The sequence below is a fragment of the Silene latifolia genome, chromosome 2 (assembly GCF_048544455.1).
Source record: "Silene latifolia isolate original U9 population chromosome 2, ASM4854445v1, whole genome shotgun sequence".
NCBI lineage: Eukaryota > Viridiplantae > Streptophyta > Magnoliopsida > Caryophyllales > Caryophyllaceae > Silene > Silene latifolia.
In genome coordinates, this window is record NC_133527.1 from 57,553,885 (window position 1) to 57,625,973 (window position 72,089).

The following is a 72,089-nucleotide window of genomic DNA, read 5'->3' on the forward strand; positions in this document are numbered from 1 at the left end:
GCTTGATGAAATGCTTGATTGACAACCTAACATGAATCTCTTATCCATTCAACAAGACTTGTAAGATATAAACTAACTCAAGGCTTGTTAGACCATGCATATAATTGAATAGGAAGAAACTAAGTCGACTTGTAAGTGTTGTAAAGTCTTGACCGACCCGGCTCCGAGACCCAAATCTTCTTAGAAATTGTAAGACATAAACTAACTCGATTCCATTACAACAATAATTTCCTTGCATCTATGTAATCTTGTTTGTATGATCTTCACCATGATTCCCCTATAAACCCATGACACCCTAGTGCCTTAATCAATTGTTTACAAATCCTATTTGTTTACTTGCTTGCTTTACTTTTATTTGTTTTCTTTTCATTGTTAAGTAGTTTAGATTGCAAAGCTCAAACTCAACCCAAACTGTGACACCTTAAGACATAACTCTCTACAACCGATAAATCAATAAAATACCCATCCCTTGGGATCCGACCTTTACTTGCCACTCTACTAAGAGTAGTTAGTTGAGATTATAAATATTGTTTTCATTGGTAAGCTTAGACGACAAATTTTAGACCAAATCATCTGGCCAGGTCTTAGGCATATAGGCAATGGTTATACGATATACATAGTACAGTGGAGTATCAATTAAATACTTAACAATCGATGGAGTCGTCATTTCAACGCTCCGTCGGCTAGAGTCGTCAGTTAAACACTCTAGCGGTGTTTGCTCTGTTCGCTATTTTTTGATGCTAGCTTTGTGCCTTATGATGTTGTGGATCGTGTGCTACTTGGTTTGCAAGGGTCTATGGTCTAGTGGTTGCATAAAGTCTAGGTTGCATGTGCGTCCGACTAAGGTTAATAAAGATATAGTAAGTTTTGGTGGCATGTCGTGATGCTTATTGTCTCACATGTTTACTGGTTTTACATTGCAATTGATATTGATTGTTGGTTATATTCAATGGTTGTAAACATGACTGGGAGAGCATCTTGTTACTCCTGACTGATTGTCGCCCCCTTCTGAGGTTGTTCAATGCTCGTTGTTGTTTGGATGATATTGTTTGGGATGCATCGAGGGGCGAGATGAATAATAAGTTAGGATTTTGTTTTCAGTTCAGTTGATATACATTTAATAATATAGTAACTTTGGTTTTGAATTTAGTTTCAATTCGGATTGTTCAGGGGTTTCCACTACCTAGACCTTGTTATCTTTAATACACTCTGATTGTCTTCTTTTATTAAGTTATTTCTTTTATGGAATAATCCGGGTTGTTACAGTTTACCCATTGTGATTGATAGTTCTGATGGAGATGAAGATGAAGTACAGCAATTTACTTCTTCAAAAAGACAAAAGTTACGAAAACCCTAACGTTGGGGATCATCCTTAAAGATCATTCAATGCGCCATAAACATAATAAATGTGGAGGGTTTCTAATGGCATACATTTCTTCTTTTAATGCATGTAATGATGAGGGGTTGTTTTGTGTATCTACAAATTCAAAAGGGGTACAAGATTTTTGGGGAACATCCAAGAAATTGGAATATAAAGAGGCGGTTATTATGAAGCGGTTATTTGCACTATGTGTTTGGAAACGGTTGAGTTTCTCCGAGTGTATATAAATACAACTCTTGGATGCGAAATAGAAAATTATTTTTGCTTCTCTCAATTTATGTATTAAAAAATACAATTCCTATGGAAATTGTTTCAAAAAAGCGTGCAAGGCGTATGCTTGAGGAAGATGGTGTTTTGAAGCCTTGTCAAGACAATAAGTGCAGCAGGAGTTGGATCAGGGGTTCACAACCCTGACCAAGCCACAAACCAAGACCAGGTAACAACCAATGCTCCACCCCCAACACAGCCTGTCAAGAGGTTTACCAGGTCTACCTTTCAGCTGCCTATATAGCTAGCTGGAAGGGGTCTCAATTAAGTCCAAGAAAAGGTCCTAAGCATCCAAGCCAAGCCAAGGAAATTGCAATAAAATTCAGTAAGAAACTGAGCAAGGAAATCAGTCACATGTTACTGAAAAAAGTATAAAGCATTGTTTCTATTTCTGGTGAGGCATTTAAGGCACTGTCTAAGAAGGACCACTGGACCTTTTCTCCATCAGAGCCTTCCATAGAAAGATTACAAAAAGCCTTGACTTTGCTAGCAACCAAAGCAACAATAACCTGTGCACAAGAAGGCAAATGACAGGACTGCATTCCATGCTTTATTTCAGTCTGTTTTTACCAATGCTGTTTATTTTCACCTAGTAACTTTGAATTTCCAGCTTGTAATATATTTAAGGTAATTTGTACTCATCCTAGATCAAATCTTGGCCCTTGGATTGCTAGATTTTCGAGATGTAATTCAAAGACAAGGCTTATATAAGGACTTGTGTCTCAGCTGTTTTAGACAGATTGCTTTTGAATGAAAATTAAACCTTGAGACTTCTCTCATTTCTTTTCAAACTTGTGTTAATATCTAGTTTGAATCCCTGGCCTGATAATTAATCGGTGACCACTGTGGTTAAATGATCAAAGTCAGTTTGGCATCATTAAGTTGAACCTGTGTTTAATTGTGGTTCAGTTTAATTGTGTTGAGCAAAGTTTAAACTTTAATCCTATGTTTACTGTGGATTTGAGTCTAAAATTTGCAAAATTTAGGGTTTTGACTATATCATTTCTCTACTCAAACAAGTCACCTAACTCAGTTGAGTCTGCTTTCTGCAATTGTAGGAATTCGGGCTATTTCAATCAATATTAAAAATACTTAGAGTCCCTCATAAATCTTGAAATTTGGTATGTTTTAGTTTGATATTTAAACTTAATTGTCACAAAATTTCAGAATATTTAAAAGTCATTTTGTATTTTTAAGTTGTCCTGCAGGCCAAGTAGCATTATTGTCTGTCCTTGGTCTTTATACTGCATTTTGGTAATCAGAGCTCAGGTTTAACACAATTCCACCTTTGTGTTAGTCTTAGGTTGAGAGAAGAGTGAGTTCATTATCCCTAACTACTTTAAAAACACAAAAAAACAACCATGAGTGAAGAGAGAATAGCGGGAACTAAAACAAGGATTGAACAATTAGCAGGAACTGTCAATGTGATGGTTAATGCTATGAATGCTGTCATGGAAAGGGTCCCAAGCCATGATCCAAGGAGAAAACTACCTGGTAGAGGCAGAAGCAGGGCCAGAGGGTTTCATATGGGAGCAGGAAGAGGACAGGCACACCATCAAGAGGATTATGGCTCAGATTCAGATAAGAGCATCAGGACACAAGAGGAGGCTCTTGAGCAAGCAGACAACCATCTAAAGGTAGAAATTCCTGATTTTTCTGGTAGTCTTAACCCTGATGACTTGCTAGAATGGATTAGGGATGTTGAAAAGATTTTTGAGTTAAAAAACTACAATGATGTTAAGGCTTGTAAGGTTGTTGTGTTGAAATTAAAGGGGTATGTCTCACTATGGTATGATAAACTTAAACGCCAGTGATTAAGGGAAGGGAAGGAACCTATTAAATCTGGGTCCAAGCTTAAAAAGAAATTATTGAATAAGTTTGTCACCAAAGATTACACTTGGGATTTGTTCATTAAGTTGTCTAAGCTTAGGTAGGATGAGAGACCCTTTGAGACCTATTTAAGAGAGTTTGAACAACTAACCTTGTAGTGTGAGATTAATGAGAAGCATGAGCAAAGGATTGCTAGATTCTTAGAAGGTCTTGATAAAAAGATTGCTTCTAAGGTTAGAATGCAACCACTATGGTCATATGATGATGTTGTCAACCTAGCACTCAGAGTGGAAAAAAATGGGAAAATCTAAGCCTGCTCCACCTAAACCAAAACATGTCTATAAACCCTACACTGGTGTTAAGATTGTTGAGACACCTAAACCAGTGTCCCAAGCAGGAGGAGATAAGGGGAAAGCACCCATATTTCTTAAGTCCAACTCACCTCTGACCAAGGAAAATATTAAGTGCTTCTAATGCCAAGGGTATGGTCATTTCAGGAAGGATTGTCCTTCCAAGAGAGTACTAACAACAATGGAAGTAGAGGAATGGGAAAGAGAGGATTCAGTTGAGTATGAGGAGGAGCCAGTGATTGAGGAGATAACCCTTGAGGAGGAACCCAGCCAGGAAATGGTCATAGCTCATCCTGATACAAGCCATAGTCTGGTTTTATGGAGGGTAATTCACTCTCATCAAGCACCTTTTGAGGAGGATCAGAGGTCCCTGAGTTTCAGGAGTAGATGTACTATACAGGGCAGGGTATACAACTTAATCATTGATGGTGGAAGCTGCACCAATGTAGCATCTGTGACCATGGTTAACAAACTTAACCTCAGCACCCAGAAGCACCCCAATCCTTATAAGCTCAGATGGCTAAACAAAGGAGCAGAGTTCAAAGTGGATAAACAATGCCTGGTTCCATTTTCAATTCGAAATGTTTATAAAGATGATATTTTGTGTGATGTAGTCCCCATGGATGCATGCCACCTACTGTTGGGTAGGCCATGGAAATTTAACAATAATTCAATTAACCAAGGAAGGAGCAACACCTGTTCCTTTAAGCAAGGCAGCAGAAAAATCACATTGACTCCTTTACCACCTAATCAGAAGAACTATGGGAGTTCAAGTGTGACTGATGGGCTTAATGGAGTTCTATTCCTATCTGAAGCAGAAATGGTCAAGGAATTACAACAAGAACAGCCTGTTCTCATCTTGTTGTCCAAAGAAATCCTTGAGGATGTGGAGCATGAACTGCTAGCAGAAGTTAGGCCATTACTGGAGCAATACCAGGATGTCTTCCCTGGTGAGTTGCCTAGTAGATTACCTCCACTAAGAGGTATTGAGCACCAAATTAACCTTGTACCAGGATCTGTACTCCGTAACAGGCCTGCATATAGGTGTAATCCTGATGTTACAAAGGAATTACATAAGCAAATTGATGAGTTTATGAACAAGGGATTTGTGAGGGAATCCTTGAGTCCCTGTGCTGTCCCACCATTGTTGGTTCCTAAGAAGGATGGCACTTGGAGGATGTGTATTGATAGCAGAGCCATCAACAATATCACAGTCAAATATAGGTTCCCCATACCTAGATTGGATGACATGCTGGATGAGTTAAGTGGTGCTAGGATCTTTTCTAAGATTGATCTTAGGAAGGGATATCACCAAGTGAGAATAAGGGAAGGTGATGAGTGGAAAACTACTTTCAAAACTAAGCAAGGGCTTTATGAATGGTTGGTTATGCCATTTGGGTTATCAAATGCCCTCAACACTTTTATGAGATTAATGACAGAAGTGTTGAGGCCTTGTTTGGGAAGATTTGCTATGGTATACTTTGATGATATTCTAATTTACAACAAGACCATAGAAGAACACTTAAGCCACCTTGAGAAAGTATTTCAAATTCTGAGAGGCAGCAAAATATTTGGAAAATTGGAGAAATGCACTTTCTTGGCATCTGAAATTAAGTTCTTGGGATATATTATCTCTGGGGGAGGGATTTCTGTGGATCAACATAAGATTGATGCTATTAAATCTTGGCCAATTCCTAAGAGCATCACTGAAGTAAGGGGATTCCATGGCCTTGCTTCTTTTTACAGGAGATTTATCAAAAATTCCAGTGCCGTTGCTGCCCCTATCACAGAATGTATGAAGAAGGGAGAATACAAGTGGACTGAGAATGCTTAGCAAGCATTCAACTTAATCAAAAGAATTTTGTTTGAGGCACCTATTCTCAGGCTACCTAATTTCAATTGCCTGTTTGAAGTAGAGTGTGATGCCAGTGGTGTTGGCATAGGAGATGTCTTAATTCAAGAGAGGAAGCTTGTGGCTTACTTCAGTGAGAAGCTAAATGGAGCCAAGCTGAGTTACTCCACTTATGACAAAGAATTCTATGCCATTGTGAGGGCTCTTATGCATTGGAGCCACTACTTGAAACCAAAACCTTTTGTGCTACACTCAGATCATGAAGCATTAAATTACATCAATGGCCAACACAAGTTGAACCACAGTCATGCCAAATGGGTTGAGTTCTTGCAATCCTTCACATTTTCAAGCAAATACAAATAGGGCAAGCAAAACATTGTTGCTGATGCACTTCCCAGGAGGTATTCATTGTAACACCCCCATACTCCAAGTGCCTTACCAGGACCACTCAGGTATAAGGATGCTACCATCTCGGTTACCCGAGGCATGATAATCATATGACAATGAAGAAACATACTTTATTAAATAAGTTTAAGTGATTACATTACAAAACCAACTGTAAGCAAAATACAACTGTTCTCAAACTATAAACCAACTGAAAGGAAGTGTTCTAATAAACACAAATGGAAGACTAAAGACTCGATATGTGATGACTCCATCCCCAGCTAGATCCCACGCGTATCCAAGATATACCTGCCAAGCAACTGCTCACCACCCCCGAATGGATCACCACAGTTTTTAAAACATTTAAACGGGGTCAGTACTAATCACACAATTCACTATACATATATATACAATAAGATAAACAGACAGCTTAACTGTAACACATACACAACCAACCAACTCCAATCATCTCAATCATCGATCGTCCACTTGGACCCACCACCGATGGGGGACCGCAGCCGTTCCCACCTAAGCCCCGCTCATCATACCGAGCGATAACCCTGTCCATTAATGTGCACATCCCCTTCCGTGGCGGGTTCCACGAAGGGCGAAACTAGGGCGTGAAGCCACTCCCGCAAGTGACTCCACTCAGCCGAGAACGCATCTCGAGAACCATAGACAACCAATCACAATCACAACATCAACAACCGTCTGAATCTATCAACAATGTACAATCACAATCACAGCCGTCACAATACAATCACTATATCAAACAATCAATCTCACACATCAACAATCATCCCATTATGGGACTAATACTGAGTAGGGAATCCTACCTGGAAAGCATAATTATCGACGGTCTCTACAAATTTGTATCAAAAAGGCTCTTCTACAAAACCTCCTCCTATCATACAAACATACAAACACTACCGAATCACAATCTACACAAAAACCCCCAAATCCCTAAATTAGGGTTTAACCAAATCAAAGGAAATACAATAAAAAGGGTACATAGATCTTACCCTCGACGCAAGGAACTCAACGGTACGAACAACGACAAGAATTGACCGTCTGAACTCCGGGAATTGCTAAGAATGCGATTAAGAAGATGGACTTGTTTGCTTTCTCTCTTAAACAGGAATTTAGGTTTTGTAAAAGTGATTTAAAACAATGACGACGATGCTTAAATACCTTAATCGCATAATTAACAAAACCCGAGAAAACTTCCCGTAAAACCGGACACTCGATCGAGTACCCAAGGTACTCGATCGAGTACCCCCTTACTCGATCGAGTACCCAACAGGTCAGAAACTATTTTATTTCGCAACTTATCCTTACTCGACAGAGTAAGGCCTACTCGATAGAGTACCCCAAGACTTATAAATACGGAGTATTACAGTCTTCCCTCCTTAAAAAGAACTTCGTCCCCGAAGTTCAACCCATACATAAAAACAACCATACTAACTCGGCCAAGACACAACAACTTAGCTAAGAACTCAAGAACTCGACCGAACATAGAACATGAACTCTTAACACCCACTCCACCAACTATGTTTACTTCCACAACATGACTCACGATATCGTATCTACCACATATATATCCCTCACGACACCAACTCCCATACATAACCAACTACCATCCTCTAACGCTGCTAGCTCCATAATATCATCCACTATCAAATCCAAAATCAAGACACTCATAGACATCAAACGGAATGTTACATTCTACCACCCTTAAAAGGAACTTCGTCCTCGAAGCTTACTCAGACTCATAACATCATCCTCCAACTGTCAACACTATATAAAATATTCTCGCACTCCGAAGCATCACACTACTACAAGTACGGCCATGGCCTTTTATAAGTATTGTCCACAAAACAAATCCCTCCTTTGCGCTACGCTAACACTCTACTTCCAATTATATTACCGCATGCACCACCATGAAACTCTCTTTTATTGCATCCTACTCCTCTTAAGATAAATGTTACGTCCTCGTAACTCACTAATACTAAATCCTAGATATATCTTTTCATAATCCTCATCACCGTCGCATGTCAAAGATAACCACCTATAATCTAAACACTCGCCATGCACCTACCCAAGGCTCACTTACTTAAACAACTCTCATACTTCACTTCTCTCGTCACACCACCTAACCTTTACCACAAAATCCTTAATTTAACCCAAAACTTCACTTGTTCCCTATTACCGCAACATGACACACCTCTCTATATAAACTACATAAAACTCTTACCACCAAAAGCATAACTCACGATCCACACTTGTTACGTACACTCACACTAGATCCTCAAGTTCCTTTCTTTTATTACCGCAAGCCTCATACATAACTTAACACGACACTAATTACTCAACGCCCTACACTCACTGTCTCAACAAAGGATTATGAACCACCTGCATATATCAGATCATTACTACACATGTTCTACGAATCACTTGCCATTACCATGCCCGCTAAAGCCTTATCTAGAACAAGATCAAAATTACTGTAACAACCTCTCACAACCGTGTCCCATCAACAGAATATCACTATACCATGACAACAACGAAAACATATTCAACTCTATTTCATATCATACTCTACCTCATTCTTAACTTAACCTGGTAAAGATAACATCAATAAGCAAGACAACTGTCTACATGTTCAACCAAAACTCACAAAGAACAACAGCAAACAAAACAACAATCTATGTATAACTGGTATGCACTTTCGAAAACTCGTATCATAATCATCCCGCCTACTCCACCACAACCGGTGACGGCATCACAACACCGCCACCAACATCCACACCGTAGTGCGAAAATACCTGCATCACAACACTAAATATCGCGCCCGGATCACCACCCGAGACACCACAACCACATCGATAGACATCACAACTACATACAATTCCATAAATACGACTTAAAATAACCTTTCTGACAAGAAAACTTACTCAAATCCACTTTACTCAATCACAACGCAACATATTATATGAATAAACAGATAAGCATCTCATGAACATCATCTCTACCATTTCACGGAATACACGTGTGTTATTAATACACATAAAATTATAACTAGCCATGTCAAATTAATCAAAGTATTACCTTTTTGGATATCATTCAATTAAACTACCGTGTCCAACATATATATTACAGAACATTCATAAAACCACTTTATAATTATCACACCATACCACTTCTTGTGAGGTCAGAACCTCACACAAACATTTACACATATCATAGACCCGTAATCACAACCAACTAGTCAATCCTGACCACGTAAGTTACCACTCAACAAAGGTTACCTGTTGTCCGAGCTTAACTCGCATGCCCCTCATCACATTCTTCCATTCGCATCACCAAAGACCTTCTCGCCATACATAACCATACCGCTAACACTCATTATGAGAAACCACCTCCTAAGACTATGTCTTATACTTCCTGACAACCATACTTTTATCAATTCAGTCTTTACAAAATCAACCTCTTTAGAATTGCCACTTTTCTAATATACCCTTACCCTTAACCACTAGTCAAAGACCATAACACTACCACCTTGTCCTGGACATCAAACCTCTTCACTCATCTCTAAACATCATGATTTCTTTTCTATCTTTGGTTAACATCCCAAACAACGAACATCGAATCCATGAACAAAATTACCTCAACATTCTTCCCAATATTTTCCTTAATTGAATCATCATCCATTTCTCCACCAAAATCTCATATCATGCAGATATTCTACTAACTTCTTACTTTCCTTAATTTCTCGAAACTCATTATTAAACATGTTGTCCTGAAGCTCCCATATAACCATTAACTAACATCCTCATGATAATATCACACATTTCGATGATTCCTTACCTTTATATCACATAACTCCGGTGAATATTTTCCTCAGCTTACTTTTATCCTTCTTTTCTCTTTACTCTCAATAATACCAATGAATAGTTCAACTCCTTATTCCTTCTAGCTAACTCTTTAGAAATCCAGTTACCCCTTCGTTGCTCCAAAACTCAAATTCCATTATTTTCTACCGACATCATCCCACTCTTTCTTACCATGGATCTTCTCTTATTATGCTATCCCTCACACTTGCCACTAATCTATCCATAGAATCAACGTTTAATGTTCAAACAATTGCATCTCCCTTTTTACATCTCTGGAAATCATAATTCATTTAATACCGTTAATTACCCAAGGATATCACACAGTAGTTTCGTCTCTCGATAACACAAATTTCCAAACTCAGTCACTACCTGCAAATCCACGTCGCGACATGTCCCATTAAGTTCGCTATATACCACTATTTCCAAACGACCTTTCATTACATATGTTCTTACTCAACACTATTTCTAGCCATCTCCCTCCATAATTTATTATACATCTCAGGTTGCTACTATCCACATCCTTTCTTTCAATCTTTTCATTCTCACGTTCCTTAAACTTACATCATGCCTTGCCCACATTCACTTACATTTTCATTACTCAACATACAATCATGTCACTCATCTCGTCTCACACAACATGCTCTATGCCTCAATTAAGTCTTACTAATCCCAACACATATAAATCATGTCCTCCCCACCGAACTCATACTCATCATAGGTGCCACACTTTACACCACAAAATTGGGTAACTTACGCGTCAAGACCAACATACATGTAAAACAATGCATAAAGAAGCAAAATAACGCCTTTGAATTAAACATAATATGCAACGAAGTCAAAAGATAAACATATGACCCAAAATAGGGGTCACTAGATCGAGTACAGGCCACTCGATCGAGTAAGGGACTTACTCGATCGAGTAGGTGAAGATCAGAAGCACGTAAAACAAATCACCAGGGCTACTCGATCGAGTAGCTAAGGTACTCGATCGAGTGCCCCCTTACTCGATCGAGTACCAAGGATACTCGATCGAGTACCCCAATTCTCAGCACTGTCCAGTTTTCGTAAAACAGCCATAACTCACTCATTTCTTGGTCGTTTTGGGTGTGTGACCTATCGTTAGAATCGTAAAATAACAAGCTATCACCTCCAATTGGAATCACGTTAAAATCATTTACGCATCTCAAGTTATAACAGTTTAAAGACAACTTTGTCAGAATCGACGACATAATTATTTGATTTTTACTTCCAAACAACGTAAACAACAACCAAGTTAAACGAAAACAACCCAATACTCATGAAACCAGTAACCCCAATCACATATTATTATTTTCGAAAACAACGCAACAACATTCATCATGCACTACCCACATGCTTTTATTCTATAGCCTTTCGTAAGATAAATCATACTCATACATTACAAATCCTATTCCATGTTACTAACATAACAACACTATAAAATAACTTCCATTATATAACCTGCTTAATCCGGAACCATGTTATCATACCACGATGATTCAACTTTTTCCACTAATTCATCCATCATACCACATATTTACCCACCATATACGTTCAACATATTCACCCAGCACATGTTCAATTCATACTCCTAACCTTCTGTACTTTTACTCAACACGACAACAACAACATGTATACTTACACATCGCTTTATATATATATATAGACAAAACACTTTTCCTTACGTAATTATAACATGTCAAATTACATGTATCAATAATTATACTTTCATGCTTTACAATCAACCAACATACAATTCACGTCATTATCATTTTTCATCCATCAATTCATACAACATACTACTACATAAATACACACTGCACACAATAAGCACATAACGATCCTGACACATATCCCATGGTGACCGGTTCAAAATTGTAGGGCGAGTTCGCGACTTTAGGACATCTCCCAAGTCTTTGCATTAGCTCCTACAACCTTTACCCCGGGTTCATTTTAATTGACTCCCTAGATTCATTAGATTTATTGGTTACAGGTTTCAGGATCGTCGCTCTGATACCATTTGTAACACCCCCATACTCCAAGTGCCTTACCAGGACCACTCAGGTATAAGGATGCTACCATCTCGGTTACCCGAGGCATGATAATCATATGACAATGAAGAAACATACTTTATTAAATAAGTTTAAGTGATTACATTACAAAACCAATCGTAAGCAAAATACAACTGTTCTCAAACTATAAACCAATCGAAAGGAAGTGTTCTAATAAACACAAATGAAGACTAAAGACTCCGATATGTGATGACTCCATCCCCAGCTAGATCCCACGCGTATCCAAGATATACCGTAAGCAACTGCTCACCACCCCGAATGGATCACCACGCTTTTAAAACATTTAAACGGGGTCGATTAATCACACAATTCACTATACATATATATACAATAAGATAAACAGACGACTTAATCGAACACATACACAACCAACCAACTCCAATCATCTCAATCATCGATCGTCCACTGGACCACCACGCCAAAGGGGGGGACCGCAGCCGTTCCCACCTAAGCCCCGCTCATCATACCGAGCGATAACCCCGTCCATTAATGTGCACATCCCCTTCCGTGGCGGGTTCCACGAAGGGCGAAACTAGGGCGTGAAGCCACTCCCGCAAGTGACTCCACTCAACCGAGAACGCATCTCGAGAACCATAGACAACCAATCACAATCACAACATCAACAACCGTCCGAATCTATCAACAATGTACAATCACAATCACAAGTCACAAATACAATCACTATATCAAACAATCAATCTCACACATCAACAATCATCCCATTATGGGACTAATACGAGTAGGGAATCCTACCGGAAAGCATAATTATCGACGGTCTCTACAAAATTTGTATCAAAAGGCTCTTCTACAAAACCTCCTCCTATCATACAAACATACAAACACTACCGAATCACAATCTACACAAAAATCCCCAAATCCCTAAATTAGGGTTTAACCAAATCAAAGGAAATACAATAAAAAGGGTACATAGATCTTACCCTCGACGCAAGGAACTCAACGGTACGAACAATGACAAGAACTGACCGTCTGAACTCCGGGAATTGCTAAGAATGCGATTAAGAAGATGGACTTGTTTGCTTTTTCTCTTAAACAGGAATTTAGGTTTTGTAAAAGTGATTTAAAACAATGACGACGATGCTTAAATACCTTAATCGCATAATTAACAAAACCCGAGAAAACTTCCCGTAAAACCGGACACTCGATCGAGTACCCAAGGTACTCGATCGAGTACTCGATCGAGTACCCCAGCTACTCGATCGAGTACCCAACAGGTCAGAAACTATTTTATTTCGCAACTTATCCTTACTCGACAGAGTAAGGCCTACTCGATAGAGTACCCCAAGACTTATAAATACGGAGTATTACATTCATTGCTGTCAGTTATGGAGCAGAAATTTCTTGGGTTTGAGTTCATGAAAGAGCTATACAAAGATGACCCTGATTTTTATGAAGATTGGTTGGCGCAAACAGAAGGAACTAAGATTCTGGAAACCAAATTCTTGTTGTAGAAAGGTTTCCTATTCCATGGAAACAAGCTATGTGTTCCAAGAGGCTCAAACAGGGATCTGTTGATCAAAGAAGTTCACTCTAGTGGGTTAGGAGGTCATTTTGGGGTCCAAAAGACTCTGGATATCTTGGAAGAACAATTCTACTGGCCCAAAATGATGGGAGATGTCCAAATAATGCTCAGGAGGTGCTCCATCTGCCAGCAAGCCAAGAGTTCCTTTCAGGCAGGCCCCTACACACTACTGCCAGGGCCAAACAAACCTAGGAAAGACGTGAGAATGGATTTCATAATAGCCTTGCCAAGAACTCAAAGAGAAAATGACTCAGTAATGGTTATTGTTCACAGGTTCAGTAAGATGGCTCATTTCATAGCATGTAAGAAAACTGAGGATGTTGTGAGTGTTGCTGAACTTTATTTCAGTAATATTGTCAGGCTACATGGGGTTCCAAAGACCGTAGTCTAAGACATGGATATCAAGTTCATGAGTTATTTCTGGAAGACATTATGGAAGCTTCTCAGTACAAGATTGCTGTTCAGCACCTCCCACCACCCACAAACAGATGGCCAAACTGAGGTCACCAACAAAACATTGGGAAGGATACTGAGGTGCATTGTAAGCAAGTCTTTAAAATATTGGGATTTGAAACTGCCACAAGCTGAGTTTGCATTCAACAGAATTCCATCATCTACAACTGGTCACAGTCCATTTAAAGTGGTTTATGGGATCAATCCTCTGATGCCCTTAGATCTTTCAAGTGTCCTTAAGGAGGAAGTAAACTATGATGCTAAGAAGAGTGTGGAACATATGATGAAGCTCCATGAAACTGTCAAAAGACAAATTGAGAAAGCCAATGACAGGTATAAGAAACAGGCCAAGACTCCTAAATAAAAGAAAGAGTTTATGCTAGGTGATCTTGTATGGATCCACCTAAGGAGGAAAAGGTTCCCTGCTAAGAGGAAGAATAAGTTGGTGCCAAGAGCAGCGGGTCCTTTTGAAGTTATTGAGAAAATTGGTCCAAATGCTTACAAGATAGACCTTCCTGGTGAGTATGGTGTGCATGGAACATTCACTATAAGAGATCTGAGTCCTTAATATGGTGAATCTGATGATGAAGAGGAGCTAGGCTTGAGCTCAAGCCCTTCTCAAGAAGGGGAGGATGCAGCAGGAGCTGGATCAGGGGTTCACAACCCTAACCAAGCCACAGACCAGGACCAGGCAACACCCAATGCTCCACCACCAACACAGCCTGTCAAGAGGTTTACCAGGTCTAGCTTTCAGCTGCCTATATGGCCAGCTGGAAGGGGTCTCAATTAAGTCCAAGCAAAGGTCCTAATCATCCAAGCGAAGCCAAGGAAATTGCAATAAAATTCAACAAGAAACTGAGCAAGGAAATCAGTCACATGTTACTGAAAAAATCATAAAGCATTCTTTCTATTTCTGGTGAGGCATTTGTGGGACTATCAAAGAAGGACCATTGCACCTTTTCCCCACCAGAGCCTGCCATATAAAGATTACAAAAAGCCTTGACTTTGATAGCAACCAAAGCAACAGTAACCTGTGCACAAGAAGACAAATGACAGGACTGCATTCCATGCTTTATTTTAGTATGTTTTTACCGTTGCTATTTATTTTCACCTAGTAACTTTGAATTTCCAACATGTATTATATTTAAGGTAGTTTGTACTCCTCCTAGATCAAATTTTGGCCCTTGGATTGCTAGGTTTTCGAGATGTAATTCGAAAACAAGGCCTATATAAGGACCTGTGTCTCAGATGTTTTAGACAGATTGCTTTTGAATGAAAATTAAACCTTGAGACTTTTCTCATTTCTTTTCAAACTTGTGTTGATCTTTAGTTTGAATCCTTGGCCTGAAAATTAACATGTGACCTCTGTGGTTAATTGATTAAAGTCAATTTGGCATCATTAAGTTGAACCTGTGCTTGACTGTCGTTCAGTTTAATTGTATTGAGCAAAGTTTAAACTTTAATCCTGTGTTTACTGTGGATTTGAGTCTAAAATTTTCTAAGTTAATATCTTGGATTTCTTGCGAACCTTCTATGGAAATTTAGGGTTTTGACTATATCATTTCTCTACACAAACAAGTCACCTAACTCAGTTGAGTCTGCTGTCTGCAATGGTAGGAATTCAGGCTGTTTCAATCAATATTAAAAATACTTAGAATCCCTCATAAATCTTGAAATTTAGCACAGTTTTAGTTTGATATTTAAACTTAATTGTCACAAAATTTCAGGATTTTTAAAAGCCATTTGGTATTTTTAAGTTGTCCTGCAGGCCAAGTAGCGTTATTGCCTGTCCTTGGTCTTTATACTGCAATAAGGAGGATTCAAATCCTTTTTTTGTGTTGGGGTCTAATGAATCTGTTATGATTCTCCGGTTTTTTTCCAAATGAAAGTGGAAAAGTTCGGTGGTTTGCACCAGAGTTTGCAGAGCATGGCAACGATGGATAAAGAGTTGGGATTTTTGGCACAATAAGCCTAAAGCTGCGAAGCGCCTAGCTTGGAAAAGGATTCATCGTCCAACGGTTTAGAATCAAACAAACCTTTGAACGCTGGAAAGGGGGGGGTATTTGTTGGCGCCTAATTTAGTTAATGTACTAAATTTATTATTTTAAGGGTACGTGGGCATGTACGCTGAAAAATAAGTTGTCGGGCCTCGTTATGTGATCCATATTGAAGATAAACGAAGTCTAAGGAGGAGAACGCTGGGCTAGGGGATGCTATATCAAGCGCCTGGATCAAGTTTCCAGAAGGCTCGGCGGTTATTCAACTGCCTCCCTACTAAAGAATAGTTACCAAGTAGCCGGTTGTTGCATATATATATATATATATATATATATATATATATATATATATATATATATATATGAGAGGTATCAATCCATAGAAAGGACAACTAAAAACAACAACAACCACAACAACAACAACAACAACAACAACAACAACAACAACTACAACTACAACTTAATCAGTCTTTAGATCCTAGATTCTTAGTTTTAAATGAGATTAACATAGCATTAGACTTAGCGCGGCGAGCCTATCAAAACATGGAGGTAATCAGCCATCTAATCCTTAGTTTGTAATTTAGCAACGCAAGTACTCTTGTGAAGACCCTAAATGATGTTGTGTTGTTGAATATTTCTTTATATGTAAGAATCGTTGGGGATTCTTGTGTTTAAGTTTGAGAACTATATGATTCATCCTTAAGCGCTAAATTATTATAAGTAATTTAACGATGTTTATTAGATTACACATCTACAACCGTGGCTCAAACCCTTGCATTAAAGGGTGGATTACAAAGTGTAAGAGTGTAGTTACGACCTCTAGGATACCTTAAGGTACTGTGCTTAGCTTGTTTCTACACAAACTTAATCATACAATTTACTCAAATTTAATACAATCTACAATATTCATGTTCTTCATATTTCTATTAGAGCAAAACAGGAAGATTTTTGTATTGAGATGATTAAATGATTACAAAGCAAGTCTTATTTATACTAATAAGACCACAACTTCTTAAACTGAAAATAAGGGACTAACCCACAACATTAGGCCACTAATCTATAATTTAGGAACTACCCACTCAACTTATTGACTCCTAAAAATACTCTAACAATTGATGACCATGACTACCATTTATCACATGATCCTAAATAATAGTAATCAACTTTGAATTAGTTTCCAACACTCCTCCTTGATTCAAAGTCACTGACACCTAACTCGGATATAAAGAATTGATGCTTGGCTTGCGGAAGCGATTTTGTGAAAACATCAGCAACTTGCTCATTTGTACCACAAAACTTCAATACAACTTTTTCATCAGCTACAAGCTTGCGTATGAAGTGATATTGGATGTCTATATGTTTTGTTCTTCCATGAAATGCTGGATTTTTCGCCATTGCAATCGCAGACCTATTATCACAATATATGACAATACCTTCATTTTGCGGAATATGGAAATCGCCAACTAATTTAAGCAACCATAAAGCTTGACGGGCTGCTGAACTCACTGCTACATATTCTGCTTCGGAGGATGACAATGCAACGGTCTCCTGCTTCTTTGAACTCCAAGTTATAGCACCCGAACCGAGACTAAACACGTGACTAGAGGTGCTCTTCCGATCATCTATGCTACCTGCCCAATCACTATCACTGAACCCAACTACCTTAAAGTTTGGGCCTGGCACCTTAGAATACCAAATGCCAGAGTTCAAAGTTCCGGCAACATAACGAATAATCCGTTTTGCTGCTCCTAGATGTTGCTTGGTCGGGTTGTGCATATACCTAGACACCACACTTACTGGAAAAGAAATATCCGGTCTTGTGTGGGTGAGGTAGTTCAAACCTCCAACAATGCTTCTATAAAATTTTCCATCACTAGGCCCGGTTCCATCTTCTCGCTGCAACTTTTCATTTGCATTCATAGGTGTAGTAGCAACTTCACAATTGGACATGTTGAATTTTTTCAACATATCGTGGGCACTTCTCTTGTGACAGAGAAATATACCATCTTCACTTTGCTTAATTTCAAGCCCCAAAAAATACTTTAGCAAACCCAAATCAGTCATTTCAAATTTGCTCATCATACATAGCTTAAATTCATCAACCAAGGATTGAGACGAACCCATATAAATCATGTCATCAACATAAAGGCAAACCACCAGAAACTCAGAATTACCTTGCTGCTTGATATAAAGAGTGGGCTCATTTTCACTTCTCTTGAATCCGGTAGTTTGAAAGAATGAATCGATCTTGGTATACCAAGCACGCGGTGCTTGTTTGAGCCCGTAAAGAGCTTTTCTCAGCCTATAAACTTTGTTTTCATTTTCCACCACCTCAAAGCCTTGTGGTTGTGAGACATACACTTCTTCTTTCAAGTCTCCATTTAAGAATGCAGACTTCACATCAAATTGATATACAGGCAGCTGTAATTGAGCAGCGACAGCAAGAAATACTCTTACCGACTCAAATCGTGCAACAGGTGAGAAAGTCTCATCAAAGTCCACCCCTTGCTGCTGTGAATACCCCTTAGCGACTAGTCTAGCTTTGTGCTTCTGAATGCTACCATCGGAATTGTATTTTGTGCGGTACACCCACTTGAGCCCGATGATGTTCTTCTCCACCGGTCGATCAACTAATTCCCAAGTCTGATTCTTCTCAATGGAATGCATTTCCGCCTGCATTGCCTCCTGTCATTCACTACTCTCAGCAGCATCATTATAAGTATTAGGGTTAGATACATATAAGACAAAGTTACACGACTCATAAATATCTTGAAGTGATCGGAAATTTTTTGGAGGCGGCTCATTAGATGAATCTGAAGCGGAACTTTGTGGAGAGGAATTCCCTCTACTTGCTGAAATAGTAGAGGATGGGCTCTGAGGAGTTGTTGGAGTACTAGGTGGTGAGTCATTTGAAGATGATGAGTCACTGTTTTCGTCACCTTGAACACCCACCGGATCAACTGCTTCCAGGCTGGATTCTACTGAATTTGTGTCATTAGCACTCCATGCCCAGCTTTCTTCTTCATTAAACCTGACATCTCTACTTATAACCACCTTGCCACTCACCGGGTTATACAATTTGTATGCTTTAGATTCAGTACTATAGCCAACAAAAATATACTTTTCAGATTTACTATCGAGTTTGTGGCGTAAGTTGGAAGGAATTAAAGCATAAGAAATACAACCAAAAATTCTCAAGTGTCTCACCCGAGGTTTCTTTCCCCTCCATGCTTCAAAAGGAGTTTGATTCATCACAGCTCTAGTTGGTGATATATTCAGCAAAAACACAGCGGTTGCTACTGCTTGTCCCCAAAATTTGTTTGGAAGACCCTTTGTAAGCAACATGCTTCTAGCCATCTTAACTACCGTTCTGTTTTTACGCTCTGCCACGCCATTTTGTTGGGGGGTATAGGGTGCAGTAAGCTCTCTCCGTATGCCATGCTCATCACAAAATGCATTGAACTCATTAGATAAAAATTCACCACCGCGATCACTACGAAGAGCCTTTATGCGACTGTCACTTTGGCTCTCCACTAACTCCTAAATTTTTTTGAAATACTCAAAGGCTTCAGACTTTAGTTTCAAGAAATAAACTCAGCTCATCTGAGTATAGTCATCAGTAAATAATATGAAATATCGACTACCTCCGATGGACTCGGTTTTCATAGGCCCACAAAGATCGGTATGAACTAGTTCAAGAAAATGACTAGCTCTCCAAGCATTTCCGGGGAAATGGCGACTTACATTGCTTACCATACACACAGCCTTCACAAAAGCCATGTTCACCAATGTGCGGTAACCCAATGACCATTTCATTTTGACTCAAAACTTTTAAACTCTTCATATTTAAATGACCAAAGCGTTGATGCCATAGCCTAGTTGCACTATCTCCTTTGACAATCAAAGCCTTACTCACATTATTTGACACATCTAGTGGAAACATTTTGTTTTGAGTCATAGGAACACTGGCTATCAAATTTCCATTTTTCTTATCAGTAATGGTGCAACCCTCATTCTCAAAGGTAATAGAAAAACCACACTTAACCAGCTGACCAACACATAACAAATTATAAGCTAAGTTAGGCACAAAATTAACATCATGAATTAGTTTAGTATCACCTTGTTTTGTTTTTATGCTCACTGTGCCTCGCCCTTCGACCCGAATTGGTTTGTCGTCACCAAGGCGTACCTCACTTTTCATAGCCTCGTTAAGATCTTTGAACATAGACCTTGAACAAGACATGTGGTTTGAACATCCGCTATCAACGAACCATATATTATCAGCAACACCACCATTGACTAAAGAATGAGCCATAAACAATTTGGACTCCGGCCTCTTCGACTTTTTCGACAAAATTTGCCTTCTGGTCATTTTTTGGGTTGTACCAGCAATCAGCTTCCTTGTGACCATATTTCTTGCAGCATCTACTTCTTAAACTGAAAATAAGGAACTAACCCACAACATTAGGCCACTAATCTATAATTTAGAAACTACCCACTCAACTTATTGACTCCTAAAAATACTCTAACAATTGATGACCATGACTACCATTTACCACATGATCCTAAATAATAGTAATCAACTTTGAATTAGTTTCCAACAATTTCTTCTTCAATTCATATTTAGTCATTATTAATAATGTTCATATAAGTTTTTATATCATCGATAAAGTTTAGTCTGAATCTACATCCTCTAGTCCAATAAGTGTAGGAATCAAACTATAATAAAGTTTAGTCTAAATCTACATCCTTTAGTCTAAATCTACATCCTCTATTACTGTTTTTCATGATTGATGTCTTCTTAGTTATCTAATCAGATTTATTAATTGCAAAAATATATTAATAGTTGTTAAGATTTAATAAGAGAGCACTTTAGAATTGTAAAAATTATGCCAAAATTTGGACGATATTAATAAAACATGGACGTCAAAAACTATCTCCCGAAAGAAAGAAATTGATTGGCATGAGTATTGTTGATGATCTTGTTCATTTTCCTAAACATCGACGTTGGTCTGAGTTTTTTTTTAAGTCCTCCGTACTTACTTCGAAGATTTACTTGTACATTCATGAGTTGGAAAAATGAATACATATAATCAATCGTAATTTATAAAGTAGATCAATTATTGTTGTACAAGTTGTTGGATATTCAAAGGAAGACAGACATCAGAGCCATTTATGCAGCGAGATGCGATGACTGAGCAAGTAGCTTGAGTGAGATGATAACCATCCCAAAAGTAATGCTTATTAGGGGCTTCGCAAGGTTTTTCTCCTGGAATACAAGAGAACGTCCCATTTCCCCATGATATACAACATGGATTGTTACTGTCACTTAAATCTGCAAGTTTACATAGAATAAATTAGCATTTCGACAGCAGTATCGAATGAGCAAAATATACATACTTTTGCCATTGTGTCGAAAATAAATATCATAAAACTGCATTTTGTAGAAACGCGTAACAAAAACTGAAAAATGATATGACATCTTCTGATATAGTTGTACTGAAATTGAATACTGAACATTCACTACCATCATTTTATTTCCTGAAATCATAAAGAAGTTTATTTATTGCGGATTTTAATGCTCTCTTCTAAAAATTGTGCCTATGATTTTATCGACCTGTTAGAATTAAGTCCCTCTATTATGGAGTTAGATGTTTCTAATTGAGACATAATGAGGAGGAGTTTCTAACTCACTAAAAACTACTTCTACATTGATTAAGGCAATGAATATAGTAAAGTTACAAGGAAGTTACAGCTTGACATTTAGCTATAAAAGAAGGAGAAAACTATGTAATTTGTATCCTCATATCCTCATTGTATATCTATTTGAGTGATCAATAAAATTCCTAGTGCGACTATAGTGAGGACGTAGCCAAGTTGGTGAACCTCGTAAATATTGTGTCCTTGTTATTTTTCCGATTCTTATTGTAATACCCCGTATTTTGATAATAATTTCTGAAAATAATTTATGTACATTAATAATTGATTACAGACATTTCTAATAATAAGTATAGGTAAGACGTTAATTAAATAATAAATTAAGCATCCAAGTCGGGAATTGGGCTTAGCTTATATTTGTGCTTTGGGTCGTGTGCCATTATTATATGGACCGAAATTTATTAGTATAGTATGGGTGTGATCGGGTTTTTATATCGGGAATTAATAATAAATAATATGGAAATAATAATATGGGAAAGTAATAATATTTATATTAATATCTTAATAATTAAATTAGTAAAAGAGATGTATAGTAATCCTACTTATGGTAAGACTAGTATAATAATAATAAAGAGAGAAACTTTCCTAAAATAATACTACCTTACTAGTATATAAGCAAGGCTAACGTAACCATAAATCCTTATTCCACATAAAAACTCATAATATCACATAAAAGAGAGAGAAAATTAAAAGGGAAAAAAAGAAGAGAAGTTCATCATCTTTTATTTTGTAAGTTCATCTTTAATCTTTCAATGTTTAGAATAAAGTTACAGCAATTCAATAAATTTGTAAGTTGTCTTAAACGAACTACCAGACTATCTTAAAATCGTTGTCTTCAAAAACGTAAAGAATAGACTTAGGTTATTTTCAAGTCTTGTTGATGCCTATAAAATTCCGTAGCAATTGAACGTATAGATTTTCCAGAATAAATTCGTTATGAACATGTCGACTGAGAATCCGCGAATGCACTAGTGGTCTAAAGTTTATATTGTAAACCTAATTTATAAATTGAAATTGAGTTGGTTCTTTTGAAAAAATTAAAATTGGAGAGTCTAGATGATGTTAGGTTTTTATTTCACTTGAAAAGGATTAGTTAAACTTATTTTAGAGGTCAATACTTTTTATGCGACGGAATTCGTCAGTATTTATGATTCCTTCAAGAAAACTCTGATAAGTCTGGAATTTGAAGAAAGTATATTTCACAAGAATTGTAGATATGTGTCTTAGGGTTCCAACCTCACTCGTCTTGCATCGTTTTGATTTTTTATGAATTAATTATGAATTTTATAACGGTAGAATTAGAGATTTAGCTTTGAAGTTGTCAAAAGGATTAGGACGTGATAGGCATAGGATAAGTGCTTGATTAGTTGGTTGATTATTGGTTATATAGTAATTGTACATAATTATGTTATGTAGGTTATGAATTGGTAAAGAATCAATTTTGATTGCTTGTGTGACTCGCGTGACTCGAAGATTTGCGAAAAGGTAGGATAACTACTCAACTCGTCTTATCTTTGTTGGTTTGTGGAATTTATAAAAGTATTGTGAAATTGGATGGATTAATGGATGTGGATTATATATCATTGGATTGTTTATTATTGATTATTTATATTGGAATTTCGTTTGCATTGGATACCTCAGCTCGTGTCTGAGATGGTTTTTATAACTGGCATGGTGTATAATTGGATACCTCAACTTCGGTTGGGATGGTGAATACCTCAACTTCGGTTGGGATGATGAATACCTCAACTTCGGTTGGGATGGTGAATACTTCAACTTCGGTTGGAATGATGAATACCCCGGGCCAGGGATTGGCGGGATGAACGGGTGTTTCGGGTGATGAGCACAATTGTGTTTGCATTATATATCATATCATTTCTGTAATACTCCGTATTTATAAGTCTTTGGGTACTCTATCGAGTAGGCCTTACTCTGTCGAGTAAGGGTAAGTTGCGAAATAAAATAGTTTCTGACCTGTTGGGTACTCGATCGAGTAGTTGGGGCACTCGATCGAGTAGAAATTACTCGATCGAGTACCTTGGGTACTCGATCGAGTGTCCGGTTTTACGGGGAATTTTCTCGGGTTTTGTTAATTATGCGATTAAGGTATTTAAGTATCGTCGTCATTGTTTTAAATCACTTTTACAAAACCTAAAACCCTGTTTAAGAGAGAAAGCAACAAGTTCATCTTCCTAATCGCATTCTTAGCAATTCCCGAGTTCGACGGTCGAGTTCTTGTCGTTGTTTATATCGTTGGATTCCTTGCGTCGAGGGTAAGATCTACGTACCCTTTTTATTGTCTTTCCTTTGATTTGGTTAAACCCTAATTTTGGGATTGGAGGTTTTTATGATTTGTTAAGGTTAGATTGTGATTATGTGATTATGTGATAGGAGAAGGATTTGTAAAGGAGAGGTTTTGAGACAGCTGCTAGATCGTCTGATGATTGTGTTGCTTTCCAGGTAGGATTTCCTACTCAGTATTAGTCCCATAATGGGATATTGGTGATGTGTTGTATTTGGTTGTTTGATATGATGATTGTATTATGTTTGTGGTTGTGATTGCTGTTGATGGTTCTCGAGATGCGTTCTCGGCTGAGTGGAGTCACTTGCGGGAGTGGCTTCACGCCCTAGTTTCGCCCTTCGTGGAACCCGCCACGGAAGGGGATGTGCACATTAATGGGACAGGGTTATCGCTCGTATGATGAGCGGGGCTTAGGTGGGAACGGCTGCGGTCCCCCACGGGTAATGGTGGAAAGGACGGTATTGAGATGATGGGAATTGGTTGGTGGTGTGTGTGTGTGTGTGTGACGTTCAAATTGTCTGTTTATCTTATTGTTGATGTATATAAGTTGTGTGATTAGTACTGACCCGTTTAAATGTTTTAAAAACTGTGGTGATCCATTCGGGGTGGTGAGCGATTTGCTTTGCGGTATATCTTGGATACGCGTGGGATCTAGTCAGGGATGGAGTCATCACATATCAGAGTCTTTAGTCTTCCGCTGTGTTTGTTAGGACAGTTCCTTTCAGTTGGTTTATAGTTTGAGAACAGTTGTATTTTGCTTACAGTTGGTTTTGTAATGTAATCACTTAAACTTATTTAATTAAGTATGTTTCTTCATTGTCTTATGATTATCATGCCTCGGGTAACCGAGATGGTGGCATCCTTATACCTGAGTGGTCCCGGTAAGGCACTTGGAGTATGGGGTGTTACAAATGGTATGAGAGCGACGATCCTGAAACCTGTAACCAATGAACTTAATGAACATAGGAGTCAATTAAAATGAACCCGGGGTAAAGGTTGTAGGAGCTAATGCAAAGACTTGGGAGACGTCCTAAAGTCGCGAACTCGCCCTACAATTTTGAACCGGTCACCATGGGATAAGTGTCGGGATCGTTATGTGCATATTGTGTCTTTGTGTGTATCTATGTAGTAGTATGTTGCATGAATTGATGATGATGACGTGAATTATATGTTGGTGGATTGTAAAGCATGAAACTATAATGATTGATACATGTAATTTGGCATGTTATAGTTATGTAAGGGAAAAGTGTTTTGTCTATATATATATAAAGCGATGTGTAAGTCTACATGTTGTTGTTGTTGTGTTTGAGTAAAAGTACGAGAAGGTTGGGAGTGTGAATTGAACATGTCTTTGAGTGAATATGTTGAACGAATATGGTGGATAAATATGTGGTATGATGGATGAATTAGTGGAAAAGATGAATCATCGTGGTAGTAACATGTGAATAGGGGACTTGATGTCATGTATTTGTGATTTTGTTTACGAAAAGTGATAGAATAAAAACATGTGGGTAAGTCATAATTGGCAAGTTAGATAAGTTATGTGCATGATGAATGTTGTTGTTTGGCTTTTGAAAATAGTAACATATGATTATGAATACTGGTTTTATGAGTTTTGGACTGGTTTTGTTTGCTTGGTTGTTGTTTAAGTTGTTTGGAAGTAAAATCAAGTAGTTGTGTTTTTCGATTATAAAGAGGTTGTCTTTAAACTGTTATAACTTGAGATTCATAAATGATTTTGATGTGATTCCAATTGGAGGTGATAGCTTGTCCTTTTACGATTCTAACGATAGGTCACACGCCCAAAACGACCAAGAAATGAGTGAGTTATGACTGTTTTACAAAAACTGGACAGTGCTGAGAATTGGGGTACTCGATCGAGTATCCTCGGTACTCGATCGAGTAAGGGGGCACTCGATCGAGTACGTTAGTTACTCGATCGAGTAGCCCTGGTGATTTGTTTTACGTGCTTCTAATCTTGACCTACTCGATCGAGTAAGTCCCTTACTCGATCGAGTGGCCTGTACTCGATCTAGTGACCCTTGTTTTGGGTCATATGCTTATCTTTTGACTTCGTTGCATATTATGTTTAATTCAAAGTTATTATTTTGCTTCTTTATGCATTGTTTTACATGTATGTTGGTCTTGACGCGTAAGTTACCCAATCTTGTGGTGTAGTGAGTGACACCTGTGGTGAGTATGAGTTCGGTGGGAGGACATGAGTTATACGTGGTTGTAATAGATAGTGGAAAAAGAAAAGGAAGATTGTTATGGCTTAATTGAGACATAGAGCATGTTTTCTGAGATGAAATGAGATGAGTGATATGAGTGTGTGTGTTGAGTAACGTAAAAGTAAGTGAATGTGGGCAATGGATGATGTGAGTCTAAGGAACGTGAGAATGAAAGGATTGAGAGTAAGGATATGGATAGTGACAACTTGAGATGTGTAAAGAATTATGGAGGGAGGTAGTTAAGAGCCGTGTGGGTTAAGAATATACATAATGAAAGTTCGTTTTAAAGGGGTTGAGAAGAGTGGTATATAGTGAACTTTGTGGAGACATGCCGCGGGGTGGAGATTTGGCTTTTTAAGAGATGAAACTATTGTGGGTTTTCCTTGGGCAATTAGCGGTATGAAAGGAATTTTGATTTCCGAGATGTAAGAAGGAGATGCAATTGTTGAACAAGAACGTTGATTCTATGGATGGATTAGTGGCAAGGGTGATTGATGACATAATAAGAGAATATTTGTGGTAAGAAAGAGGGAGATGATATCGATATAAAATAATGGGATTTGAGTTTTGGAGCGATGAGAAGGTAATTGGTGCACTAAAGGGTTAGATAGAAGTAATAAGGAGTTGAGCTATTAAATTGGTATTATTGAGTGTAAAGAGAAAAGAAGGATAAAAGTAAGCTGAGGAAAATGTTCACCGGAGTTATGTGATATAAAGGTAAGGAATCATCGAAATGTGTGATAGTATCACGAGGATGTTAGTCAAGGTTATATAGGAGCTTCAAGACAACATGATTGATAATGAGTTTCGAGGAATTAAGGGAGTAGGAAGTTGGTGGAGTATTGGCACGATACGAGATATTTGGTGGAGAGTTGGATGACAATACAAATAAGATAGTATTGGGAATAATGTTGAGGTAATTTTGTGGATGGGTTTGCTGTTCGTTATTTGGAATGTTAACCAAAAATAGGAGAAAAACCATGTTATTTTGATATGAGTGTAAGAGGTTTGATATACGAGCGGTGGTGGCATTGTGGTGTTATCACTAGTGGTTAAGAGTGATGGTATATTAGAAAGGTAGCAATTCTAAAGAGGTTGATTTGGTAGGGACCCGATTGTTGTGTATGATTGTGAGAGGGTATAAGATGTGGTTAGATGAGGCGGATGCTAATAGTTGAATAGTAAAGGTATGGTTATATTTGGCGGGAAGTGATGGTTGTGCGAATGGGGGAATATGTTATGAGGGGCATATGAGTTAAACTCGGGCGACAGGTAACCTTTGTTGAGTGGTAACTTACGTGGTCGGGATTGACTAGTTGGTTGTGATTACGGGTCTATGATATGTGTAAATGTTTGTGTGAGGTTCTGACCTCACAAGAAGTGGTATGGTGTGATAATTATAAAGTTGTTTTATGAATGTTCTGTAATATATATGTTGGACACGGTAATTTAATTGAATGATATCCAAAAGGGTAATAATTTGATTAATTGACATGGCTAGTTATAATTTTATGTATATTAATAACACATGTGTATTCCATGAAATGGTAGAGATGATGTTCATGAGATGCTTATCTCGTATCCATATAATATGTTGCGTGGTGACTTAATAAAGTGGATTTGAGTAAGTTTTTCTTGTCCGAGAAGTTATCTTTGAGTCGGTGTTTATGGGAATTGTATGCGATTGTGATGTCTATCGGTGTGGTTGTGGTGCTTCGGGTGGTGATCCGGGCACGGTACATAGTGTTGTGATACGGGTATTTTCGCACTACGGTTTGGCTGTTGGTGGCGGTGTTGTGATGCCGTCACCGGTTGTGGTGGAGTAGGCGGGATGATTATGATTCGAGTTTCGAAAATACATACCAGTCATACATAGATTGTTGTTTTATTTGTTGTTGTTTCCTGTGAGTTTCAGTTTGGACAAATAGACTATTGTTTTGTTTGCTAATGTTTCTTACAAGTTTCAGTTTGAGAAGGAGGGTAGAGTTTAGTATAAAGAGAGTTGTATATGTTTTCGTTGTTGTCATGGTATAGTGACATTCTGTTAATGGGACACGGTTGTGAGAGGTTGTTACAATAATTATGATCTTGTTCTAGTTAAGGTTTCAGTAGACATGGTAATGGCAAGTGAGTCGTAGAACATGTGTGGTAATGACCCGAAAGATGCAGGTGGTTCATAATCTTTTGTTGAGACAGTGAGTGTAGGGTATTGGGAATTAGTGTCATGTTAAGTTGTGTATGAGTTTTGCGGTAATAAAGGAAAGAACTTGAGGATCTAGTGTGAGTATACGTAACGAGTGTGGATCGGGAGTTATGCTTCTGGAAGATAAGTGCTTTACATAGCGAGGTATGTTGGTTTGGCAGTAATAATGAAGAGTGGGTATGGCGATTTGCTACGAGTTTATGGTATAGGTTAGGTGATATGCCGAATGAGTTGAGGAATGAGAAATGTTTATGTACGGGAGCCTTGGATATAAGAATAGTGAGTGTTTGGTTTATAAACGGTTATCTTTGACATGTAGTGGTAAAGAGGGTAATGAAATATAGCTAAGGATTTAGTATTAGTGAGTTACGAGGACGTAACATTTTTCATGGTGGTGCATGCGGTAATATAATTGGAAGTAGAGTGTTAGCGTAGCGTAAAGGAGGGATTTGTTTTGTGGATAATACTTATAAAAGGCCATGGCCGTGCTTGTAGTAGGGTGATGCTTCGGAGTATGAGAATATTTTATATAGTGTTGACAGTTGGAGGATGATGTTATGAGTCTGAGTAAATTTCGAGGACGAAGTTCCTTTTAAGGGTGGTAGAATGTAACATTCCGTTTGATGTCTATGAGTGTCTTAGTATTGGGTTTGATAGTTGATGATATTATGGAGCTAGCAGCATTAGAGGATGGTAGTTGATTATGTATGGAGTTGGTGTCGTGAGAGATATATATGTGGTAGATACGATATAGTGAGTCATGTTGTGGAAGTAAACATAGTTGGTAGAATGGGGGTTAAGAGTTCATGTTCTATGTCCGGTCGAGTTCTTGAGTCCTTAGCTAAGTTGTTGTGTCTTGGTCGAGTCAGTATGGTTGTTTTTATGTATGGGTTGAACTTCGGGGACGAAGTTCTTTTAAGGAGGGAAGACTGTAATACTCCGTATTTATAAGTCTTTGGGTACTCTATCGAGTAGGCCTTACTCTGTCGAGTAAGGGTAAGTTGCGAAATAAAATAGTTTCTGACCTGTTGGGTACTCGATCGAGTAGCTGGGGCACTCGATCGAGTAGGGGGGTACTCGATCGAGTACATTGGGTACTCGATCGAGTGTCTGGTTTTACGGGGAATTTTCTCGGGTTTTGTTAATTATGCGATTAAGGTATTTAAGTATCGTCGTCATTGTTTTAAATCACTTTTACAAAACCTAAAACCCTGTTTAAGAGAGAAAGCAACAAGTTCATCTTCCTAATCGCATTCTTAGCAATTCCCGGAGTTCAGACGGTCAGTTCTTGTCGTTGTTTATATCGTTGGATTCCTTGCGTCGAGGGTAAGATCTACGTACCCTTTTATTGTCTTTCCTTTGATTTGGTTAAACCCTAATTTTGGGATTGGAGGTTTTTATGATTTGTTAAGGTTAGATTGTGATTATGTGATTATGTGATAGGAGAAGGATTTGTAAAGGAGAGGTTTTGAGACAGCTGCTAGATCGTCTGATGATTGTGTTGCTTTCCAGGTAGGATTTCCTACTCAGTATTAGTCCCATAATGGGATATTGGTGATGTGTTGTATTTGGTTGTTTGATATGATGATTGTATTATGTTTGTGGTTGTGATTGCTGTTGATGGTTCTCGAGATGCGTTCTCGGCTGAGTGGAGTCACTTGCGGGAGTGGCTTCACGCCCTAGTTTCGCCCTTCGTGGAACCCGCCACGGAAGGGGATGTGCACATTAATGGGACGGGGTTATCGCTCGTATGATGAGCGGGGCTTAGGTGGGAACGGTGCGGTCCCCCACTTGCGGTGGTCGGGTCCAAAGGACGGTCGGATTGAGATGATGGGAATTGGTTGGTGGTGTGTGTGTGTGTGTGTGACGATTCAAATTTGTCTGTTTATCTTATTGTTGATGTATATTGAGTTGTGTGATTAGTATCGACCCGTTTAAATGTTTTAAAAACTGTGGTGATCCATTCGGGGTGGTGAGCGATTGCTTAGCGGTATATCTTGGATACGCGTGGGATCTAGTCAGGGATGGAGTCATCACATATCGTAGTCTTTAGTCTTCCGCTGTGTTTGTTAGGACAGTTCCTTTCAGTTGGTTTATAGTTTGAGAACAATTGTATTTTGCTTACAGTTGGTTTTGTAATGTAATCACTTAAACTTATTTAATTAAGTATGTTTCTTCATTGTCTTATGATTATCATGACTCGGGTAACCGAGATGGTGGCATCCTTATACCTGAGTGGTCCTGGTAAGGCACTTGGAGTATGGGGGTGTTACAATTTCACTTTGACTTTGACTTGTTGTTGGTTATTCCTACTCAACCTCGTGGTTAACTGTGTATTCGTGAACACCTGCGGTGAACCGTTTTATGGGGAGCAGATTTGACAGGTACCAAAGATTAGCTGACTTGGGAGCATTGGGATGAGAGCCAAACTTGGAACCTTAGATGAAGTCTAGATCACATATATAATTATATCACTTACTTATTTTCCGCTGCAAGTTGTAAATATCTTATATTAAGTTTTAGTTGGTTAATTTGTAATAAACATGTAATCATTAAAGTTTTTAATCTAAAGTACTTTGGTGAGTTGGTCTTTGTTATTCACTACCTCGAGAAACCGAGATGGTAACGGTTCTATTTATTTGGAAATGTCTAGCTAAAGGCTTCTAAATAAATGGGGGTGTTACACTTATTATCTTTATTATTGCGTGAGTGGCTCATACCAAAAATCCCTACACAACCAACTATTACTTTAAATTCAAAGGCATAATGATTAATGTTTCACGAGCTATCTGGTTTTGTAGTAAAATGTTGGCTCACCGTAGTTCCCAGGATTAATGACCGCATCGTAACCAAGTGAATGAGCATGCCCTACGATAAAGTACGAGTCCTGGCGAGTAGAAGTCAAGTTCTTCATCATTAAACCAAGCTTATCGTTGAAGATTGAGACGATTTGATTTTTGTTTTCGTCACATTTTCCATTGGGCTTTACACGTCTAACTATTGATGGGATGCAACCAATTGGGCCAAGCTCGAACACAACAAATTTTCTAACTCCTAAACTGTATAGTTTCTGTTCAAAAGAAAGTAATCAAAGAATATGTTAATAACAGTTGAATTTTTTTGGATAATGGGTGTTATTTAGCAAATTAATTAGATTTTCAAAATATTTGGGGTGAATGGGTTCACGTCATCAGTTTATTCATCTTTTTCAGTTTGTAGGTGAAGCCGCTAAGCTCCCTGGCGGCTATATCTGTACCACTTTCCAAATGCTACTGTTAAGTTTAAAAAAAAAATGCACGAAGACGCCTATATTCTTAGCGGTTTGCATGTTTTGAGATTACACCAAATAAAGAAATGAGAATTTAAGCTCAGTAAAAGGATAAGACGTTAGAGACCTTAAAGGCTTTACTATTTCAGTACCAAAAAGTTGCAAATACACATTAAACCAACCTGAAAGTGGAACAGATATAAGCCGCTAGAGACCTTACCCAAAAACTGGAAAAATAAAATCAAAGTGATGACGTGGACCATTTGGCCCCAAATAGATAGTTTGAAATGGACCCTAAATCCCTAATTAGTTTGCTAAATAACCCCTATTATCCAAAAAATTCATAACAATTGGTGTCACCTAGAATTGCTGTATGGATCTCAAGGGTGGACAGACCCAAATCATCTCGATTGTCAACTTGATTCATTTGTTTCACACTAATAACCCTTACAACGGTCTAAAATGCGGATTGAATTTAATTAAGCGTAAAAAATTATAGGCACAGGTAAGGTTACCTGCAATTTTAGTGATAATGCATCAACAAGTAACTCCGCAAATTGTTGAGGATTGTAATTATGTCGTCTTGACAAAGGAAAGGTGTTGAAGTAGTTATTGATGTAGTCATTATTGCCCACGGAAAAAAAGAATATGGACTTGGCCAAGTGTTGGGCGACCTGATCCGGTTTTTTCAGGTTTGAGGCCAAATGTGTTTGCACTGTCTTTTGAAAGAGCTTCACTTGTACATCCAAATTCAAACATAATCCCTGCATTTTCACATTATTCATTAGACCATCTTTAACTATATATGTAATCCGACCTATAAGGTAAGAATGACTGTGGATTCGCTATGGATATAGGATTGCCTATATATATATATATATATATATATATATATATATATATATATATATATATATATATATATAAAAATGGGATCAAGTGAGTCCTTAAGTATAAAAGGTGAGTCCATGAGTCACTAATTTAAACCATTAGATTAGAACAAAATTAATGGTGAGATTGAATCGAAAATAAAAGCCCTATATAAAACAACCAAACCCTAATTCCCTTCATTTCCCTTCCTACTGCTTCTCTCTCTTCCTCCCTTTCCCTCTCTTCCTCCCTTTCTCTCTCCGTCCCACCTCCTAAACCCACGCCGCCCTTTGCTCCTCCTGCCGCCGCCGCCCTCTGCTCCTCCTTGTCTCCTTCTGCCGCCCTCGCCCCAACCTCAACCACCACGCCATTCCTTTGCCGGCTCTCCTTCTCCTCTCTCGGCTGCACCACCACGCCTCCCTTTTTTTTTTTTTTTTTTAAACCGCCTCTGCCTTTTTTCTTCTCCCGCCGCTCTTCTGCCTCCCTCGGTCACCACCAGAGACGACCCTTGCTCCTCTACCGCCATTCGCCGCCTCTCTCTCTCTCTCTCTCTCTCTCTCTCTCTCTCTCTCTCTCTCTCTCTCTCTCTCTCTCTCTTTTTTTTGTTTAATGGCGTCGTGGTTTTGTTGTTTTGGTGCGTCATGTGTGGCTGCCGGCTGTTGGCCGTGGTAGGTCGTGGCTGCCGCCTATATTCGTTCTCTTTTTTTTTTTTTTCAGATTACGGTCCAGGTCACTTGTGGGTAGGTCGTGGCTGCCGCCTATAGTCGTGGCCTTCTTCTATGGTTTTTTTTTTTTCAGATTGGTGGCGGTTGTTGCAGGCCAGACGACGTCACGGTGGAGGGTGTGGTGGCTGGTGGCTAGAGGTGGTGGTGGTTGTGTTAACGTTGTGGTCATGGGCCGAGTGGCTGGACGAGATGAGGGTGGTGGTTATTAATATAAAGTTTCAGCGGCATGAGTTAAAGTTACGCTTATACGGACTAAAGTTACGCTTATATGGACTAAAGTTATGCTTTCATATGGACTAATTATACTCACCAAGGACTTATATTACATAAATTGAAATTACAATCCTAAAAAAAAATGAAGATAAAGTTTTAAAAATTACGACTAAAGTTACAATTTTAAAACATTAAAGTTACCTTCATAAAATTTATAAATCACAAACATTAACTAAATTCAAATTTTTATATTAGTAATTGTCAAAAAATAATTAAAGTTTTAATTTTTAGCATTAAAGTTTCACTCGTAAAACATTAAAGTTACATTTATAAATTAAATAAATTCAATTTTTTTTTATTAAAAATTGGTTAAAAATATTAAAGTTTTGATTTTTAGTATTAAAGTTTCATTCGTAAAATATTAAAGTTTTATTTATAAATCAGTAAAATTAAATAAATTTAAATTTTTATATTAAAAATTGTCTAAAAAATTAAAGTTTCAATTTTTAGCATTAAAGTTTCACCTTAAAATATTAAAGTTATACTCAAAAATTGATTTTATATATTTAAAATCAAATTTTATAACATAAATCTAAATTTTTATTTATAAAATTATTTTAAATATTAAAGTTATAATTATAAAGAATTAAAGTTACAATCATAAATTAAAGTTTCATTTCTAAAACATTAAAGTTTCCATCTTAAAATTTTAAAATCTCAACCATCAATCTTAAAAGATCAATGGCTAAGATGAGGACTTAGTGAACTCACCATTTTAGGTGGACTCATTTGAACCCCTCTCTCTCTCTCTCTCTCTCTCTCTCTCTCTCTCTATATATATATATATATATATATATATATATATATATATATATATATATATATATATATATATATATATATATATATATATATATTATTGTTATATCTATCAAAAACGTCAACTATCATCAGTCATTTGAATGAAATTTAGAGATGTCACGATCTACGGAGTATATGATAATTGGCCTTCATCACATGCTGTCAAATCTGGACTTGATAATTGATTTATGTAGAATTGTATGTTATTCCATAGACAATAGGCTTGGAAGCCATTGATGAACAAGAAAAGCTCAACAAATATCAAGGTAGAAACACAAGATAAATAAAAGTGAATTATTATTTATCTGTGAAATGAGAAAAATGAAGTACTTAACTAACAAGAGTAGTTACATACTTTATTTATATGATACTAGATGTAACAAACTATATAACAAACTATACAATGAAAGCTAACAAACTATTGTTGACTCACTTGCCTATGTAACTAACTAGGTGGCTTCTTGTGCAATTTACTCTAGATGCTTAACAATTTATAAATAATTAAGTGGCGTCTTAATCAAATACTATTCTAATTAATTGATTAACCATGTTCCCATCTTAGTTTGAAGATCTGCATCATACGAGTAATAATATAAGTAATGTGTCATACACCCATAATTTGAGCAACAAAATTAATGAGGTTTTACACTTGTACGCACATTAAGGAATTTTATTTGTGATAATTGACGCCCATGGACTTCAAAGGTGTAAACTATAATAAGCTACATTGGACTTTGACTTGGGCACATCCGCACATGAGGTTGATGCACTGGCTTCGAACTATTGAAAACTTTTGGTCGGCTTTAAACTCAATAATGCCTGATTATCACAATTATTAATTACTCATTGTCTCTATTTATCCTACTTTTTCGTTCATCACTCATAACTCATAAGTAGCATTTTTATCAAAGTAAATAAATATAATATAGAACAATTCCTACACTTAGCTTCAAATAATTCCTACAATTTTTCAATTATTTATGCAATTTAGTAAGGTTTTTTATGTATGTACGCATGCACAATTACTTTTATTTATATAATAAATTTTAAAAAAAATACTTTTATATGTATAATAACTTAAAAAAAAATACTTTTATATGCATAATAAATTTTATAAAAAGTACTTTGTAGTAACGGTGTAAGACTTGTAATTAATAATTTTCTTTTGGATTAGCGAATTGTATAAATAGGTATAAATTTATTATTTAAATTGGTTAGAGTTTGATTGTAAATAAAAAAATGGATTTCATTTCATTTTCTGTTAAACTTGCGAGGCTTAGATCCAAAATGAACAAACATAAAGCAGTTTATTACAAATTTCATGAAATTCATAATAATTGATTTGTGGGATATTTACTAATGTACACAGGGACATGTTAGTTCAATAATATTTTAAATATTTTAAAATGTTAAAGTTAACAACTTTTAGAAACATATAGAGTATTTGATTTAAAATTTTCAAACTCTTCAAATAAATGTTAAGCTTAAAACATTACAAAGTAACTCTGCGTTATTAGAAATAAGCGTAGTGTTGGAGCTTGTGTCCTCCACAAATTAGTGTGATAACATTTATAAATCTCTTATAGGTTCACAAGGGTATACTTCATATTTTATCAGTTGATTAACGATTACCTAATAACGGTTGGCTTGCTAGAAAGTTTGACGTTATTATCATACAGATGGCGGTGATCAACTGGTCCCTAAAGGTCACACCTATAGGATGTGTTTGAGATATGTGGTTATGGAAATGTAATCACATTGATGCCTTATATGACTAAACAGTTAGTCAATGTGTTGATGAGACAATTATTTAATGAAGATTAAATAATATTAGTTGAGACGAATTAACCGTCAATTCGTAAATTGAATATAATAAGTTATATTTAATTAATGTATATGATGTTAGCTTGGACGAATTAATATGTTAATTCGTAATTAAATGTAATCGGTTATATTTAATCAACAAGATGAATGTGTCATAGTGGTAATAGTAAGGGTACTCAAACCAAGAGGTTATGGGTTCGATCCTCACTAGATGACAATTTATAAATAACACATTTTTATACATTAAGGAAGCATCTAAAAATAAAACGATTTTAATCCTCCTATTTTTGTTTTTTCGGCTGGAAGAAAAAAAAAACTTTCTTATTTTTCCTCCTCTTGTTTTCGGTTATATTAGGGTAGATAGGGAGATCATTTGCTCTCTCTCTCTCTTTAACCTAATTTGACCTAGCCTCCTCTCATCAAAGAATACACAAAAAAAAAAATCGAAAACCCTAATTAATTTACTGAAATTTGGAGATCGATTCTAGCAACAAGTTAAGAGCATTTCTCATATCGTCTTGGATGCAACTAATAGGCGAATATCATTGCGATATTGTTCTTAGGCCGAATTTGCTAGGACCGAAGGTTGATTCTTCATCTCTTTACCCTTTTGTTTATGTAATTTAATTTTATGACTAGTATTCATCATCTTATAATTCGTTATAATCCTTAAAGTTAAAGGGATGCATACAGATAAATCCCACAAGTGGTATCAGAGCCAAGGCCACGAATTTTAATTTTGATGATTTTCATAAAATTGTTTGTAAACAACATTAGGGTTCCGAAAGCAAATAAAAAAAAAAAAAAAAAAAGGTTCGGCTGTGAAAAAAAATTTTGCCGAGAGAAATTTTTTTTTTTTTGCCGTTTTCTTTTTCTGTTTTTGTTTTGTTTTGTTGTTTTGATTTCCATTTGATTCTCATATTGTTGTTTTTAATCGGTTAAGATAATAATATGATAATTTGTAGATGTTTCGATTTAATAAATCGGGATGTAAATGGAAATTGGTTTTGTCGGATTAATGAATTGTTTTTGCTATTTTTTTGGCATATAACTTAACTTAACAAAATTCAAATCAATTATGATAAACGGTTCTATCATGATTCAGATATTCTTTTAACAGGTTAAATTTGAATTATCTAATTTGAATATGTATTTAAATTAAAAGTTGAATATGCCAAATCTTGTTAATAGCAACTTTAAACAATTGTTCGTTTTTTCGATCGATGAGTGCGGTTGTTTTTCAAAAGAAAAATTTGTTTTTTTTTGTTTAGGGTTTTTCAGCCGCATGAAGAAAAAAAAAATATTTGGGCTGTTTTTTTTGGCCGAGACACAAAAATAGGTTATTGTTTTTTTTGTTTCGGTTTTCAACCGAGAAAAAAGAAAAACATTTTTTTTTTCCGTTTCTGTTACTGTTCACGGCTGGGCAGAATAAAAAAAAAATCTGTTTTTTTTTCCTGTTTTGCCGAGACCATAAAAAAAAGGAAGTTTTTGTTGTTTTGTTTTGGCAAATTAATTATTGTGAAGCGGTTCATAATTAAAAGATACCTCTCATTTCCATCCTTTCAAATCCTCTCCTTCTCTCACCTTTTTCTACCTCTCTTATATCTTCTCCTAATGTACCGTGTAATGCAAAGATTAATCTATGGTATTGCAAAATTTTAAACAATGTAAAGTAGTTTATGACTTATGAGAAATAATCATTGTACTGGATTAATTTTTAATGAATGTTTATTTTGTAGTACGTTTTTCCATTATTTTCTCTCATTTGCTCTTCTGAGAATTCTTCATCTCATCTCTCCCATAAGGCCATAAATGCACACTGCCGTCGTCCACTACCGATAGGCGATAACCACTACAGTGGCTGCAGCCACCACTGCTGGCCAGAGTTTTTCGCCCACGCCGCCGCCATCGTACTCGAAATTACGTATGAGAGAAAAAAACAATATGCAAAACCTGTGCAACTACCACACTACCCACCTTTCCTACCACCGCCGTCCCTCTGCCGTCCATCTAACCTCCCTCAGCGGCGCTCCTGCAACGACAGCCCCTCGGCCTTTTGCCGGCCAACCTACGCCTATCCCCGAACAGCCTCTCTTCCATACCAACTACCATCTACCGATGACCCCACTATCTCCCATCGCCGGCGACACCACCCTCTGTCCCGTCGAACTCGTCCCTTCCCTCGTCCAACATCCATCCTCGCCGCCAGCCAACCACCAAGCTTTCTTCAACATACTTGATTTACAATTTTCAATTAAACATGAACCCTAATTAATTAATAGAACAAAAAATCCCAAAAAAAACTGAAATTGTTCAATGGTTTGTAATTAATGATAAATATCATTTATAATTGAAACAATTTGATTGATTTGAGATATTGTATTTGAATAATTTGATATTTTAGTTTGAGAGGCACGCATCGTTACAGCCTTGAGAGAGAATTTGGTTTAGTTTTTTTAGTTAGGGGTACACAAATGGAAAATACTGCGTAAAAAGTACTGTAATGAGTAAAAATTGTACTGCGAAAATAAATTCCGAAGCAGTTTAAAATATTGATGGATTAAATTCATATTACAAGTTTAATATGAATTAAGATTAAAATTAATGTGATTAATTGAGGAATTGTCACTTAATTTGATAATTTAAATAGGTGGTTTGGATAATATTAATCAACATAATTAAAGAATTATGTCTTGCATATTTAATTTTTAGTTGATGCTTTTCTTTTGTTGAATGAATCGTTGAATGAATTTATTTACGTATTTTTTTGCAATCGGTTGTAATTTGTAATACTTAGTGTGGCTTAGTTAATTATGTTTTCGTAATGAAGGAAACATAATTTTTATGTAATTATGAGATCTCGAATCTCCTTTATTTTTCTTTAGTTTTTGGGTTTTGAAATTAGAATGTAATAAATAGGTTTATTATGTAAGTTTATTTATTGTAATTTTCAAAGAAGACTAAAGATGGAGATTGGAGCTCACTCCCGCTACATGGATCAAGATGGAACATCGAGACAAGCTTCTCGGGTCCAAGGATGGATTCCAAATTTGTATTTAATGTTCATTTTGATAGGATAGGCCACACTAGGACTTTTTATTGTTTTTACGTTTTTCATTCCTATTGCTTTTCATTCACATGATAGTTTATGCATCATATTCCGCCTAAAACCAAACCACCTACTACTAAAATGCATGAAAATTGACACATATAGGTTGTATGTTAGTTTTCATGGACATGCAGATGTCACATGTTTATTAAGCCATCACCTTAGTTTATTCATTCACGCATGCTAGATATTAGTTCACTTAAAATGAATTAAAATAAAGTTGATGGGTTCTTCCTCTAAAACGGAAATTGAGATTAGTCTTTATAAGGGCAAACAACTATGAATCCCTTCTTCGTCGGTAGGCATAATATGACCCCTTCTACGTTGGGTAAGTAGTTTGTGTTGACTTAGTTTATCTCAACATTATAGTCCGAAGAGTTTATCGTGATTATGATGGACTAAAGATAGAATTTACAGAAATTTATCGACCAAGAATTCTAACAGTAGAATTAGCCAAAAGGTTGGCTTATCAATTTACAGATAATTGAGTCTTGGGATCATTTATATAATTCTTGAGAAAGGTCAATTGTATAAATGTTTTGAGTCTTCGCGTTATGACATTAGTTCATTAGACTTAAATTAAAATCGATGCATATGCTTATTATTTATTCTTCTTTCGCAGTATAGAACACGTTTATTTTACTGTTACAACAAATGGCTGGAAATAACGAAATCCCAATGCCTAGTGCCACACTTGGACGCGAGTCCTGGCTGAAAGTTTTTATGGACAACATGAATCAGTACACGCGACTGAAAAATGATGGGTCCAACTTTGCGGACTGGGAGGCAACACTACGGAATGCTGCCATTGCTGACGGTAAGCTCAAGTACTTAACTGAGCCAATACCGGTAAACCCAAGCCCCAATGCGGGAGTTAACGAGTCACTTGCTTATAGTGATTTCGTTATGGAAGCGGGTGCGATAAAGAACGTACTCATCTTTGCAATGGAAACCAATTTGCGGAGACGCTTCATTGCTCAAGGTGCGAACAAGATTTTCACCACGCTCACTAACGAGTTCTCAAAAGCACCGAGGATCGTTACTTATGAGCATACCTGTCGCTTCTTTGATGCGAAACTCCAAAAGGGCCAACCGGTTAGCCCACACATTCTTAACATGATTGAGAATGTCGAGAAGTTGGAGGCACTTGATTGCAAAATCAGTGAGAGCATTGTCATTGACCGAATGCTTCATTCTCTTCACGATGGTTTTGCCCTTTTCAGGGCGAACTACTACATGAATGACTTGAAAAAGAGTCCTCATGAGCTACACTCCCTTCTCGTACAGACCGAGAAGGATATGAAATTGAGTGGGAGCATGAAGCAGGATGTTCTCACGATTTCCAACAAGGGTAAAGGTAAGGGCAAAGCTCCAGGCGACCTAACTGTAGGTAAGCCAAAATTCAAGAAGCCAGGAAATGGTAAGAGTGGGCCCGGTGAGACTAGTGGCTCACATGGCAAGGCAAAGAGCAAGGGCGGTGACATTGAGTGCCACCATTGTCACAAGACTGGACATTGGTGGAGGAACTGTCCCGTCTACCGTGAGGACATCAAAGCAGGCCGCGTCGTTCATGTTGGTATGTCATCTTATATTCATATGATTGAGATTAACCATGCAAGTTTCGGAACTTGGGTACTTGATACTGGTTGTGGTTCTCATCTGTGTAATAATTTGCAGGACCTAAAGAACATCATACCTCTCGAAAAGGGTGATGTGGACCTGCGAGTCGGGAATGGAGCACGAGTTGCTGCAGTCTCGAAGGGAACATATGTAATCCAACTCCCTAGTGGTTTTGAGTTATTTTATATAACTGTTATTATGTACCCAGTTTATCTAAGAACATTATTTCTATTTCCATACTCGATATAGACGGTTTTGCATTTTCAATAAAGGATAATACATGTACTTTCTTTTTAATGAAATGATTTATGGCAAAGCAGTTTCCATGAATGGAATTTACATCTTAGATCAAACCACGGAAGTATTACACGTGAATAATAAGAAATTAAAGGTTGGTGACAAAGATCAAACTTATCTATGGCATTGTCGAATGGGACACATAAATGAGAAACGCGTGAAGAAACTCGTCGATAATGGGACTATTCCCGCATTCGAATTTTCTACATATGGCACGTGTGAATCATGTCTCATTGGCAAAATGACTCGAATTTCCTTTAAAGGTGTTGGAATGCGCGCTAGTAACCTATTAGGACTCATACATACTGATGTTTGTGGACCTATGTCAATTACCGCTAGAGATGGCTATAGATATTTTATCACTTTCACGGACGATTTGAGTAGATACGGATATGTCTACTTAATGAAGCATAAAAGTGAGTCCTTTGAGAAATTCAAGGAATACCAGAACAGGGTTGAAAACCAACTGGGTAGAAAGGTTAAAGCACTCCGTTCAGATCGGGGTGGCGAATATCTTTCAAATGAGTTTTATCAACACCTTAAAGACTGTGGAATCGTTTTGCAGTTACCTCCACCTGGAACACCTCAATTAAATGGTGTGTCCGAACGGAGAAATCGAACCTTACTTGATATGGTTCGATCCATGATGAGTCACACGTAGTGGCTGATTCATTATGGGGTTTTGCTCTTTTGTCAGCTGCTCTTATACTTAACCGAAGTCCGACTAAAGCTGTCGACAAGACTCCATATGAAATGTGGAAGGGAACGGTCCCTAACTTGTCCTTTATTCGGGTTTGGGGCTGCGAGGCTTATGTCAAGTGGAGACACGAGGATAAGCTCGGCCCGCGATCGGTCAAGACATACTTTATAGATATCCAAAAGGAACATTTGGTCATTACTTCTATTCGCCTACCGAACATCGAGTTTTTGTTGCGGCTAGTGCGGCGTTCTTAGAGAAATAATTTCTCGAGAACAAGACAAGTAATAGAACCTTCGAGCTGTCGGAGATTCCAGAACCAACAACCGAGGAATAGATGGAGGAAGTTGTTCCTCCAACTGATGATACGGTTAATATGCCTGAGGAACCTAGGAGGTCGGGTAGAGTCTTTCATCCTCCGGACAGATACATTGATATGGTCGAGGAGAATGACGTTTTACTCATAGAGAGAAATGAACCCGCTACCTATAAAGGTGCAATGGCCTGTTCCGACTCAAAGCTATGGCTCGAAGCCATGCAATCCGAGATGGACTCTATGTATGAGAATGACGTATGAGATCTTGTTGATTTACCTAATAAGGTAAAACCTCTACAGTGCAAATGACTTTACAAAATAAAGCGTTTTGTAGACGCGCAACCAGATACCTATAAGGCACGACTAGTGGAAAAAGGTTTCACTCAAGTGCACGGATTGCATTATGATGAAATTTTTGCACCCGTAGTCATGCTACGTTCCATTCGGATAATCTTAGCGATTGCCGCTTTTCATGATTATGAAATTTGGCAAATGGATGTGAAAACCGCCTTCTTAAACGGTTATTAGGAGGAAGAGTTGTACATGGTGCAACCCGAAGGTTTCATAGATCCTGAACATCCTAACAAAGTATGCAAGCTTAAGCGTTCCATTTATGGACTTAAGCAAGCTTCTCGGAGTTGGAATCATCGTTTCGACCAGGTGATAAAAGAGTATGGTTTCACTCGATCGGTCGAAGAACCATGCTTATATATCAAGTCGAGTGGGAGCAAGATTGTATTCTTGATATTGTATGTCGATGACATACTCCTGATTGGGAATGACATTCCTCTCCTATCTTCGGTTAAAGAATGGTTGAAGAACCATTTCCAGATGAAAGATCTGGGTGAGGCACAACGCATTTTGGGAATTCGTATCTACCGAAATAGATCACGACGGACGTTCTCACTTAGTCAGGAGTCTTATTTGGATAAGATTCTCGAGAAGTTCAGCATGAGCAACTCCAAGAAGGGGAACCTTCCAATGACGTTTGGGATGCAGTTGAGCAAGTCTCAGTCACCCACGACGCCTGAAGGGATTGAGCGCATGAGTCGTGTTCCTTATGCATCTGCAATAGGATCAATCATGTATGCCATGATATGCACACGTCCAGACGTGGCATATGCATTGAGTATGACGAGTCGGTACCAAAAGAATCCAGGTGAAACACACTGGATAGCTGTTAAAAATATCCTCAAATACCTACGGAGGACTAAGGATAGGGTATTGACTTATGGAGGTGATTCTAAGCTATGCGCAATCGGTTACGCAGATGCTAGCTTCCAAACGGATCGAGATGATTCAAAATCTCAGTCCGGGTTCGTCTTCACTCGTAATGGTGCTGCGGTCAGCTGGAAGAGTTCCAAGCAGAGTGTTGTAGCAGATTCTACCACTGAATCCGAGTACTATGCCGCTTCGGAAGCAGCTAAGGAAGCGATATGGATGCGTCAATTCTTACAAGGACTTACGATAGTTCCTAGTTCGAATGACTCGATCACCATATATTGTGACAATAGAGGTGCCATCTTCCAGGCTAAGGAGCCTAAGTCTAGCAACAAATCTAGACATGTACATCGGAAAGCTCACCTGATCCGTGATTACGTGGAGCAAGAAGAGATAGTGATTGACAAGATTGCGACGGATGATAACATCGCGGACCCTCTCACTAAACCGTTGAATTTTGATAAGCACGAAGGGCACGTTATTTTCATGGGAATTAAACGTGTTCCTGAGTTATAGTAGTTGATTATTAATTTGATACATTATCTTTTTCATATACTATTTATAACTTCATCGTTTTATTATAATATTTTGTTTTTCATGTGGATTGTACTGACAACTTTAAACGCCACAAAGTGAACTGAATTACATTATATTTTGTTTTGGTCCGTAATCGCCTACAAGAGCTGATAACTCTGGTTATTATGTTGTGCAGTCGATTGATGGTGGGTTCAACGAGCCATAAGTCAAACTGTTGACTGATCGATCACAAATGCGAGATTATAACGATACCTCGTAGGACAAATTTTTGTGACAACGTAATGGAGTCCTAAATGTTTAAAAAACATTCGGTGCCAGGTCGTGGATAGGACATCCATTGTGTTCCTAGAGTCGATTCTTTTGACTATCGATTGTCTCTTGAGATTAAGGCAGTTTTTGGGTGACTTTGGTTTCTTTCTCACGGTGTCAGCCGTGAATCGGAGGCTAAGTAGATTTTTTCTGGTCATTTCATACTTTGTGCTTACATCGGCGGGATTCGGAGTTGAGGAAAATATCCAACCTTTATCGGTATAGTTATTTCTCGGGGCCACTCGAGGAGTTGAAATCAAATGCATGGCCATGCTCGAATGATGATTTGTTTATCAGTTAAGTTACTCTCTAGTCGGGGAAACCACTCTTGATAATGATCGCTTGTAAAATACGACCTTTGTGAATACGGATTTGCAAATTGTTTTACATTGAGTGGGAGACATTTAAGGATATGAGAATCGGTTATCGCACATACACTTGTGAGGACAAGTGGGAGTTTGTTGGAGCTTGTGTCCTCCACAAATTAGTGTAATAACATTTATAAATCTCTTATAGGTTCACAAGGATATACTTTGTATTTTATCAGTTGATTAACGATTACCTAATAACGGTTGGCTTGCTAGAAAGTTTGACGTTATTATCATACAGATGGCGGTGATCAACTGGTCCCTAAAGGTCACACCTATAGGATGTGTTTGAGATATGTGGTTATGGAAATGTAATCAATTGATGCCTTATATGACTAAACAGTTAGTCAATGTGTTGATGAGACAATTATTTAATGAAGATTAAATAATATTAGTTGAGACGAATTAACCGTCAATTCGTAAATTGAATATAATAAGTTATATTTAATTAATGTATATGATGTTAGCTTGGACGAATTAATATGTTAATTCGTAATTAAATGTAATCGGTTATATTTAATCAACAAGATGAATGTGTCATAGTGGTAATAGTAAGGGTACTCAAACCAAGAGGTTACGGGTTCGATCCTCACTAGATGACAATTTATAAATAACACATTTTTATACATTAAGGAAACATCTAAAAATAAGAGGATTTTAATCCTCCTATTTTTGTTTTTCGGCCCAAAACCGAATGGAAGAAAAAAAAAACTTTCTTATTTTCCCTCCTCTTGTTTTCGGTTATATTAGGGTAGATAGGGAGATCATTTGCTCTCTCTCTCTTTAACCTAATTTGACATAGCCTCATCTCATCAAAGAAAACACAAAAAAAAAACCGAAAACCCTAATTAATTTACTGAAATTTGGGGATCGATTCTAGCAACAAGTTAAGGGCATTTCTCATATCGTCTTGGGTGCAACTAATAGGCGAATATCATTGCGATATTGTTCTTAGGCCGAATTTGCTAGGACCGAAGGTTGATTCTTCATCTCTTTACCCTTTTGTTTATGTAATTTAATTTTATGACTAGTATTCATCATCTTATAATTCGTTATAATCCTTAAAGTTAAAGGGATGCATACAGATAAATCTCACACGTAGTTATATTAAACTTTCTTTTATTAACTCTGAATAGATTAAACTTTTGTCGGTACTCATGAAATGAAAAATAATCGAATCCACGCATAGCCATCACGGTATGATTTCTATTTAAACTCATATTTCAAATGAAATAAACGTCTCAAAAGTAAAGTAACGCACTTCATGTTGCCATATTGTGTACCCCTTGCTTGAACAACAAGATTTGAAGGAGAAAAAAGTTGTCATCGGCTTGGAGGAGAAGCATTCTTATCCCTTTGTTTAAGAATGAAGGTGATGTTCAAGATTGTTCCAATTATCAAGGAATTAAACTAATGAGTTATACGATTAAATTATCCGAGCGAATAATCGAACAAAGAAGCTTACGAAATGTGTAGACATCTCAGATCACCAATTTGGAATTAAGCCTGGAAGATCGACTATGGAAGGAATTTTTATTATGAGACGGTTGTTGCAACACTACCGGGATAAGAACAAAGACGTGAATATGGCTATTATTGACTTAGAGAAGGCATATGATAGAGTATGGAGAGAAGAACTTTAGTGATTTGGAGAGGAAGGGTGTGTCCCGAAAGTATATTGACCTCATGTAAGACACGTATGAGGGGGCAAGTGCAAGTATTACACTTTCGGGACACACCCTTCCTCTCCAAGTATTATAAGACGATGGTTAATCTCAAATCGGAAAACATGGAAGAGTCCTAATAAACTAAAATCAGAACAACAATTTTACGCACGCACGATAATCACTTGAAAAAAAAAGTACAAATTAGGTGTAAATTGAGGCATAAAATACTCATTTTACACAAAATATCACAGCAATATAGCAATAAAATTAAAAGTGAAACGAAATAAATGAGATAAAATTGAAATTACCTTGGATTTTGGCATACTTAAGTTAAGACGATCGGTGGTGGTGCGTTAGGGCGATGATGAAGGAGAACGTGGTGGTGGTTGTTTGCGAGGAGCGCTGGTGGTAACGAGGGCGGTGATGATGGTAACGAGATACGGTGATGCTAGGGTATAACGATCGAGTGTATGGGTTGATTGAATAAGAGGGGAAATGGGGAAGGTAATAACCGGCGAGGGAATTTTGATAGTCAGTAGTAAAAAATAAGAAGACGGTTCTAGTACATAACCGCCTTGTTTATTAATAAGAGGACGGTTTTATTGACCAACCGTCCTTGTTACTTTTAATACGAGGATGGGTGTCTCAATTAACCGTCGTATTGGTGTGATCACTAATGGCGCCAAATTTATTGACCGATATAAGACAGTCCCGTCCCCAACCGTCCTCTAAGGGACGTCCTCTTAGCCTAAAATTGTAGTAGTGAGAGCATCCTGTTTTAATTTTATTTTGTTTAATTTGTTTTGAGTCGTGTATATTACAAATATAAAAATTATTGTGCTTGGACTCGAATTATGTTGTGACCAAATAATAGCTACGTTTTCTATTTAAATAAAAATATGCACAATTTTTTTTAATTAAGCATCACGAGTCGGATATCAGATATTTGGATATACGATCCGATAATTTCATATATTGAAAATCGAATAACCGAAGTGTTCGGATCAGATCTAGGATAATGAAATTCTCGAAGTTCGAATACGGATATCCAATTCGATAGTTATTTTGGATTGGATAACCGATTCGTGCTCAGCCAGACCAACAACATGTCTCAGCATGCCTCAACATGCGTTCTTAAGAGACGAAATCGCAAATATGGCGGAAGTATATTTGGAAGATAGCATTGAAACTTGGTCGGATGATGACTATGATAATGATAGGATTATGGAAGAAAGAAAGACCAAAAATGTAGGAAAGTTGTTGGGCTTTGGGGTTGGTGAAAGGTTGGACATTGCCGATCTGCTTAAGTAATTTTATTGCCGGAATGAGACCCGAGGCGTCATTCTATCATAAAAGCATGCAAATCGGCCCTCTATAATGGATGAATTGATCTTGAGACTTAGATTGGGGTGCACATCATGGAGGACACTTTTACCCTACACGTTGGAGGAATGGTTAAATAATTGGACAACATTACGATCATGGAAGGAGAAAAGGATTATGCAAAGGAGGCTTGGTGCGTGATACTAATAAGCAAGTTTTTCGTGTTGAAAAGGATGAATTGTTTGTTTTTGTACTCGTTGTGTTATATTCCTGTTTGTTGTGAATTTTATGGGACCATACTCTCTGTAGATCTCTGGGATTTATCCCTTTTGTTAATAAAAAAAATATAAATTTCTCGACATATTTGTACCAAAAAAACAATAAAAATTCCGGAGAGATACTGTTTACTATTGCTCTTTACCTTGGTTTTGAAGGTGGTCATAACACAACTCATAAGGCCACATAAAAAAATAAGCATAGGACTCTCATAAGGCCACATAAAAAAATAAGCATAGGACTCTCTTTTATCAGTGCGTCTTGCTTCAGACCATTGCTTTTGGTCTGAAATAAGACCAACATGTAGAGTTGGCAAGTCTGACCCGACCCGAACCCGAGCAAACCCGACCCAACCCGAACCCGAAAATATTGTGACCCGAAACCGACCCGACCCGACCCGATGACGACCCGTAACCCGACACGACCCGATTATCAGTGACCCGAACCCGACCCAGACCCGACCCGATATTGACCCGACCCGATCTTGACATCAACCGATTAAATTGATGACCCGACAATTATTAAGCTTAATTTTGATCAAAATGAAAGTGATTTTGTGTTTAGATTGATATGTTTGACTTAGTAATGGATTAATTAAACCAAATAATAGGTTAAAAACTAAATTTAATGGTAAAAAAATTATAGTAATGCGATTAAGTTACCGGACCCGATAATGACCCGACCCAAACCCGACCCGACCCGACCCGATACATCATCTGACCCGAAATGACCCGACCCGATAACGACCCGAACCCGACCCGACTCGACCCGAAAGGGTATGCTGACCCGATATGACCCGAACCCGATATGACCCGACCCGACGTGACCCGACCCAAACCCGACCCGACTGACCCGATTGCCACCTCTAGGCAACATGTTATCATTTGACAGTAAAATGTTTGTATTTTTCTGATAACATAATACAATTATTTTTCCCACTATTTTCAGGGTAAAAAGTGACACCTCTAGTGATAACATTTTGTAGATTCACTGCTTATATTTTATTAAAAAATGACAACATTTTGTCGGTCTTATTTCAGACGGGTATAAGATTTTGCGCTCTTTTATAGAGTACCCATATCTAAATTGATTATTAGTACGCACAAAGCGAGTAGCACAAGCATGCTATCTTTTTAATTGGCGTTATATCATTCTTCTTCCTTTTCTAAAGTTGTGTAATTAATACTCTCTCCTATCTACTCTTTTCTTTCCTATTTCCTAAAACGGATTATTCAGGTTTTCTTCCCCTTTCCTTTTTGAGAAAGTTTTTATTAATATTATACTCTTAGCTCTTTCCACTCATCAAACCCCACTATATACTTTATTGATATTTAATTCTAATTATTTCTACCTCTCTCCAATAACCAAACCCCACTCATCTCCTTTATTAATATTTAATCATAATTATTCATACCTCTCTCCAATTACCAAACCCCACTCATATATTTATCAATATTATACTCCCCACCCTTAATCTCCGTGCCCACTTCAAACAATTAGTAGATTATACAACCAGTTGTATACAGTTGTACGGTGTAGAATCCGAGTTGTGTATTAAAGTTTTCGAGTTTTGTTTAAAAGAATATGAGCTATGCTGTAAAGTTTTTGAACTCACACTTAAACATAAAAAAATAAACTCTTATAAAACTCAGAAAAATTACACATAAGCTCGGATTAATGTATATAGTTGTACAATGCTTATTATACAACTGGTTGTATAGTAGTATTTGTGCACTTCAAAGGGGAAAAAAAGGATGGATGGGAGGGAGTAATTGCGTTACATTTTCAGCTTAAAGTGTACGTATTATGTTATTAATTCTTTTCAAATTCCAGTAGCGATGAGCGTACGATATTTCCATTCGGATTAGAATTGCAAGACGATATAAGTCAGACTAAAACCAAAAGGAGCTCTCATATGTAAATATATTATATACAGTATATGAATATAACAGAGTACTTACAATGGACTGTCCGGTTTCAGGTAAGATACCACAAGATCCGGATGCATAATTGTATCCCGTCAGTGAATTTCGCCTTAATAACGCTGCATACGGTGGAGGATATGGTAATCCAAGAGCCTCAGCTTCACAATCCAAATACAATTTCATTCATTAACTTGATCATCATCCACTTACAATGTTTTCATGAGCTAATAAAAATGCCAAGGAAAACAACATTGAACATAAGACCGCCATCATCAAATCATTTGTCCACAACATTCTTGTTTATAGTTTAAGGGGCATATCATAGTTACGTTAGTAGTTTAACATTTTTTCTTAAATCATAGAGAAAGAGGACAATAAAAGTAGAATAGATGGAATAATTAAACTAGCTAGGAGAACAATAATATATACCTACGAAATCGACGACAGTCATGCCATTTGTAAATCTTCCCGTAGGACCTTGAGGAAAGTTGTGACCATAGGGAGGGTAATTAGCCTTGGCTAAAGTTGGCAGCCAGTTATTATTACCACTATCAAATAATGAATCTCCGAATACATATAAGGCCGGAGCTAGTGGTTGTGGTTGGGGTTCTGGTGAAAATAAACTAGTGCATTCTCCTAAAATAAAATGCGAGACTAATATTTGAAAGCAAATGAATAATAATAACAATAATTTTGAAGAAGACATAAGTTGGTTGATGTAGCTTTTAAAATGAGTATGGGAAATGCTTGTGTATCCTTAATTCCCTACTTCCTTTCCTAAGTGAACCAAAGAAAATGAAAGAGGGGAGACATATGCATGAACGAAGAACACTTAGTATTTATAATTTGGTAGGGAGACATATCAAGTGGGAACCGAAAAGTGTATGTTGGTTGATACGAGTAATATTTTTGCAACGGTAAATTAATTTAATATATTCCAGTTGTACATGTTACTTGCTTGATTGCTAGTATTGTTGGGGGTAGTATCTCAAGTCCCACATTGCAAAAGAAGAGGATTCATGTCTAGTTTATAAGAGACTAACCACTTCATTAGTATGAGGCCTTTTGGGAAGGAGCCCAAGAATAAATCCGTATGGGCTTGGCCCAAAGCGGACAATATCATACTAATGTGACGGAATGGTGGAGGCAGCAGTCCCAACAAGTGGTATCCAATGTGGATGAGTGCCTCGGTGTGACCTCGCGATTGGATATCTGTAGGTGCCTTGTGTCGAAAGTTTTCGTGATAATGTGATGGTCGGGCAGAGGATCCCGTTGGGTGATAACGGCGGTGCAAGATGGACAGATAGTATCGTTTGAGGGGAGGATTGTTGGGGTAGCATCCCAAGTCCCACATTGGAAAAGAAGAGGAGTCATGCCTAGTTTATAAGAGACCCACCACTCCATTAGTATGAGGTCTTTTTGGAAGGAGCCTAAGAACAAATCCGTGAGAGTTTGACCCAAAACGAACAATATCATACTCTAATGTTACGGAGTGGTGGAAGCGGCAGTCCAGCAAGGATGGCCCATAACGATTGCTTATTCTTTGCGGCCTTTTAAGTTTCAACTAGTATTATTTGTGGTTAGAATAACCCTCATGGAACTCTCTCCGTATATGATTGAAAAGTCCTTTTATTTTTTTAGTCAAATTATTGCATCTAGATTATGATAAAAATAAAAATAATTTCTTATTAAATTCGTCCATGGGGTTGGACCTCGCACATTAAGAAGCGTCCAATTCTTAAGTTTAAGAAGATTTCATCCTAAAACTAATTTGTGGAGCATATCTCCTATAATAAACAAATGGAAAATAGTTTTGTATACTAGATAGCCTCCCTTTCTTTTCGATCAATTGACAGAAAAATCATTCTTGTGAACTTGCAATAAGTTCTTGGAGAAGGGAGTGTTTTATACTATAAACAGTGTGTAACTCGGCAATCAATTTTAGTTGCCAAAAAAAAAAAAAAAAAAAAAAAAAAAAAAATTTATTGTGTAACCCACCATCTAATTTTGGGTGTGTAATTCTAATGTACTCCCCTGGTCATTTGTTATCCTTTTTCATTTTGGAGTGTCTCAGTCATTTGTTGTCCTTTCTATTTTAAGAATGAAGTTGATGAGTAATTTGATCATTCACACCCAATTTATTCCACTTGTCATTTAGTAATTGGCCTTCTTCCCCTTTCCTTGGTCTTTGTGCCAAATCAAAGGACAACAAATGACCGGGACGGAGGGAGTAATTGTTATTCATTTTTTATTACGGGATCTTAAAAGACATAAAATTTTTAAAACATACAAATTTTAATAATAAAAAACGTCAATGATCGAAAAGCTGTTAGATCTCAAGATCCCACTAAATCATATGTGGCTAGGCCACTGTGTGTAACGCGCTTGTCTCTTTGTATCACCTTGAACAAAGTTAAAGAATAAACCGGATTTCAAAGAGAGATGAAGGGACTAGTGTAACCTTTTTTTTTTTTTTTTTTTTTTTTTGGCAACAGTGAAAAAAGGTATACCTACATAATGTTCGGGCATGCAATGCCCTTATTACACTCGTAACTAAACAACACAACGATACAAATATTAAACACTAGCAAAAGACAATGTCCGGCAATAAAACCAGGTTGGTGGAGTACGAAAAAGTGGTGGGGGCGAGTCTCCTTATCCACGTCTTGCAAGCAGCTAGCATCTCCTGAAAGCCCCCGATGCAAGTGAGTTGCGGAGTGACGATGGCGTGGTGTACTTACGCCACAAGAGCGTAGAAATGAATGGTGGATAACACACAAGAGGCTGCTTCCGATGGAGTATGGACTCCTACACCAAGACCAACGAACTCGACAGTTACAAGAACGGCGGATCAACAAACCCAGCAGGCACACAACCGCCTCAAAGAACTCCCCACATCCAATCTTCTGTCCATTTTTGGTTTTAAGCCCCGTCTACCGACGGATCCAACCCAAACCAGACACCAATCTTCCTTAACTATGACCAAAACCTCATGGATAAAGGGACAGGACACCCAGAACATCCGTGAAGAGACGGCGATAGCCAAAACTCCAAGGTAACAGGGACAGGACACCCTAAACATCTTTGAAGTCACAGCTAATATTATTTGGATTAACATAAAACGATATAATAAAAATTTAAACACCATAAGTAAAAGAGACCACCGCATCCCAGCAAACCAACACATCTACCAGACCCATAATCAACCCAACCAAGACACTTCTCATACCGAAAATCCTCCAACCGTAAGCACATTGCAGACAAAAGGACGGACCCAACGACCACATCAAAACCACTGGTACAGACCGGTCAGACAAAGTGACCACAAGAAAGCCCACACCAACCACGATTCTCAACAGCAACCTCCCGAGACCACAGCCTGACATGCAACAAGACCAACCAAGCCCAACGAAGAAATCTGACCAGCCACACGAAAAACGACCACATAAAGACGACACCGAAACAAGTGACAGCCAGGACAAAGAACCAATTGGTGGGGGAAATGGGGGGATCACCAATTGGTCCGATCCGACAACTGACACAACCAGACAACGGACCGATTGGTGGGGGAAATGGGGGGGATCACCAATCGGTCTCAAACAGACCCTAAGAGCACATGACATTGACAAACACCAAAACCAAAGAGACGACCCGACATCAAAAACACCAAAACCAGACGAAACCAAAGACGTCGGAAATCGAACCACAAGGACAGATTAAAAACAAGGACAAATGAGCCTTACCGGGGGTGGGGAAGGGGGCGAGGGGAAGGGGAACACACCCTGACCAAGGAAGCATGCCAGACTGGCGCAGACAAGGCGGAGAATCAAGGGAATGGGAAGTCATGTGGATCAACAAGGCCGAAACCATCACAACCAAGCGGCCACCGAGCAGCCTTCATCAGAAATCATGACAGAAAGAGAATCACTGAAAGACGAAATGACGGAAGAGGAATGAGAAGTGACGATTCGCCGGAGACGGGCCATGGGATGAACCCATCTCCGGCGAATGGGTAGGGGAGAAAATGGGAGGTAAAGTGTGGAAAGAGGAGGCGGCGGAGCAAAGAAATAGGTTAGGGTTTTTTTGTTTAGAGAGAAGGGGGAGAGAAATCTAGTGAGAGAAATCTGCTATGTTACATTCTGGACTAGTGTAACCTAGAATACAGAGAATAATATATTTTGGGGTAAACTTTTATTCACTCACACTATAAAAGAGAGGTATAATCATGAAATTTATTGGACTAGAAAAATTATAACTGACTTTATTAGAAACTTGGAATGACACCCCAATAATAACTCCATAAACTCTATAATTACGGACCATAATAAACACCTTATTATAACTGAAGAATTCACTAATAGTTAAGAATTGATAATCAATTCTCAACAACTAGGGGAGAAAGTTTATTACTCGATCCGTATTATTGTTACTTTTTCCTCCTAGAACTAAAAAATAATTTGGCAGACTTAAGCTTCAAGCAACTTCATCTCCATAAGGAATTCCATATTATGGCCTTGTTCTTTTGGACTTAAAGTCACTTAATTTAAGTTCACTTCAGATCCTATAAATTCGATTCGATTCGATTCGATTCGAGATCGATCCTATAAGTTCGATTCGAGATCCTATAAGTTCGATTCGATTCGATCCTATAAGTTCGATTCGATTCGATCCTATAAGTTCGATTCGATTCGAGATCTTATAAGGCCCTGTTCTTTTGGACTTAAAGTCACTTAATTTAAGTTCATTTCGAATCCTATAAGTTCGATTCGATTCGATTCGAATCCTATAAGTTCGATTCGATTCGAGATCCTATAAGTTCGATTCGATTCGAGATCTTATCTTATAAGTTCGATTCGATTCTATAAGTTCGATTCGATTCGATTCGATCCTATAAGTTCGATTCGAATCCGATACCTCACTTAATTTAAGTTCACTTGAATCCTATAAGTTCGATTCGATTCGATTCGATCCTATAAGTTCGATTCGATTCGATTCCATAAGTTCGATTCGATTCGAATCCTATAAGTTCGATTCGATTCGATTCGGTTCATATCCTATAAGTTCGATTCGATTCGATCGATTAGTTTCAGTCCAAAAGAACAGGGTCTAAGTTCAGTTCATATCATATAAGTTCAGATCCTATAAATTCAGTTAAGAAAAGTTATATACATAATGTTATTTTTAAAACCGACGCAAAAATATTTGACATTATTAATTATTCGATACATATATACATTATTATTTTTAAAACAAAATTATCACTCTTCTCATTATTTTTTATCGTAATTTAACCGTAGTATAATGTATGAACAAACCAATGTATATAAAGCGGAAAAATGTTATTATCTTACCTTGTGTTTTAGACTATATTTTCTTATTAGTGTTCTCTCTTGGCTGCCCACTAATTTATTGTAAATTTTTGTTTAATCTCAATAAAAGTTTGTGCTTATAATAATAATAATAATAATAATAATAATAATAATAATAATAATAATAATAATAATAAAAGTTGCGGTTTTATAAAAAAATAATTTAAAAAAAAGTAATCTAAAGTTAATTTAAATTCAGATCGTGTAAGTTCACTGTAAATCCTATAACTTAAGTTCAGATCCTATAAGTTCAGTTCAGTTCAGATCCTATAAGTTCAGTTCAAATCCTATAAGTTCAGTTCAGTTCAGATCCTATAAATTCAGTTCAATTTAGATCAGATCCGTTTCAGTCTAAAAGAACAGGGCCTATATGACGTTCATTGGTCATAATATTAATTGCCTTCATCTTTGGCAAATAAATCATCGTCACTGGTTGATATCTTTAAGTTGCATATGGATTTGATGAATAATCTACCAGTACGACCAAGGCCCTGTTCTTTTGGACTGAAATTGTCTGAACTGAACTGAATTTAATGGAGCTGAACACTGAACTGAACTGATCTGAACTAAACTAAACTGAACTGAAAAGAAATGAACTGAAATAATAATAAAAAGATTATATTAATAATAATAATAATAATAATAATAATAATAAATATTATAATAAAAATAATACCAATAATAATAATAAATATTATTATAATATTATTCATTAATAATAATAATGATATATTAATATAATCTAATAATAATAATAATCTAATAAGATATATAAAATATAAAATATTAATATAATAATAAATATAGTAATAATAATAATAATAATATATTAGTAATATAAATGATAACATTATTAATAATAATATAATATATTAATAATAATAACTAAAAAATAAATAATAATAATAATAATAATGGGTCTAATATAATAACTTATTAACATAATAATATTAAATATAATAATAATAATAATAATAATAATAAATATGTGATTAATAATATTAATAATAATGAGTATATTAATAAATAAAATATTAAATATTAAATAATAACTTATTAATATAATAATATTAAATATAATAATAATAATAAATATGTTATGAATAATATTAATAATAATAAATATATTAATAAAATAATAAATATAATATAATAATAATAATAATGATAATGATAATAATAATAATAATAATAAATGTATTAAATATAAATATAATAATATAAACAATACGAATTAATTATTAATAAATATAATAGTAATATAATAAATATAAAAATAATAATAATATAATAATAATAATAACAATAGTAAATACATTAATATAAAAATAATAATGATATCAATAAGAATAATAATAGTAATGTTGAAATAAACTAATATGAATCAATCAATCAATCAATCAATCAATCAATCAATCAATCAATCAATCGAATGAAAATGAATTGAGTTGAACTAAATTTGAATCAATCAATGAATGTTCGAATCAATCGAATCAACTTATTAGAATCAAAATTAAGTCCAAAAGAACAGGGCCTAAGGTAAGAGCCTTCTCTAATTTATGTTTAACTCCGTAACATTGAATGTTGTCAAATTCTTATCCTCTATTTGTGCCTCATCTTGAGTTTATATAATTTATCTAGTCTAATTGTAAATAAAATTATATAAAGCTGTCAAAATAAAGTAGAAGGAAGATGACAAATAATTATTGTTGGAAGTTATCATAGGAAGTCGGCATTCGTTAGTACGTAGTGATTATACAATGTGAAATTGGAAACGGATTACTTACTTACACAGATTATTACTTAATAAATTAACAATAAGTCTCTTTTAAAATAGATATATTTGTCTTAAAATTAAAACTGGTCATTACCACTTAAATAGATAAAGACAAATCTTTCGTTAATATCTTTGAAACTCGTAGATATTTGACTCATCTTAACTTTAAGACCGATAATACCCATCTTAAATGACTTAAAATATCTTCCCGATGGTCCTTAGCAATATAGTTTGTGGATGAGCTTGAATACTGCTCAAATTGTTGCTATTAGTTTTGTTTAGGCAAACATTGTTTGTTTCCCAAGTCAAATGCTTAGAGATCGTGTACGTGTAATTTGCACCCGCTTTCCCATTTTTTGGCATCATTTCCATCGACAAAAGATGAGTTTGTGGACTTGTGGTCAGCTGTCAATGCACTAACCTAGAAGATTTCTGCCTTTGGAAAACTTTCGAGAGTTCACACTAACTTTAATCATCACTTTGTTGTTTTTAAATTATTGTAAGCTAAGATGCAGTTAAAACGGCCGCATTAATCTAATGTCCTCCGACAAAATTACTAAAGATGATTTACTTTTTTGTTTGTGAAGATCAAGTTAATGATAATAGTGATGATGAATAGATATTCTTTAATAATAAGCATCATGTGATAGAAAGAGAAAGCGAGTGATTGTGAGAACGAGTGATGACCACAAACAAATCCGCCGTCTACATCCCTGAACCACATCATCTGCCGCTAAGATTCTCATGGCTCCAACCTTAGCACTCCGACCACCACCACCACGAGTCACCTGAAGCCGTCGCACGATCACCGCCATAACCAACAACCCCCCACCTCTCCCCCTCCACCACCAACCTGTCTCACACCCAAAACTTCGTTCCCCCTCCCCGGCAACGACACCCACTTACTGCTCTGTCCTCACCAGATCGATCCTCGACCCAGGAACCCATAACCCACATAATAACCCCCTACCATGCCCAACCCTAACCCGCCATCTTTCTCTTTAAACTCGCCCGAACCCAGAGTCAACCTACCGCCGGCGGTCATTAACTCAATCAAAACCACCTTGGAAAATACTCTTAATATCAAACTCACGGGCAAATCAATCGATTCAAACCATTTAGCTTCCTCCCTTCGCTCCCTCTGGAATTGTCGAAACCAGATAAAATTAATTGGTTTAGAAAAGGGTTTTTATTCATGCAAAATCAACCACACCCCCGATCTCCTCAACATCAAGAATAATGACCCATGGTTTGTTCTTGGACATTATCTGCACATTCAAGCTTGGTGCCCCAACTTTCAACCCTCAATGGCCACCATTAAGTTTGTCCCAACTTGGCTAATTCTTCCAGAATTGCTGATTGAGTATCATCGACCTGATATCCTCCAAGCAATCGGAAATTCTCTTGGTGGGTTCATTAAATTTGATCCCAATGGATTAAACAACAAGAATGCAAGGTTTGCCCGCCTCTCCGTCCCCCTTGATCAGTCACGACCACCACCAACCAAAGTGTGGATTGGGTCTTTTTGTCAAGAAGTGAAATTGGCCGACAAACAAGTGTTCTGCTTCAAATGCCAGAGTAGATGTAATGAGTCGTGTGCGGTCAAAGGCGATACTCCGATGGCAGCGAGTCCCAGACAATGTCCTGCTGCAAAAGATGATATCTTACTGAGCTCTCAACCACAAAAAATTTCAAACCCATCACATGCCAACAATTGGACTTTTATCCCATTTAGGGAGAAAAGTAAGTCCCTTTATTTACTCCAAAAAATGACCCCACCCATTTCAAGCTCTCATTCCCTCTACCCCAGACACCCTTCCTCTGGTGAATAAACCGAAGACCCCTTCCCCTCTCTCCTCCTTTAAACTACATATTTTTATGGAAACCCCATCCCCTAGTCCCTTCCTCTATCAACCCACCTTTCCCTTTCCCCCTGACTTCTTTATGTCTTTCCTTCCCCACCTAATAAAACTAAACAAACAAACAATTCAAAAGATAAAAACTCACCACAATGATGCCCGACCATTTCCTGCTTAAGCCAAGACAACAACAACCCCACCTTTCCCACCTCTCTGACCGTACTCTTTCTCCACCCAGAGGCACCACTAAAGGCCTCCTACCAACGCCCACCACTTACCCTCTCGGAAATCCCGATCAATCAAACCATCTTTATATACGAACTTCGCCTCGTCTCGCTACAAGTAACCGCCCCAATCCTCCGATCTCTCCTCACCATGTAACACCCGCGAATTTCCCATTTTGACATTTAAAATTTATTAAACCGTTTGATTAATTTATTTTATATTTTTGAATTATTCAATATAATTAATTTTATGTCAAACACGATTTTTATAAACGTATTATATAAAAGCTCATTTTTATAAAAATACGTATTATTAAATTATATTCTTGAGGCATAATTTATATACGAATAAATGTATACATATTTTTGGTCGGACAACAATAATAGTGACAGTAATAATATTAATTTCCATCTCAAGTTAATATAGACTCGAGACATTTTTCCGTTTAGCTGTAGACCGTCACATTTCCACTTGTGAGACTAATATTTTCTCGACCTTTTCTATATCGACAACACACCACTTACCTTTTTCACCTAACTAGTCTAATAATTATCCTCTCATACCCTCACCCTACAAACAACATTTCTATATTATTATTATTATTATTATTATTATTAATATATATATATATATATATATATATATTATATTTATATTATTGTTATTATTATATAATCCTAATTGCTACACCTACCGTGTCCCTACCCCTCTTTCCCTCTTCTTCTTCATTTTCAAGCAGCAACAACAAACAACAAAACCATACACACGCCATTTCCGTCGACCTTCCAACCCAGATTTCATCTCCGTTTCTCAACCAAATTCCATTATTTTTATACCATTAGCTTCCTCGTTCCTTCCTAATTATTTTAAGGTAAGAAAGTTGCGATCTTGTACGACTTTCGTTTTTGACCCATCTTATAAAGTTTCGGTTTTGCCTCAATCTCTTTCGTTTTCTTGTTCCATGACGAAGGTTTCGAAGACCCTGTGGTAGATTGAAGCTTTTGGGACCATTTATTCGAAGAATAAGGAACGTTTAAGGTAACGGTGATAGGTTACTCGACAATGAGTCGATATTCCATCCCTTCAACTCGGTTGTTATACTCCTTCGTCTTAAAGTTTTAATCTTTATGTGTTTTCTCATGTGTGGGGTTAATTGTGTCAAGCTTGTGGTCAATTTAGTTGGTTATTAGTTGTTCCCATGGCATATTTGTCACGGTTTTGTCATCTCCGAGACACGAGTGTTGCCTGTTTTCATTTCGAATAATCCGTATGCTTTCCTTACTGGTTTTCTGGGCTCGTTTATGGCAGAAAATTAATGGCGTTACCCTTGTTCTAGTCATACTCTTTTCATCTCGAATTCGTCTTTTGTTTGTCGTCTAAAATCGTGCATTTGCTAGCTGCTCACCCGGGTTTTGCCCTCCGTTTTACTACCCGTGCTCTCTGTTTTGAGACGGATTTAATGGTCCCTCAGAGCGGTTTTCCCGCTTGTATCTTTACGCTAAAGTCGTCCCCCTGTTTATTCGATTTTTGCCGTTGGTTAATATTGTTGTGGGTTCGGGAGATTGGTCATGAAAGCAAGAGGGTTGTTTTACATCATTGATCATTGATTAATTAATCTTGTAGTAGTGGATCGTTTGTTTAGATAATGGAAATTGTAAAAGTTTGATCAATTATTTGGTTAGTGGGAATTTATTTGGTTGTAGCCAAGTAACAGTATGTTGATGATGATGGTCACAAAGTTTGCAAAGATTAATGGGCGTTGGAATGATATTTAGTGAATAGTTGTTGGGCTCACTCTCTTACATTCTTTGGGCTTACTATATTCTACTTGTTGGGCTTGATTTGTAGTCATTGGGCCACACTCATATTATGAGTACATTCGGCGCAAAATTTGGTATGTGTGAATCGTTTAAATTCCCGTCTTGAATTTTATAGCATAATCCGTCGAATATCATTCCTTGTATATATATTTCTCTTACATGATCAAATTGTTGGCTCTCACATGTTTATATGTTTGAATTTTACATGAGTATTAAGTTGGGTCTAACATATCTTGTTTGTTGGGCTTAACGTGATTTAATTGTTGGACTCCTTATAATTTGTTTATTGGGCTCATAAATGAGTCACTTGGACTGGGTCACATTTTATCCCGTATATTTCATATAACGTAAATTATTCATTATCACTTGTTATATTTTATTTAACCAGCATGTTAAATTATGAAATGGAATATTTATTGATATAATACAAGTATGAGATATTTATTATAAGTAGTTACTTGTAGTGAGTCGTACTCCAGATAATATCTAGTATTGTTCGGTTGTGAGAGTCTTGGTTCTACCGGATACTAGGGGTGAGCCTGAGGCCCTCTAGTTGCGGTATGAACGTCGGGAGTTATGTTCTCATCCGTACTTATGGTGATGCAGGCCATAAGTACGAATGTGACATTAATCATCCCGTCCCTGAGTCTTGGTCCTATTGGATACTAGGGGTGAGCCAGAGGCCCTCTAGTTGCGATATGATTCGTCGGGAGTGTTGTTCCCATCCGTACTCATGGTGATGCAGGCCATAAGTATGAATGTGACATTAATCATCCCGTCCCTGAGCCACGGTCCTATCGGATATTAGGGGTGAGCCATAGGCCCTCTAGTTGCGATAAGGTCGTAGGGATTTATGTTCCCATCCGTACTTATGGTGAGATGCAAGCCATAAGTATGAATGTGACATTAATAATCCCGTTCTATGTGCTTGTTTGTTGTGCTTGTTTGTTGTATTTGGCCATGTTTTAAAGGTAACCGCTGAGCCAGATACTTGTTTGTTGTGCCTCGGATATGTTTTAAAGGTAACCTCTTAGTCGGGCACTTGTTTGTTGTATTTGGCCATGTTTTAAAGGTAACCGCTGAGCCAGATACTTGTTTGTTGTGCCTCGGACATGTTTTAAAGGTAACCTCTGAGTCGGGCACTTGTTTGTTGTATTTGGCCATGTTTTAAAGGTAACCGCTGAGCCAGATACTTGTTTGTTGTGCCTCAGACATGTTTTAAAGGTAACCTCTGAGTCGGGCACTTGTTTGTTGTATTTGACCATGTTTTAAAGGTAACTGCTGAGCCAGATACTTGTTTGTTGTACCTCGGACATGTTTTAAAGGTAACCTCTGAGTCGGATACTTGTTTGTAGTATTTGGACATGTTTTAAAGGTAACTGCTGAGCCAGATACTTTATGTGTTGTGCTTCGGACATGTTTTAAAGGTAACCTCTGAGTCGGGCACTTATTTGTAGTATTTGGACATGTTTTAAAGGTAACCGCTGAGCCAGATACTTTAGAGGTCGTGCCTTGGACATGTTTTAAAGGTAACCGCTGAGCCAAGGTACTTAAGGACTTGTGTCTCGGACATGCTTTAAAGGTAGCCTCTGAGCCGGATGCTTTGCTTATTATGTGATGTTAGTAGTCCCAATTCATGTATTGTATGTTGTTTGGTTCTCAAAGTTGGATGTATCATATGCCTTATCTATGATTGACTACGCATGTTTTGAATGTTAGTCTTATGTCTGAGTGCTTGCATCAAATAGTTATATTCATGTTTTTCTAATATGTTCTTGTTAATCTATGTTTGGACATATTGTGGGTAGGAGAACCTTGAGTTACTCCCCACTGACTGTGACGTTCATATTTACATGAATGACAGGTGGTGCAGATGCTTACGTGGGGAAGACATGTGGGCTAGCAAGAACTAAACCCTTGAACCTTAGTTTGCTAGTTTAGAAACCCTTTATTTGTTTATTCGTGGGATATCTTTTCCCCGCTTTCTAGACTTGGGTTGTAATAACCTAAGTTTGTCTATTGTTATATTTGTTTCATCTCATTTTGGCACCCGCGTGTTGATCTTTAACTGTAATAAAAAGTTTTTAAAATATCCTAAATTTTTGCTTTAATTTATTAGTTATATTTTCCGCTATATCGCGGGGTGTCACACACTAACCCAGTCCCCCCCCCCTCGACATTACCTAAGCTTAAGCCTTCTAACAACTCGCCTCCCAAACAGGTTCATTGCACCAGCCTACCTCCCCGACCTGTCAGATCTCAAGGCTCTGCCCCCTGCAGTTCTCTGTTTCCTCCTCTGGTTTGTCCAGTACAAGGACCATCCGCCTCTGTCTCCGGTAGTCCCCGTCGCACAGGATTTTCTACTGGACCCCATGCCCATCTTGCCTCGATTGAGGACGGTCTTATTATTGACCTTAGCGGAGAGGGAGCTTCTAGTGCCAAGTTTCTCCAACACGGTACAGGTCTTCAGGACCTCGGTCCCAATGAAAAAACTGAACCCCTGGTTTAGCTGGGTTGCCCTGGACTGGGACTAGACAGAAATGCTTCTATCCCTGGCAAGCTCAGCTGACAACGAGTACAACACCTCCCCAAGCAGAAACCCAGGCGTGGAGGAGGGCGCGGTAAATTGGAACCTTCTGAATGAGGCTATTTTCCCTCCCTTTCTCCCTTCAAATATGAATATTCTCTATTGGAACTGCCGTGGTATTGTCCGTCCCTCTTTTAATACCCACCTCTCTTACTTCGCCAATGCCCACAAACCTCATATCGCGATCCTCTCCAAAACCCGCGTCAATTCCCCAAACTCTCCTACTATTGTGCGTAGGCTCCCCTTTGACTCGTGGGAAATCCTGGACCCTGCTGGCTTCACGAGTGGGATCATCATCCTTTGGAATGCTGAGGACGTGGCCATCACCCTTATCGACAAAAGCGACCAGATGATCAATGTGGTGGCTCAGGTTAATCTTAATAATTTTATCTTTGTTTTATCTGCTATTTATGCGAGTCCTAGGTTTAGACATCGTGTCAAATTATGGTCTGATCTTAGTGCCCTCTTCCAGAACCTCAACTTTCCTTGGGTGTGTATTGGCTATTTCATCTAAATTAGTGGACCTTGCGAAAAATTTGGTGGCCGTAGTATTAAATGGAATATAGTCAATTTATTTAAAGCTTCCATGGACTCTTGCAACCTGATTGACTTGGGTTTTTCTGGCCCAAAATTCACTTGGACTAATAAAAGGCGACACAATCCCATTTTTGAACGCCTTGATTGTGTGTGGGTGAATCAGTCTTGGCTTGACCAGTACCCCAACTCCCATAATGACCATCTTACCCGTCTGTTCTCCGACCACTGCCTGATTATTATGAGATCGTCCCTCTCTATTCGTCAACAGCCTAAAGCTTTTAAATTTGAGTCCTTTTGGCTTTCTGACTCTAGCTTCCTTCCAACTGTCGAGTCTTCCTGGTTTTCCTCTAGGGATGATGTCCACTCCAAACTCCTTTCCCTTAGTCTTGTTCTCTCGGATTGGTCTGACATTGTGTTTGGGAGCATTCATAAAAATAAGAAAGCCCTGAATGCTTAGATTCTGGGGATCCAGCGTTACCTCTGCCTTTCTCCTAATTTTTACTCTCTCAACAATCTCCACAATTCCCTGATTCATGACCCTAACCGGGTCCTTGACATCGAGCACCTTTATTGGCAAGACCGAGCTCGCATTGGCTGGCTTGTCAATGGACATAGGAATACTCCTTCTTTCAGAAGTCGGTCACTCTGAGACGCAGCTATAACCGTATCATCTCTCTTATTGATGACGTGGGCCAGACCATCTTTGGCCATGACAACCTCTCTGCCCACATCACCGACTTCTTCACTAAACTCTACACTTCTGACAAACTTTCTGGCACTTGGGTTGCCTACGGCTCTTACTCACCAATTACCTTCTTCACTATTCCTTTTGAGGATAAGATCCGCCTTGCCTTGTTCTCTCATGGGTCTAAGAAAGCCCCAAGGCCGGATAACTTTCACGTTGGGTTTTTCAAGAACTCTTGGCACATTGTCAAAGAGGACCTTATCCCCTTCATCCAGCACATTTTCCTCACCAAATGCATGCCTGAGTATACCAACAAAACCGCCATCTCTCTTATTCCAAAAATCCCTTCCCCCTACAAAATTTCCAACCCATCAGCCTGTGCAACACTTCTTACAAAATTATCACCAAAATCATTGTCAATCGACTCAAACCTCTTATGCAAAAAGTCATCTCTCCCAACCAAAGCAGCTCGATTCCTGGCCGAGGTACTGAAACCAACTACATCATCGCCTGCGAGATCCTCCATTCTATGCACATCTTCAAATGCAAAACTGGGTGGTTCGCCCTTAAACTTGACCTGGAAAAAGCCTTTGACCATCTCGAGTGGGACTTCATTCACCTATGTGTTTCTCATGCCCAGATTGATAGCGACACAATTTCTCTTATCATGCACTGCATCTCCTCCTCCTCCTCCTCCTCCTCCTCCTCCACGCAGGTGTCTTTAAGTGGGACTCTCCTACTGAGCTTCTCCTCTTCAAGATGAATTAGGCAAGGTGACCCGCTCTCCCCCTATCTCTTTATTATCTGCATGGAAGCTCTATCCACTCTCATCCACAAGTCTTGTACTGACTTGGAATGGTCCCCCTTCCCCCCCCAGGAAAAGAGTGGATCTTCTTTTTGTCACCTCCTTTTTGCCGATGACATCTGTTGGGCCCAGAATTATCCTGCCTGACCTGACAAAGACCAGGAAATGTTCAAAGCCAAGACCTGAGTAGGAAATACTTCAAGTCAGGCATTGAGAGAAATACAGACAGGCGCCAAGCAGGAGAGAAGCACAAGATATGCAACTACTAAGCCTGACCTGAAAGGAAACTACGTCAGGCACAAGAGAAATATTATCCAAGCTGACAGGCTACAAGAAAGGCACGATCAGGCCATATAAGTAAGGTCCCTACAAACAAGGAAGACTAGTTCAAAAGAAGAAGATGGAAGAAAGAGTAAAAAACAACGGCTGAAATGCTGTTGTAGTCAATCAACTACTTCCGGGTAAATAGGGCACGAGTCCTATTTACCAGGAAACCCTAAACAGATGAGAAAAGGCTACTTTGGAGGCTAATATAAATATAAGAGAAGACAAAAGCAGAAAGGACATTGGAACACACAGTAGCATACTCATATCTCAACTCTCATTCTTGTATTAAAAATATAATTAAGCAATATCCTTAGCCTGTCACGCCTGATATACAAATACCATATCAGGCTACCTCAAATCATAGTAACAATCTCTCCTGGCTTGGTGCCCGTGGTTTTTTTCCCTTATTCCCAGGGTTTTTCCACGTATAAAATCCTCGTGTCTTTACTTTTTACTTATTAATTTACTTGAGCAATATTGGTCAGACAAATCAATTGAGTTAGATTACCCCTTCTAAATTCCCTTGGCACGACATTTCTATTTAGTAAAATCCATGCCAAAACAATTGGCGCCCACTATGGGGCATCTAGCTCAAAAATAATCAAAACCCAAAACAAAATAACACAAAAACTTGAGAATGACAGGAGATAGCATTGAACAACAACTGGCTGCCACCCAACAACAATTGTTGGAAATGGAACAGCTGAAACAGAAAATGGCCCAGGCTAAAGCTGAAGTTGCAAAATTAAAGGAATCAGAATCGAGCCTGATACTAAGGCTAGGAGAGAAAACTTCAGGATCAAAGTTGAAAGTTCAACCTGGCACACCATTCTCCTCAATCATCAGGAACATTGATTTATCCAACTTTGGCACTCCTACTCCACCAAAGTCCAAAGCAAGAGAAGAAACAGACTCAGGGGAAATCTAAAATGAAGAAACCCCACCAGATCAAACCAACACAGCAATCATGAAGGCTATGCTCCCGGAAATCCAAAAACTCCATGAAAGATTTGAAAAGATTTCTGGAGTCCCTACCCCAATTGAGGAAGCAAATCCAGAAAGTTATGATGATTCACCCTTTGTGGATGAAATAGCAAGAATAGTCCTGCCAAAGAAATTTGTGGTTCCCTCAATGAGAATCTATGATGGGACTACAGATCCACAAAATCATGTAGCCTATTACAAGCAAAGGATGTTGGCAGCATCTATTCCCAGTGAGCTACGACAAGTCTGCATGTGCAAGGGGTTTGGGACAACCCTGAATGGGCCTGCTCTGCAATGGTATATAAACCTACCAAACGGAAGCATCAAGTCCTTTACCGACCTGGTCAACTCCTTCAACCATCAGTTTGCTAGCAGCAGGGAACTTGAGAAGAGATCCAGTGACTTATACAGGATCAAGCAAAAGCCTGGTGAATCAATTAGACAAGATTCAATAAGGAAAAGGTGTCAATCCCCAGATGTGATGTTGGAACAGCTGTGGAAGCTTTCAGGCAAGGGCTACCTCTGGATAGTGACTTCTACGATGCAATAACCATGAAGCCCTGTCATACCTTTGAAGATGTCCAAGCATTAGCCATAGGCTATATTCGACTGGAAGAAGATAAAGGCTACAAGGCAGACAACACTGACAATAATTCAGGATATGACAAATTCAACAGAAAAAGTTTCAACCACAGAGGGAGCAGTTACAGGCCATCCCCTTACACAAGATCTGACAGATCAGAAGTCAACTACACACATGAACAACGAGGTAACTCCTATACTTATCCCTCTATCCAAGAATATAACTTCTCTGTTGATATTGTAGGACTAATCAAGAGACTTGACAACATGGGAGACATTGTCAAATGGCTAAAGAAGTCAGATAACCCCAACTCAAGGAAGGATACTACAAGATGGTACGAATTCCACATGGATATAGGGCACACAACAGAAGAATGCCTGGGATTGCGTAAGCAAGTGGCCTACCTACTAAAGAAGGGATATCTGAAAGACCTGATGCCAACAAAGAACATGGAAGATGATGGAACAAGAAAGAACCCAGAAAGGCAACAACGTGACCTGCCCCAGCACCACCCATCTATGAGGTCAAATTCATCAATGGAGGATCTGAGATTTGTGGCCTGACCAGTTCAGCTGCAAAGAAAATTGCCAGGGAGTCAAAAATGAAATATCCTTTTAAACCTAGAAATTTACCTCAAATTACTTTTGACGGCACTGATATGCAGAGTATTCCTGATCTACACCATGATAGCCTGATTATCACCATGCAAATAGGAACTGCACGTGTCCTGAGAATCTTGGTGGATGGAGGCAGCTCAGTAAACCTGATCATGCTTGATGTCCTTAAAGCAATGAAGATTGATGAAATTCAAATCATAAAGAAGTCTAATATCCTGGTAGGATTCAGTGGAGAAATAAGGAATACACTGGGAGAAATACACCTGCCAACATATGTGGAAGGAGTATCCTCATACGAAATATTTGCCTCCTACAACGCTATCCTAGGAAGACCTTGGATCCATAATGTGAGGGCCATGCCCTTCACCTACCACCAGTGCATCAAGATACCAACAGAATGGGGAGTAACAACCAAAAAAGGTGAACAAAAATCTGCCCAGGAATGTTATATTGAGTCATTGAAACCCTCCAAGGCAGGTAGGTCTCTCGCCTAGCAATTACAGTACCCTGTCAGGACAACTTATGTGGCAGAAACCAAAATGGAGATAGATCAAGTAATTTTAGACCCTGAGTACCCTGACAGGCATGTACTGGTAGGATCTGATGTCCTTGACAACATCAGACCAGAATTAGTAAGCTTTCTTAAAAATAAATCTTCACGTTTGCCTGGTCTCATTTTGATATGACTAGTATAGATGCAAATATCATTATACATAAACTAAATATTGACAAATCTTATAAGCCTGTGCAACAGAAAAGAAGAAAGTTTGCCTTTGAACGTAATGCTATTAATGAAGAAGTAGACAAACTACTGGATATGGGGATGATAAGAGAAGTCATGTACCCTGACTGGCTAGCCAATGTGGTAGTAGTACAAAAAAAGAATGGTAAATGGAGAGTTTGTGTAGACTACACAGACCTCAACAAGGCCTGCTCAAAAGACCCATTTCCACTCCCTCACATAGACGCAATGGTAGATGCTACAGCAGGATATGAACTCCTAACATTTATGGATGTCTCAAGTGGATTCAACCAGATTAAGATGCAGCCATCTGACCAGGAACACACTGCTTTCATCACGGAAAAAGGCATATACTGCTACACAGCAATGCCCTTTGGCCTGAAGAATGCAGGGGCAACATACCAACGCCTGGTCCATATGATGTTCAAAGATCAAATATGGGATACAATGGAAGTCTATATTGATGACATGGTGGTCAAATAAAAAAAGGCTAAAGACCATGTCAGGGATCTGGAAACAGCTTTCAAGATCCTGAAAAAATTCAACATGAAGCTCAATCTTTCTAAATGCCATTGTGGAGTTTCTTCAGGCAAATTTCTGGGGTACATGGTAACCAAAAGAGGAATAGAAGCCAGCCCAGAACAAATAAAAGCTATACTGGAACTAGAATCTCCCAAGTCAGTCAAAGACATTCAAAAGCTAACAGGACGAGTTGCAGCCCCGAACAGTTTCATATCCAGATCATCAGAAAGATACAGGTCTTTCTATGACCTCCTCAGGAAAAACAAGTAATTCAAATGGCTTCCTGAACATGAAGCAGCCTTCCAAGATCTTAAAGCACACCTAACTACACCTTCACTACTTGCCAAACTAGACAAAGGAGAACCCCTGAAGGTCTACATATCTGTCACTGTAACACCCCCATACTCCAAGTGCCTTACCAGGACCACTCAGGTATAAGGATACTACCATCTCGGTTACCCGAGGCATGATAATCATAGGACAATAACGAAACAACATTAAATAGTATAACTTTAGTGAAAGGTTACAACTAAAACCAAATACAAAAATACGATACATGTTCTCAAAACCAACTGTCTACTGAGTTAACAGAAATGTTATAAAACTAGTAAAGCTACAGCGGAAGACTTCTATCGTTAGACGGTGGCACATCCCAGCTATCCCGGTACTCAACTCAAACCTACTCAATTACTGCTCACCATCCCCGAATGGATCACCGCAGGTTTTACAAAACAACAACCGGGGTCAGTACTAATCACACAACTTACATACATCAACAATACGATAAACAGACAACTTACACCGTCACACACACACACAATCACACCAGTCCCATCAATTTCAATCACCGATCGTCCACTTTGGACCACCACGCGGGGGGACCGCAGCCGTACCCACCAAATCCCCGCTCCTCATATTGAGCGAATTCCCTGTTCATTAATGTGCACATCCCCTTCCGTGGCGGGTTCCACGAAGGGCAAAACTAGGGCGTGAAGCCACTCCCGCAAGTGACCCCACTCACCGAGAACGCATCTCGAGAACCAGAGACAGACAAATCACAATCAACAACCGTCACAATACAATTACGATATTAATCAATCAATCAATCTCAACACATCAACAATCACTATGGGACTAATACTGAGTAGGGAAACCCTACCTGGAAAGCACAACAATCAGACGGTATCAACAGCTGTATCATAAAGCCTCTTCTACAAAACCTCCTCCTATCATACAAACACATAAACACTACCAAATCACAATCTACATAAAACCCCCAAATCCCCATATTAGGGTTTAACCAACTTAAAGGAAATACTGCAAAAACGGTACATAGATCTTACCCTCGACGCAAGGATCACAACGGTATAAAGAAAGGTGAAATCCGACCTTTCAAACTCCGGGATTTGCTAACAATGCGATTATAGCGAAGAACGTACTTTGTTTTCTCTCTTGACAGTGATTAGGTTTTGAAAAAGTGTTTAAGAACAATGACGGAAAAGATTATATACCTAATCGCATTATTAACAAAACCCGAGAAATAACTCCCCAGAAACCTACTACTCGATCGAGTAGCTAAGGTACTCGATCGAGTGCCCCCTTACTCGATCGAGTACCCACGTTACTCGATCGAGTACCCAACAGGTCAGAAACTTTTATAAAACGCAACTCACCCTTATTCGACAGAGTAAGGCCTACTCGATAGAGTATCCAGAGACTCATAAATACGGAGTATTACAGTCTCCCCTCCTTAAAAAGAACTTCGTCCCCGAAGTTCAACCCATACTAAAAAACAAACATACTAACTCGATCAAGACACAACAACGTGACTAAGAACTCTAAACAAAACTCCAACCCAAACATGAACTCGTAACACCAACTCCACTAACTATTCCTACCTCCGCAACATGGCTCACGATATCGTATCAACTCCACTATATCTCTCTCAACAGTAATTCCATACACTACCAACTAGCTCCGTAATATATCATCCAGAGCCAATCCAATATCAAAATACCCATAACATCAAACGGAATGTTACATTCTACCACCCTTAAAAGGAACTTCGTCCTCGAAGTTTACTCAGACTCATAACATCATTCTCCAACTGTCAACACTATATAAAATATTCTCACACTCTGAAGCATCACACTACTACAAGCACGGCCATGGCCTTTTAACAACATCAACTACAAAATATACAACTTCCTTCTTTATGCTACACCAACACTCTACTGCGAATATACCACCATATGAACAACCATCAAAATCTCTTTTATCGCATCCTACTTCTCTTAAGATAAATGTTACGTCCTCGTAACTCACTAATACTAAATCCTAGCTATGTCGTCTCATTATCCTCATCACCACCGCATGTCAAAGATAACCACCTATAATCTAAACACTCGCCATGCATATATCTACGGCTCTCTTACTTAAACATTTTTCATACCTCAACTCATTCGGCACACGACCTAACCTATACCATAAAACTCGTAGCAAAATCACCATACTAACTCTCTATTATTACTGCAAAACAACATACCTCTCTATGTAAAGCACCTATCTCCGAAAAGCATAACTCACGATCCACACTCGTTACGTACACTCACACTAGATCCTCAAGTTCTTTCCTTCATTACCGCAAAACTCATACATAACTTAACATGACACTAATTCCCCAACACCCTACACTCTCTGTCTCAACAAAGGATTATGAACCACCTGCATCTT

The 72,089-nt window shown here is 37.8% G+C and overlaps 1 protein-coding gene across 1 annotated transcript; it reads right to left on the reverse strand.

The window, feature by feature from the left end:
- Window positions 1-20,971: 20,971 nt before the first annotated feature.
- On the reverse strand, window positions 20,972-50,790 carry LOC141642780 (GDSL esterase/lipase 7-like). The gene is made up of 5 exons (XM_074451709.1): window positions 50,347-50,790; window positions 49,954-50,075; window positions 32,275-32,523; window positions 31,309-31,561; window positions 20,972-21,372 (listed from the first exon to the last, which is right to left on the reverse strand). The coding sequence occupies exons 1-5, from the start codon at window positions 50,621-50,623 to the stop codon at window positions 21,158-21,160; spliced, it is 1,116 nt and encodes a 371-aa protein (XP_074307810.1). The 5' UTR covers window positions 50,624-50,790; the 3' UTR covers window positions 20,972-21,157.
- Between the last annotated feature and the right edge of the window lie 21,299 nt (window positions 50,791-72,089).

Coding starts and splice junctions, on each gene's coding strand:
- LOC141642780 (XM_074451709.1), bottom strand. CDS start 50,623: ATGTCTTCTTCAAAATTATTGTTATTATTATTCATTTGCTTTCAAATA. Junction 31,562..32,274: donor CATTATCACTAAAATTGCAG/GTAACCTTACCT, acceptor TCTTTTGAACAG/AAACTATACAGTTTAGGAGT. Junction 21,373..31,308: donor CATTAATCCTGGGAACTACG/GTGAGCCAACAT, acceptor GTAAACTTGCAG/ATTTAAGTGACAGTAACAAT.